Genomic DNA, 62,463 nt, shown 5'->3' on the forward strand with positions numbered 1-62,463 from the left:
GAAGGTGTGTCAGCGCTGGGTAGGCACTCGGTGCGGCTTGCATCTCCTCAGGCACCGCTTGCTTTCTGTGCCCTCTCTCGCCTGGTTTTGAAGACTTGGAAAAATCACTGTAAGTTCCGGGATAAAAGGAGAGCTGGTGACAAACCTTCGAAACCGAGTCGCGTGTGACAGGTGGTGACATGCCCTACAACTGCCCACCGGGAGACAACAACTTGGTCTCAACCTGTTGAGCTCGAATCCTGACACCTCACCCACCTGCGAGCTCTGGGCTGAGGCGAGCAGCCTGGTGCTTTTGCCTGAAATGCTGTTTCTGTAGGTATACAATGTTTGCTGCTAAATGTGTCAATTTAAGTGAAAGACATCAGGCGCTGCACCTTCGTCTGTGTGTGAGGGCAAAGAGGGGCGACTGGCACTGCTTGGGAACGACCCCCTGGGATCACCAGTGACGGGAATGTGGGTGTTGCTGTTACGCAGTGTGTGGGCTGGGAAAGTTAGGGAATCCACCTTTGGGAAGGAAGGTTCTTTTTCAAACTGTTGGACACTTAATAGACCTTAAACTGGATAAGATTCCCTCATGCGTTACTGTGTTGTCAGTGGTTGCTTTCCATGATTGATTTAGTGGCTATAACTTTGTACTTACATCAGTTATAGTTGTTATAAACTTATATTTTCATTTTGGACCCTTTAAATGAAAAGACTTAAGTTAGTGAGGGATGTTTCTGCTTTACTTGTTTAGGTACCATAATAAGATAGCGTGTCTTTCTGATCTTGTTTTGGAGGTGGACTGCCAGAAAGCATTGGCATGAATAAGATCTTAGTGATGAGTGGGAATCATTAGCATTAATATTAAACAGGTTGTAATCATCCTTTCCCCCTTTAGTAACTATTAGCCTGCAGTTAAAGTCTTACCAGGATACATTGCAGTATGTTTCTTAAGATACTGGGGTTGCATGGGCAACCTTAATGAGCAAATTCAGTCCTGATAGTGATTCTGGGGGTTGTGTATGACAGCGGTTAAGAATGAAGATTGCTATTTTGGGGGATTTCAGGAGCAAATACTGGCAGGTTAAGCAGTGACATGTCCTTGATAAGCTTCTTTGCTCCTCAGAGCAGATGTGTATCTCTCTTTGTTAAGTTCTTTGAAGTAATGTGTCTTTTTTTTTTTTTTTCTCTCCCCCCCTCCCCCCCCGTGTGTATTTGAAGGGTGCAAACAGCTATGGACAACTTGGTCTTGGTCATAAAGAGGATGTGCTGGTGCCTCAGGCACTGAAACATGTTTCCTGCAAATGTCAAGACATTAAAAGCATTACTGGAGGAGGGGGACATTCTGCAGTTATCACTGGTAAAAACATTGCACTTGCAAGGAGTGTGTGACTTCTAAACACGTTTTTTTTCTGTTTCCCTGTTGATTTGGTGCTGCCACCTATCTGTGGCTTCTGTTTCTGAGCAAGTACCAGTTCTTAGCTGCAAAACATGTTTCTCCCATGCCAAATAACTCAATATTTTGGGAGAGTTGGGAAAATGCCACTTTTGTTTATCTTCTCTGGTTGCTTTCTGGTTATGTGACGACTGTTTCTTCACCTGTTTAATCTCACAGTTTTTTGTACAAAGCAGCCAATTTTTCTGTATAGAGGATGTGGGGCTGGAAGGGAGAAGTCAAGTGGGAGGTTATTTAATCTTGAAGTTTGAAGGTAAGGAGCAGAAGATAACATCTGGGCTTTAAAAGGTTCTGCTGTATGCCATAGCTAATTCTGGGAAAGGAGGGATACATGCAGGTGTGAACATGATGAAAAACTTCATCACAGATCTTAGTGAGAGGTGCCTGTCTTACCATATGGATTGTTTCCCTTGACTCTCTAACTGTGCTTTTTCTGAGGTGTTTCTGGTGCATCAGAAATAACTGTTTCTTCTTCTTTTTGCTTGATTGCAGTGCCTAAAATGGCATGTTTGTTACAAGATCTCATGGTATGTACACTTATCTTTTCAGTCTGTGAAGTATAACTGATTTACTCTTTGTTTTTTCTTCCAGGCATGGGAGAACTCTTTGTATGTGGCCATAACAAAGAGGGGCAGTTGGGATTGAATCACACAGAGGATGTACTGCATTTTACTTTGTGCACAGCCCTGTCTGGCTTTTGCGTAAAACAAGTTGCCTGCGGCTGGGATTTTACAATCATATTAGTAGGTAAATATGTCTCTGTAAGATCTGGACAAATAGAGTGATACAGAGAACACACTGAGAGTTCCACACTGCTACTGTGTGTGCGACACATGGGCACTCACGAGTTTAAGGCTACTTGCCTTGAGAACTAAATTGCTCCATGTGCACTGTATCCCAGTGAACTTCAGACCTTTACTGCTGAGGATGTGTAAGACTGGAAGCCGATGGCCTCGGTAGCTCTGCAGTGGGTTGTCAGGTCCTTTCTTGAGCTACTCGGCTGTGATGCTTTGCTTGTTAGAATGTTACAGGGCATTGCTTCTGCTCACAGATTTACTGATTGGGCTCTAACACCTCATTTTGCAGGTTCTGGCCTAGTTCTGTCCTGTGGGTCTAACTCTTTCGGACAATTAGGAGTTCCTCAAATATCAGGTCCGTGCTTGATTCCACAAAAGATTGAGGTAAAGATTTCAAAGTAATTGTACTTCAGAGCGCTGTACTTTGTATTGCTTACAGTGACTTATAAAGGTCATTTGACCTCAGTGGACTTTAAGCCAGAAATGATGTAAAGTGCTACTAAAGGTAGTGAAATTGTGTGGATTTACTCCAGCTGAAGTTTTGCCTCAAGTGTGTAAGATACTAGATATGTTTTGCTACATGAAGGGTATGTGCCTTCACTGTACTTTGTTGGAGACTTTTGCTTAACAGCTCAAAGCAAAACAAAATGACTCAACAGTAATCCACCCCAGAAAAAAACAAAATCCATAATGGGGTTCAACACAGTCAGCTCTGCCAATTATTTTGATCTGTTGCTCTTGTGCTTCTTGTGCAGCAGTTCTGTTTGTAAGTACATGGTGCTTTTTAAAGTGTATTTTTAACTGTCAGAGTTTCTTCCACCCCCCGCCCACCCGATAAGGACTGTGGTATTATTTCTTGGCTGTAAAAACATATAAAAGTAAGTTTTGTCACCCCCAAAATAATAGTAGTGTGAGAAAGTATGTAGCTGCAGGAAAACTAGACCTGAGAGAATAAACTTTAATTTTGTTGCTTCTGAGGTTAAAATGAATTTTACCTTTGCATGTAAGGGAACTGATGAGTACGTTGACTTGCTTCGTATCTAACCTCCAGCATTTACCAAACAGTATCAACTTCCAGGGAGATAGGAAGGCAAGTTAGGTAACAATGTCTCTGTTGTCGAGCATCTTCAGTGCTGAAGGCTGGACTCTGACAGCACACCTCATGTTGTTCCTGTGAGTCATGTGGAGGTCTGTGGTGATATTTGTAGGTGAGGCACTGCTGAGTGTGAGTAGGGAGCTCAGAATATAGCCCCAAATTAATTGCTTTAAAATGTTTTAAGTAAAAGGTACTGAGACAGCTGTAGCATCAGAAAAGCTTTCTTCTTGTTGGCTGTAAGCCTAACAGTTTAAATAATTTTCTCACAGGAATTCTAATTATTGCCTAATTTACACTGTAGTTTCTTATTTGGAGAACACTAAGGAAACTCTTTTCCATCCACATGTCTAATGAAAGCAATAACTTCAGAGTAGAAAAGATTCTCAGACAAGAAGTTTATCCTCGTGGCTCCTGCCAGATATTCCTTTGCCTTTTTTAATGTAGGAGAGGAAGGACAACTGATCCCCTAGGTAACCCCTATTGAATAGGGTTAACTCACCTTATGTTTCTGTATCCTTAACATTTCCGGGGAGCATCATTCTGGTATGATGCCTTGAAAATGGTAGTGTTGGCAGTGCTAATCTGAATCTGTGTCCTCTTTGACAAAGTGGACCATTCATTTATCTGGAATATTTTGTCTTTTGGTTTGTATCCTGTTAAATGCTTGGGCTTGATGCCATCTATTTTAAATAGTGTTAGGTCTGTGAGAAGAATAATAGATTTGCAGAGTACTCAGAAGTGGGGAAGTGCCAGAATTGAAGTACCTTGTGCAAACTGAAGTCAGTTATTTTACGTGTGTGTGACTTGGTATAGTCTTCTTTTGCACGATCACCTTGGGCAGCCTTCAGTGGTGTAGGTGGTGCTGTCAACTGTACTGTTTGTGATCAGAGGGCTTGATAATACTGAACAACTTGATGGCATTTATTGCTGCTTGTCACTGGTATTTGCTGAGCTTTTGGTGTAATTCTTGAGGAGCACTGAGTTAATTTTAAGAAATAAGCATATCTATCACCACGAAGATTTCTTTTTTCATGGGGGGATATTGACTGTGGCTTTTTATTTATTGCCACAAGACTGTACATCCAGTTGCTTTGCTTGATTAATTCTTGTTGGCCAAAATTTACTTCCTTTGTGATACAAAACGTTGATATGCATTGTGACATGCAGGCTGGAACTGTGAGAACTATTTTCATAGCATTCCACTTCTGTGTTTGGCATATTTTGCTTTTAGAGGCACTAAATGCAAAAAGTAACTAAAATATATTTTTCTTTTACTTGCATAGTCTCTCAAAGAGAAGGTGGTGGATGTTGCTGCAGGACTGAGACATGCCCTTGCTGCTACAGGTAAATATGTCATCATTGATATGTCAGTTCAGTAACAAAGGAAATAGAGCTTTAATGGATCAGGGATGAAATTCAGTTTAGCTTTTTTTACAACTGAGGATCAACAAACTACACATACTCTTTTATTTTGGTTTCATTTTATGTGAACTGTAGTATGGGTTACAGGTAGTGTAGTCTAGCTGAAGATGCAAAGGAGATGCTTGGAAGAAGAGTGGGAACTCTGGTGCCTGTATGAATACTGGGAATTAAGCTTCCCTGAGCTCTGTGCTCAGTGGACGTTTGAATTCAGGGCTAGGTCAAGTCTCTGAAAGGTCCTGAGGACAAGTGACATGCTGTGATTCTATTTTGGCATTGAGCAACCCGGTCTAGTGGAAGGTGTTCCTGCCCATGGCAGGGGGGTTGGAACTAGATGATCTTTAAGGTCCCTTCCAACCCAAACCATTCTATGATTCTATGACTTTACTCCCTCAGTGTCCTGGACTGCCCAAACAAATTAGCATGAAGTGAAGGAAGGAGCAGAAAAAGTACAATGAACTTATAGTAAGAAATAAATTGTGTCCGTTCCTGAGGCGCTACAACTGTGGAACTTTTGTTACTGAATCCTCAACAATGGTGATGTAATCCTCAGAGATCATCATTTTCAAAGGAATGATGTAGGTCTCAGAGTGCAGAGATGGGCTGCTGAATATCTTCTTAGTTTTCTTACCTGCATAAGTGGGACTACAACTGTTTGTTGCTTGATTACTTCACCAGGGTTATTCGTATGTTTATGAAGTATGTTTTTGGCATAAAGGTCTTTACACTGATTCAAACTGCACTTTAAAATGAAGTGAATATACCTTTAAAACTAATTAATGGGATAAGTGATTTTGTTGGTTGATGTGTTTAATCTCTTCTATCTGTGTTTACTCTGGAAAGAGAGCGGTTTGGTGTTTCAGTGGGGAACTGGCATGGCATCACGGGCAAGGCGTGCAGTCCAAGGAAAGACCCTCCCCCTGTTCTTGACAGCAAAGGAGCCTTGTGAGGTAACAGGTAATCCAAGAATCTGATTCCTTTGTAAAGGTGGATAGAGCAGAAGTATAAATTGAGTAACATGTAGCATCCTTTTATTATAAAACCACTTGGTGTTGTAACCACGTAGTGGAGTAGCTGAAGGGTAGAATGGGTGTACGAGGCCATAATCTGTGGGGGAAATGATTGTGAGTCTTGCATTGTCTGTGGCCCAAAGCACAGGCTTTTGTTTATAAAATTAATCATCAACCTGCTACACTTGATACAGCTCTATTTTATGTTTATGCATGAAATGATATCTGCTGTCCAAATTTTATGACACTAACTTTTCTCTAGGTCTGGAAGACGTAAAGGTGAAGAGGGTTGCTGCAAGCTCCTATCATTCAGTGTCACTCACAGGTAGGCCTTGGGTATAGAAGTGAAAGTCCTTGTCTTGCCTGTGAAAGTTTTTGTGCTTTCAAAATGTTTGTCAATTTTGGTTAGACTGGTAAAAATTGATCTGGCTTTGTTAGTTAGTGCTGGCTAATTATTTTGTAGCAGCTTTGGATTCAAAGAGCTGGATTCATGTTTTGGATTGTCTGAATTCTGTGTGGTTTTTTTCTTGGGATCAGGTGTGACTTAGCCCTTATGAGTAAGTGAGGGTCTGGCTCTTAATGGTTAGAAACTCTTGTGAAAGGACATGGTTGGGTAGGTCCCTGGAGCTGCAGCTTTATGCTGCATTGGGTAACTCTGAATGGCTGAATGCTGGAACCAGAAAGGCTATGTTAGGGGGTTGTCCCAAGAAAGATGGCTGTGACTATCCCGCTTCTGCTGTGTGAGCTGATGCCTCCGCACGAGGCTGCACTGTGCAGGGACGTGAGATGGTCTGAAGCGATCTTTGGTGGCTCTAATACAACAGTGTGCAGATCTGTGTGAGGTAATGTAAGAGCATAGTGCTTATTTAAAACAGTAGTAAGTTAATTTCATCATTTGGGCACTTCCAAAACATCTACCACTTGTTCTTTGACCTTTAGGCAGTGCTCCCATGCTGGGGTATTAAGTATCCAGCAGTAAAATTCTAATACAGGTTGGGTTTGTTTGGTAGACTGAGAGAAGGGGAAACAGAATAGCTTTTCATGCTGTAATCTTACAGTTTTGGAGTGTGGGAAAAGAAATGTATTGAACCTTATGATGATAAGTCTGCCAAACTTTATAGGAACAAGTTCTTAGCAAATATGCAGCCATCTGGTACCTCTGTCATCATTAGATGGAGCACTGGAGTATTTGCTTATGCAGGTCTACAGAGATTTAGTTGTGTGGGGAGATGTTACACAATGTAAATTCTGTTGAATTCTATTGATGCAAAGTTTATGTGTGAAGTTTATATTCTATTAGTGAAGAATAACTGTAAGGACAAATGATTCTACTTTAGCTAATTAGCACTCTGTTTAGAGAGTGAAGAGATTATTCTTTCAAGCTTTTGCTTTTTATTTAAGAGAGTAGTCTATTTGACAGCAGGGGGACCAATGCTAACTAAACGCCAAAGATTTTAATAACGTTATGCTGTTGCTGCCCTTCATTCTGCAAGATACTTGTTATTACTTAAAATAAAGATACTTGATATAGTAAAGATACTACTGTAGGGTGTAGTATTTGACTGGGGATTTTTTTCCAGGAATCTCTCACGCTGTGATGCAATTTTCTTTGGCTCTGTTTCATGAGCCGCCTGCTGGTTGGATACCAAACACCTGCAATCAGGCAGGTTTTTGGCACAGATGGGGTTGTTGCAAACATGAATGGCAGTTCCTTTAAAGAAAGGATCGTAGCCTACCTGTATCCAAATGGGTCTGAAAGCTTCAGTGGTGGGGATATGGTGCTAAGTCTAAGTTTTTGTTAAAACCTACTCAAGAAACGAGATGAGGGTTGAACAAGTGACGTTCCCCAGGATAAAGGAAACGCACCTTCTGAAGAAAGAAAGGTGACAGAGGCAGTGCATGTTAGTTGTGAAACATGAATGGCCATGATTTTTTGTTGAAACAAGCTGTTACCATCACCGTTTTTTTTTTCTTTCTCTCTCCGTGAGGCGTGCGTACGTCACTCTGGGAAGGAATTTATCAGTTTAGTGGAATATTCGAATGAAACAATTGCCTGATTTGTTTTTCCTTTTCATTTCAGTTGTGGTGTTTTATTGAGGCATGTGGGAAGTCCTGCAGATGACTGTCAGTAATGTGTAATGACAACTACTGACTTCTTTTCCCACCCCCCTCTTCTCTCTTGTATCTCACCAGCAGTGCTATAGGGAGTTTTCCTGGATCATACTTTCTATTACTTTTACCAAACTGAGATAATGAAATATATTGTAGCCTAAGTCCTGCTTTATTTTTTTTCTTCCCCTCTGAAAGATTTACTTGGGTCATGCTGCTTGTAAAGAGTTCAGTGCTGACCTGAGACTTCCAGATGCCTTGTCTTGTGGACGTGTGCTCCCAGCACTTTCATGTTGCAAATGTTAATGGCTTCCGGTGTTTCGAGGCCAATGATCATGTACTTCATGTGTACAAGACTTATTTCTTATGCTTGCATCTTGTACAGGGTGGCAAAGGACTTCAGGAGGGCTGATAGAGCTCATGTTCTGTTAAGTGTTTCTTGTGGATTGTATTTTTTTAACGTGGAGGCCTAGAACCTGAGCGGAATGATTTTGTGCTGAAAAGATTGAACTAATGATATGTAATATCTGAACAGTCATATTGTTACCGTCAATTGGTCATTAGGCTGTCAGCAACTCCAACTCACACCAGTAAAATGCACGAAGCAAAGTGGATGTTTCTGTAAATACAGTTATCCCTGTGGGTGGAATCCTGGAGTGCGCGTTGCACAAATGCTTATTCTAGGAGGTGGGGGAAGACAAGTTATTACTTACAGAAGTCTCTCACTAGTTGTCCAGCATTGTTCTGAGGCATGATATCTTACTTTTTGCGTTGTGATTGGTGGTACCTGCTTTAGTTGTATGTTCACAGCTGTGTGTCCAATTCCTTTAGGAAGTGACTGTGCAGTGTGAGGCAAGGAGCATCAGACTGTCCCAGCTTTGGGGATTTGCTGAAGCTAAAGAAGGTGGGAGAGTTCTGAGCAGAGCTAGGAGCCTGTAGCTCTTGCAGAGAGGCTGGGGGACTAATGCAGAGCAGGTGCAGCCAGCCAGGCTTTGAAGAGTCCCAGGTACTGGAGGGGAGTAACTTATTTGCTGTGATTCAGGAAGTTGTTTACTGGACTGAATCAAAACTTTGGGGTAGAGGTAAAAGCTAGCCTGCAGGAACTGAGAGGGGCTGCTCAGTGAGTGTCCCCAAGATGCTTTGATTTTTTTTTTTTCGTTCTCTCTTCAGAGAAGTTGACAATTGTGGTTAGTTTTCTAATAAAAATTAGCCTTTGCTGTAAACATCTTTGTCCTCTTTGAGAGGCTCACAGTGGAAATGAGATCTAGGCAGTTTGACCTGAGACCTCTGGTTGTTTCACAAGTCAGTGCAGCCCTTGGAAAACAGGCTGTGTTAAGGCCCTTACAGATATTTCTGGTATCCTAGTTACGGCGTGCACACATGTGGTAAAGAATGGTAGGAAAAAGTGAAAACGTGAATGAACCATTGTTCTTTCTTCAGCATCACTGAACTGAGGAACCTGCATCTGGTGGTGTTTGATGTATATCACTCTCAACAAATTTTACCTCTTTGTCGACTGTAGATGGAGGACACCTCTATGTCTGGGGCAGCAACAAACACGGGCAGCTAGTGAGCAAAGAGATCTTTCTTGCTAAGCCCAAGAAGATTGAGACTCAGTTTTTCTTGCACGAGAAGATTGGAGCAGTCTGGAGTGGCTGGACCCACTTGGTGGCACAAACAGGTAGGGTATCTAAAGAGCAGTAACATAGCACCAAAACAGTAAATTGTTTTTATTGCATGCAGTGTTCTTTCTCAGAGATACTGGTTGGATGCAGAGTTTTGTGGTTTCACCTGAGCAGTGGTTGCCTCTTGAAGATGAGGAGGACAGACATCCTTTGGCTTCTGTCCCTGTAGTATTATAGTGCTTAAAGATCGGAGGGCCTGGTGTTTTCATAAATGCAATAGGACCTGCATGTATGCACTAGAGGGATGCAGCCTCTGCCTCATCAGGGTACCAGTATGCTAGGATACATTTGAGCTTCTACAGACCATTCTGCTGGGTGAGTTATGATGTCTTTGGGGAGAAAAGAATTTGGTGGAAGACTTGCTTCAGAAAATAGAGAGGCAGGAATATATGGCTGCAGCTTCCAAGATGTGTGACTGTATTTGACAGGAAGAAAACTGTCATTCAAGGCACAGGAATTAGGGAGGAGGGAAGATAGTCCTGAGCACGTGTCTGTCCGAAAGGTGTGGGGGCATAGATACATACCATTCCCAGGTTATGTAGTGTTAGCTCAAGAACTTAAGAACAGGCATAGCCAAGAACATGAGAAGCTGATGAAAGTATTTTTCCTAGAGTCACATTGGAGACTGCAGAGCCTATTGGTCTGTGAGGATACCACCTCTTTGTTAGGAAAACTGCAGAAGGGGCCCCAGATCTCTTGTTATTATTTACTGGGTTCTGTAATTGTGGGTAGTGGCTCAAGGAGAGCTTAGCCTTCAGCGTGGGTGGTTTTATTTAAATGGAGTTCTTGCATGCCCAAAGGTCAGCGTGTGCTTAAGTGTTCTATGAAATTGGTGCCGTAAATCCTGAAACGGTCACGCAGTAATGTCCCTCGCTCTGTGAGAAAACTGTCTGTTTTAATTAGTGTGTACTGTGAACTCCTGGTGCCGGAGTTTGGAGGGATGTGATGCATGACTAGAAAAACAAATTGGTTAAGTGTTCTGTTTCATAGCATTCGATGTTTGACATCAAAGTACGTGAGAGAAATGCCATGTAAAAAACCTGCATTACCCTAGCTGCTCTCTTGGCTGTTTTTAAAGACGTGCTTCAACTCTGATTTTTAGAGGACGTTATATGGAAAATTTCAGAGCTGTAAACAATGCTACCTGCTGCTTGGAAACTTTCAGGTGGGATAAAGGAATTTATCTCAAAATGATTAATTCTTGAATAAAGTGCTTAGTGTCATTCTCACTGGAACAGAAATGGTAGAAAAAAGACCTTAATCAGGATGACCTGATTTTTGAAAAGAGGGTCTTGTCAACATGGTTTGCCTTGCTTCACTATTCCTTAACAATGCATACCCACTAAGTAAATCTTCCCCAAAGTTTTAGTAACTAATATTCTGCTCAGCTGATACTTACTTATCCGTGGCCATTACAGGAATGAAGTGAATATTTTAGTAAGTGAATTTTAAGAAGAGGAAAAAAAAATGTCAAGTGACTAGTAGGGATTTTTTTTTCTGAATGTCTGAAAGGAATTTAAATACAAATAGGCTGACTTCTTACATCTGCATTGGAAAGCTGGCCAAGTGATGCAGTGGCATAAGTTATTGCTGAAACTGAGTTTTATGTATTTAGAATTTTAAATCTCTTCAAAAGTCAATGGACCTGAACCTAAATTATCCAGAATAAGATTTTGAATGGCCTTTGGCAGCCTCTAGATACCAGTCAGTCTCTCATGGGATTTTCAAGGGTTGCTCAACTACTAGACATAGTGTGAGCTAAGCACTTAACTATTTCTGAAAAATCACTTGCTGCCGGTGATTTAACTTGCAGATAAGTAACTGAAAAATGCAGCCAACTTAAACTTTTCCCTGCATGCAGTTCTTCCTCCATTATTTTTACCTCCTTCTAGAAAAAGAGGAAATGCTGCTTCATTTGTCTGGTTCTGAAGTCGCATAAACCAGTGGTCTCCAAAATTGATAATTGTGCACCCCTATGGAGTAAAACTTCCTTTTTGAGCTTGCACCCCCAATACATATATACTTACTTATAAATTACAGACATGTACTACTGTAATAAATTATGCAGACTATGGAACATGCACAATAGAAATTTAAAAAAGGATGAGATAAAGATGAAATAAAGACTACTTAAAATATTATTTTATTAACTAAATTAAAACCATTAAGAATTTTGTAATAAATAAAGTAGTACATCAAAAATTACTTTCTTCCTGCCCTCCAGTGGATTGCCTTGTGGACCCCCTGGGCTGTATGCACTCCACTTTAGAGGCTGTTGATATAAACAATTCCTGCTCACTTTCCTCTGGAGATTTCCACAATAAGTGGAAAGGAAGTAAAATAAAATTATTTTTGGACATGGGAAAACGGAAGGAGGGAATATTGTAGTGTGATGCCTCTCCTTTCATTGTGGAAAGTAGGAATGCACTTTGGAAAGACATTGCAGTGTACAGAGATTTTGCTGCATGAAAGAATGGGTAAGTTTTTTCTAAGTAGTCGTCTCACCATGATGCAAAATTCACTAGTTTAACATTTGTGTTACTATATCTGTTCTAGTGTTGTGTTTTCCACAGAAAGTAGTTGAATTTTAAGAGGCCATTACAAATACTTAAAATTGTGTTTGGATTTTTTTTCCCCGAACATTAATCCTGGTCAGAGTAGTAGTAATAATAAAACATTCATTATTACAGCTGTCTTGACAGTAAATTAAAACTTCTCATTGGAAAGACACAGGAAGAAACTGGGTGGATAAAAGCTGGACACTGTTCACGCATAAATTCACAAATTCTGCAGTTTCAAAATGACACTGTGATCTTTATCTGCCAGATGAGCAGTGCTTGACTGCAGAACTAATGGAGCACTGAGAAGTAAATGAGGCAATGGTGGTGTTGAAAGCAACTATCTGGAGGAATAGTGGGAAGTTTCATGGATGCAGGGGTTTGACACTTTTAAAGAGAGTCCAAGCAAGTTACCAACTTTGTTATCAGAAAAGAAGGAACACAGCATGAATTTTTTTCTTCTATATTATGCTTTCCCTTGTGTGTAAACTAGCTTGTTTTAAAAGTCTTGCTTTGTTTTTCCTTCATACTATTGGCAAAATTTTGCATTGTAACCTAAAGAAAAATATACATCTGTGTGTTTCATTTCTTCCCCACTCTGTCCTTAGAAGTGATTTTAATTGCTTCTGAAATAATTTTTTTATCTGCATCTCTCTTCAAATGTTATATTCTACCTCATTCAGCCAGTGTGTTGAAGGTCCTGTTTCCTGTCATTTCTCTTTAGAGTTTGGTCAGGTCTCTCTTTATTTGTTGTTGCTTCTATCATAAAGCAGTTCAGATTCAAGATTTTAATTCCCAAAAGATGAATTGCTTAAGAACATTGAGAAATGTCTTCATAGGGTATTGTCTTTCATCCTCACCCTTACCTGATCCTCATGAGCTTCAATTCTTTATTCTTTTTAATCCTAGAGGTGTCTTTTGGACAATTTCTGTGGTACACAATGTTACTGTACAATAATTTATGAAATTCTTCAAGACAGAAAACTGCTGCTTTTTTTGCCTTGATTACTGATTCCTACAGCAGGGAGACAATTAGACTTTGCAGCAGCACTCGTACACCTTCGAAATTAGATATTATTCTGCTACTAGTGATGGTCGTAGTTGATGATGCTTGGTCCAAAAAGGTTGAGGTTGAGAGACCCTGGTTGCTTTTTGGTCAGGTCTCTGATAAGATATGAACTTGTTAGTGTCTTTGGTTTAGTCATTTTCTGTGTGAATGCTTCTATCAAGTGACTTTCAGGGATGCTTTTCAGTTCTGACAGGGCAGTACTGTTATTGCTCTAAGTGAAGGACAGAGCAGATGCATCCTTCTGGCCTCAGACCCAAGTGCAAGTATCATTCTCTTCAGGCAACTGCTCTGTGAAATGGCTTGCTTCCTTTCCAGCACTCTGCTTAATGGCACAAGGAGCACCACTGCAGTATAGGTGATACTATTTTTGAATAATAATGAGCAGCTGTCTTGCATTGCTCTGCTTAACAATGTCAACTTTAATTTGTGGCCCTTCTCAAGTTGATACAAACGCTTTGGGGGTAAAGAAAGAGAGGTTATTGCTGAGATCATTTAGAAGAGATCTAAGTTGTGGCCTGTAATGCTGAAGATGTAAATTAGGCTACTTTGAGAAAGGATAGAACTGATCTGACTTGAAGGCAAACCTAAATATAGCAAGAGAAGACTTTAAAAGACTTAGGGGTGAATCATCAACTTCAATTTAAAACAAGTTATTTTCTTTTTTAACTGGGATGCCTAATAAATAAGCTTTCTTAATCTGGCCTGTCTTATTATCTAAGTATTCTCCTGAATACATACACTAACATATTTTTCATGTACTGTCACATGAAATTATGCCTTGTTTGAGCTCAGATCAAGAATTCCAAACTCTCTCACCCAGAAGGAGCTGCCTTAAAAATGCAGTTAAATTATATTTCTGCTGCCTGTGCGAAACTGCCTACAGCTAAAAAGTCTTGGAAGAACAAAATGCATTGACATAGTCTGAGTAATACTCTGAATCCTCATTCCAAATTTTCATCTGAATTTGTCAGTCTTTGGAGGTCCCTTTAAGTCATGCCATTCAGGCCATGTAAAACCACTCTGAAATGCTCTGACGTGTTACTGACCTACACGGTACACAAGAATCCATCTCCTGTTTTTCTGAAGCAAATGAAAACGTGTCCCTCCAAAGTCTGAGAACAGACTGAGGGAATATTTCTAATCAGCTGCCCTGAAAAGGAGGTTTACTGCTGCAATTGCAGTATGTGCTTTCTCTGATGCCCGTCGCTAGGTGAAACTGTGGGGCTTTGCTGGGAAGTGGTGTGATGGATGGTGAAGTGGCAGGACGCTGCTGCCTGGCACCGAGCAGTGCAGTTCTGGCACTAGAGGTCCTTTCCAGTGCGCTTTTCAGTCAAGACTCAGCAGCCTTCCTCACGCCAGAAAGCATGCTTTCCTTGCCTTCAGTTTTTCAGCAGCTCCCACAAAGGTATCTTATGGGGACTCTCCTTTCCTCTTTTTAACCACTATAGCTGACAGTCAAAACAATTTCAAAGTGGAGCCTCTTATGTTCTTTTTAATGCGAGGTCGCTGTATTTCATTTGGTAGGATGCTGGGTTTTGGGAAAACAGGTAGAATACTAGAAATTAGCTAAATCAAAACTGTGAATTCATAGGAACCCCCAAACCTTCTTGAAGCAGAATGTGCAAAATGAGTATTTAAGAGAGAAAAGCCTCTGTCCATCTTCCTTGGGCTAAGTAAACTAACTGAAATCTGCTAAATGCACTTGCTTTTCTGTGGTCTTGGTTCTGTGGTTTTGTGGTGCATGGTTGTTCTTGCCTCCTCCTTAAAATGCTGTAGGTTGATGTCATGAGGTAATGGGTGCTTATGCTTCAGAGCCTTCCTGTTACGTTCCTTGCTGTCATCATAGATGCTGTCATTGTCGTGTACTATAAAAGAAAGCAACGTCAGTTGAATATGCATAGATTTTAAAGTAGGAGCTACCCCAGGGAAGATCATAAGTTATTCCAAAGTACGCTGTTGAATTCCACCTGTATGCCCCAGTGTTAGCCCAGTAATTTTTGCTTGACGGAAACGTAACCTCTGGAAGACATTCACCTGATGGAAGGGTTTTTTTATTCTTGTTTTGAAAGATGCTGGGTTGCAGATCCAATGAATGAAGGAGAGTGCTACTGGAGCCACTGCAGGTGCCTGGCTGGCACTTAGACTGTAATGAGTGGGCTGGTGTTCTTTTGACTAGGGTCCAGGCAGTTCTGGCAGCTCTTCTGGAATACTGTGAGAGTGGAAGATTTGCCTCTGCTGTTGGAAGTTTGTTCCAATGCTGAAACTCCAGCTTAAGAGGAAAAAAGAAAAAAAGGCGAAGTGACCAAGAGAGACAAGGTGAAGGCTGAATTGAGATCATGAATGGAACCTAACAGGAAAATGCCAAAGATAAGCTTTTGTGGCACTTTATATATTTATTCTAAGGCTTTTTAAGAGCGCTTACAGGACCCAAGTGGGAAGGTCTATTAAGTATCAAAATTGCTCAAGTTAGAATGAGTAGAATATAACTTTGGCCCCTGAAGACTGTGAAGCTTGAGAGAGAATAAGTAGATAATGAACTAGGTTTTTAGTGCATGTGTTGTGTGTGTTTTCACTTGTCATCACTTTGAATTTACACTGGTGATATGGTTGGTTTACAACATATACATCTCACAATCTGACGAATAGTGGAACTTCATGGTTGCATTAAAAAAAAGACTTTAGCTGCATCTGGCTTTAGCTGGCAAATTTTAATATTTCAGGGCCTATCTTGAAGGCCTTGTGTTTGGTTATAAAGACCAGAGCGTGGAAGGTGGAGAGAAAGAAATGCACGAGCTTGGGAATGAAAATTCAGAAACTAAAGCTTTGGAGAAATTAACATGGGATCTGTGTGAAATTAAGTGTCCAATAGCAGGATTAAAGATTCTAGATGTGTATGGAAACTGCCTTATTTTCTGTATTGTTTTGTTTCAACTTTCATCATAATTATATTTAAGCAAAGTTTATACAAGCCAATGAAGTAGGGGTTGATGGTTCCCAAGTAACTGTGTAGTATGTTACTTGGGAAGTCTGTATCTGGCTGGCAGCCTGCTGGGGGACAGGGAATGTGCTAGCTCTTCCCAGCATTTGAGGTGAAATTTGTAGCAAGTTTACAGCCTGTGGATGCTCTGAGAATTGAAAGGTGTCTGGGAGAGCACATATGTAAAGTGAATATGAGCACTGACGTGACATTGTATGGATACATCTAGATTTTACAGGTGTGGAAGTGGTGTTTAAGTCAGTTCAAGGTATTTAACATAGTTTAATATTACATGTCTTGAGTTCACATTCTGAATTGGATTTATTTTGTTTCTCCCTTGGAGAGACATAGGTAAGTACTTAAGCTCTGCAAAATACGTGTGTATAAACTGTGAAGTATTCTTGAAACATGTGGCAATTTATTATTCTGTGAATACATCATTGTGGAGAACGGATTTTTGTTAAGCAATTTGGTCATAAAGTCTGCTTTGCCTCCAGCAACAATTGTTTTGAATCCTCTTTGCTGATGTAACACACCTTGATTTCCCGCCCCCCCCCCCCCCCCCCAAGTTAAGGAAATTCCATGGCATCAGTTTTTATAGGTGATTGGGAAAAATGGCGAAGAACTAAAAGCATGAGTGACTTCAAGAAGCTCTGTTTTCCTATTCCTGGCATCACTTTTCCTACTTTTTGTTTAAGCATGGCCCAGTCTGTATCCCTGTGGCCCCAACTCTGAGAGTTTTTTGTGAGGCCAGTTTCTGACAGTCTTCAGGAAGAGACTTTCAGTGGAAGACTCCTGCAAAGATTAACTTTGGAAATGTGCAGGTCTGGAGTTGAGGTGCAACACCCTCTTTTCCCCGGTATTTAGTAAAGTTTAATGTTCTTGCCTTCAGCAAGGTACAGTAAGATCCTTTGTCTCCTCTGTGATCTTATGGCTGGATTAAACATCTTTATTTTAATTGAGGGGCCTGGTAGAATATGCTGTGCTTTCCTCTGCCTTGGCAGTTGAGGCTGAGGTTGAGCAAGTATCCAGGCCTGGGGAAGATGTCAGTGCAATCTTTGTGCTATGGAGGTTGAAGTTTAGTGTGTTTTCATGTGAGTAGATCTCTTTGTTTTGGTCATTATCTTATTCATGGGATCAAGGAGATGGTCAGTCTGGTAGACTAAATCAAGAATTAACTGAAGTAGAATATGCTGGAGAGGAAAAAAAAAAAACCTCAACAGTCCAGTGACCTGAAGAGCCCTATTCCTCAGCAACTTATGAAGTTTATCACGTTATCTGTTCCCAGGGTTTTGATGGGAATTCTTTCCTCAACCAGCAAGGAACTTAAATTTACAGACAGTATTTGTGGAAGGTTTCTGCAAATGAGAATTAAGCAGTCGAATCCTACACCACCTTGTCTTTGGGGAGTATAGAGGGTGGCGGAATCTTGCCAGGGCCATTATAGAAGCCTGTTCTTTTAACTGCCAATTTGCCACTGAATCTGAGGGAAGATTTTCTGCCAGAAGATAGATCTTGGTAAGTGGTGGATCTTCTGTGTGTGCTCTGAGGCACAGCAGATTTTGTCTCCAGCAGCTATGGCTCACCAGCACAACGGGAGCCTTCTGTGGCATCCTACTCTGTGTGTCAGTCCCTCTTGTGTCTTACAATACAAACATGTTTCTTCTATATTTTGTTCTTCTTTTAACAAGAGCTGAATAAACACAACCTGTGGGTTGGCTCTGGCTTATACAGTCTCTTGTTTTTTTCTGGCTTTACTGTATCAGCTTGTGTTACCAAGTTAATGAATTTTAGCTCACTGAACATTAAAGCATCTTGGATTTTATTTTCAAAATTGTATGGATTTGAGTTCTAGATAGCTGTAAACAGCTAGAAGGGGTTGGCATTTTCTTTGGCTTCGTTGGCTGGCATAATTCTCTGGCTTTATTTTTAAACTTACAAAGTTAGAGAGTGAGTGTTTGATTCTACGCTCCGATTTCTTCCGCTTCTGGCTGGGAGTTGCTTTTGCATGACAGTGGTGAAAGTATCGAAGAAACTCCTATGATTTTGTTGCTGAGGAGGAGGCTAGGTTCAGTGAGAACTGAGGGTACATTCTGAAAGGTTAGTATTGAATGTTCAGAGTTGTTCATATGCAAAGATTTTTTTTCACAGAAGCTTGCTAAAACCACCTTTTGAGTAATTGTGTTTGTTTCTTTGGTCACTGTCCCTCTTTTACCTCTCCTTGTTCTTAGCAACTTTCACTGGGTCAGTAAACAGTTATGCATGCCATGCCATATTTAATTTTTACGTGTGAAGGGAGAGGTGTCGGGAGGATGCTGAACTAATTTTGATTGAAGCTATTCATTGTAAAATGGAAACATCAGTGATTGGCATTAATATTAAAGAAACTTATCTCAGTATTTATTTGAAATTCCCTTTGTAAGCTATACATAGAGTATATTGGCAAATGGAGATTCAGATGGTCTATGGAGAGTAGGATTTACATGGATTTTTGTTAAATTTAGCTCGTGATAAATGCTGACAGATTTTAGCAAGAATTGTAAAACTGGAGGAAAACAGCTACGACAAATTTTGCAGATCTTTTCTACTCATCTTCTGTGTGGCAGCCTATAGAACGATTCTCCCACAGAAGACGGACAATATACAGTGCATAAAGCTGGTCTCTCCAGGTTTTCCTGGCCATGGCTTCCTTTCATGCTCACTTAGGCCTGTCCGGGTGAATTTTAATGAGTACTGCATGACTGGAGGAGTTTGGAGAATGACTCAGTCGTCATTCAACATCACATTCTGGGGCTCTTCTAACATAGACCACATGTGTGGGAAGAGTGACTATATTATTGAATTTCTCTCCTTTTATTGTGCCATATCCTCCCTTTTGCTGTTGGAAATAGTGACTATTGTGGACTTGAGTAATGTAAATGTCTGCCCTAACTTGAAGAAACTTTGATCTTTAAAAAGCTTTCTGAAAAATGAACCTATAAATGCGGATGTGGTATAGATTTTGTTTGGGTCATTAGTGTGTGAGATAAGGGATTCGTTACTCTTTCTATTTTTTTCCCCTTTTCTTGTTTGTTTGCTTTGGTTTCCGTGGTTGGATTCCTGCAGTTTAGGGCTAGCCATATATTTAGCAAACGTAATAAACAAGGTCAGATACATTAGCCATTATGTGGAGGATCGTAGGGAAGAAAGTTCTAATGGGACCTCATTGACAACACGCAGATGGCACTAAGCAGTGAAGGGTATCAAGAGCAGGCTGAGAACTGTAGATGAAGTTGAATTTTTCAAAGAATGTAAAAGCTAAAAGGGAAACCCTTGATCCCTAGCCACTTGAAGACAGGCTTAGCTGATCACAGATGGGTAATTACTTGTGTGACAGTGGCTTTTGTTGTCTGTATTTCCTACCATTCCTGTCAGAAAACAAAAGATCTCTTCCTGGTTATGATGTGTGGGCCACATCTGGGTTCTCTTTCTGATGCAAGGCTTTCACCTGCACCCTCAGCAGTGGTAGCTTTCTTTTGTGTTATGAAATAATACTTTCTTATGGTGCCTGTATACAGGAAACGTAAATGCGTCATTTGTTCTGTTTTCAGTGTACTATACCACTAGAGGTAATTCGCAAGAGTTGTAGTCTTGGGGTCTGAGAGGAGCATCTTGTTGGCTATGAGCTATTTCTTGGGGTTTTACTTTTTCATTCTTTTTCCCTTAAAGCAAATTGCAGTGATGATAATTCTCTTGGAAACACCTCCCCTTTCACAACTGTTGTGTAACCGGAGTACAAAGATGATACAAATTTCCTTTGAAGAGGAAGAATTTGACCGTACATGTCCTGGTCTTTCTGGTTTTTCTGTGTACTTGTACCTCGAACTGTTGGCACTGTCTGAGCCACCTGCTCTTTTGTGAAACTATTTCTGGTTTTTGTGTTAATCCACTTCTCCTGGATCTTACTGAAATTGCTTCAGTCGTGTCTGCCAATTCACCTATTTGAAATCGTGTTGGACTAACGTGTCTGCCAATTCACCTATTTGAAGCTGAAAAGAAGCAAAGGTAAAGGCAAGGGAAAAATCACTGCTCTGTTAGTTCTGTGGTAAGCTGCCTGCGAGTTCCACATTCATACGGATTACTAGAGAAAGATCCAAATGTGAAATATGTAACTTGCAAGGCCATTGTTGGGTGCTGTTCTGACACTGTGGGCCACAGACTGTATAATTTAACTCAGCTCCTTTCTTCCTCCCAGATTTTAATTCAACTTCTTGACTTCGTGTTGTGGGTCTCAGCAGCCATTCACAGTGATGCTTCTTTATTGGGCTTTTGTTATCCAACAAATAGCGTGGAATCGAAGATTGGGTTAGGGGGTTCCTCCCTACGACTCCTTCTGGTTGCAAGATGGGGGGTGGGTAAGAAAATGACAACTTTTGAGTGGTGAATGTTATCGCATCACATGACATGTAGTGGAATGATGATGGGATTGATTGAAATTTTGGCAACTCAGAGCACTTTTAGTCATATAAAGAACTGATGTGAAAGAGACAAATTGTGAGAATTTGCATTGCAGAAGTCTTGCAGTTATGCAAAGTGGATATCAGATAGTCTCAGACAAACAGTTTGAATATTTACTAAGGTAAACGTGCTTTGTCCTCACTTTGCTAGAATAAAAAGCTGGAAGCTGAAACCGATTGTTACAAAATAGCTGAACTAATCTGTATGGTAGCTGGTTGCCAAAGACGATGTATATTTACTCTGCCCTCTTAGTTTTGTTGGTCTTCGGACACATGTACGAGAGAAATGGCTATTGCATTTTCAAATAACATCATTTAACGCTAAGCACTACTAGGCTCAACTTTTGAAAGAAGCTGCCTGTGTGTACATGATCTGTGCCTGTAATTGCACTGACCTAGAGATCTCATTTAACCTTAGAAGCATTTTAAGACTCTTAAATACTTGTTTTCGTAACCTTTAAATGACATTTCCTGTTTAGTAATTAATTATGCAGGCTTAATGCTCACTAATGAATCTTATTATTTGAACATAGATAATGTGCTTTTTAAGAGCTTAGTGGCAGTTGAGTGCTTCTGAAAAACACTACCTTTGAGGATTTATTTTCTTAAGAAACAAAAAAATAACAGGACACCCACCCCACCCCCTCCCAGCCTATCATCTGGCTTGTTCTTTTGACAGTTGATGTCAGGTACTTTTCAAATAGTGAATTCGAGGTAAGAAACTATAGGATACAAGAGAGATATCAACGATTGTGAATTCTGAGTACCAGATTCGTAGTCTTGTAGGAGGACTTTTTCCCCTTAATCGATACTTGGGTAATATAATGATACCTGCCAGGAGAGTGTATCCACGTATTTTATTTTGTAGCTTGACTGGTGGCTTTTATTCTTTAAATTATTCCAGTTGTGAGGAGCCATAAAACAATCTAACAAGTCTGTGATGAAAATTTTCAGTACTTGTTACATTGTCCGTGTTTGGGTGCTGGGAATGACTGTGCTATTGTAACATAAAGTTGTATCTTTGTCTTAGCCAAGTATGTGCAATGGCTTTTTCCCTAGTATGGAGGGTCTTAATTTTTGTGTATTTGTAAGGACTCGGCTGCCTTAGCTGGATTTCTGAGTGCTCTGAAAATTCCATGACTGATGTCTATGTTTTAGTGCTTGGGTCTGGTACATACTCAAGTGTGGTTAGCAACTTACATCCTTTACCATTTGTTGTGTCTTAGGCAAAATCAATTTTCTTATTTTCTTTTCTATGCTGCTTTGTGTCTTGATTTCCTTGAATAAAAAATTAAGGTTGTTTGTAACACAGCCTATGAAAAATATAATTGAATTTTAAAGTTTATGATTAATTCCTAGTTTATAGTAGGAATGAATACCGGGTTTTGTTTACTTTGAATTATGTTGGTGTTGATCTCCAGACCAGCTTTCATTTTGGCAGTGTATTTTGGATACTTGTTTTTCTTTATAATTCTATGCATGGAAGCACAGACTGAGGGCACTAGCACCACATAGCAAGATTAACCTGCCAGCTTGAGAAACTTGCAACCAAAAGCTAAAGAGGGCCAAACCAACAAACTTGAGGGAGTCCAGTCAACAGGACCAGCTGTCAGTAGGCACTGGATGTGCCTGCTCAGTGGCATGACCCAGAACTGGCCTCCAGTGGCTGTGCAGCAGGCTCTTGTTGGTAAGTGAGGCTCAGTCTCAGTGGCACTGAAGAACAAACAAATCATCCCTATCCCAAGGAAAATCTTGAAGGGGAGCCTGTAAAAGTTTTTGCACTCTGGGTTTTTTTTAAGTCCTCTTCTGTATAGGAGGAGAAGGGGCTATTTCAAGCCTAGTTTGTGGCATGGTAGATACCCAGGTTCAACTCCCCCTGTTTTTTGTGGTTCCTATGTGAACTTTAGTGCACATAGCGTCTCTCAGTGCATGTAGATATATTCTGTGTGGATCCCAAACTGCGATTGAGAGCTGCAGATGGAGGGGAATTGCATTTATCTGTGCCCCTTAGGATGCACTTTAGGGTTTGGGGATGTTCTGCTGAATTTAAGAACTTGTTTGGTTCAGGTCTGCTTTTTCGGCCCAGTATTGTGAGGAAGACAGTGTATAATAAGAATAAAATAATCACAATAGTTACAGGTTTCCTTTTCTGGGACAGAGACCTGGACAATGAGAAGGTATTTGACTCTCATTCATGGAGAGTAGAAACCCTGGGAGGAGTGGGGTTTCCTTAGGTAACTCATTTCTGCTTGTACTCAGTGTCATTTAATTAAAAAAAAAAAAAAAATGTACAAAACATCGTGAAGACGAAGATCTATTCAGGGACAGTACTTTTTCAGTTTTGCTAAGATATTTTTATCATAAATACAGGAAATCTTACTTTTCTAGAATTTCTAAAACCTTACCTTTACAAAGCTGCCCAAAATATATATACAGAAACTCCATTAGGAGTCTGTCTTTCTACTTGTCCTTCCACTCTGAAATAGTAAGCAAACTGAAAGTCAGTTTGGCATTTCTCATCTTGAGTTTTGCACCTTAAAACAGCTGATAGTTGTTTTGTGGGAATTTGCCTGTACACCAATGTTTTCTTTCTTGCTAGTGACACAGCCGACACAGCCCATTTAAAAGAAAATGGACAGTAAAACTGCCAGAAGAAAGGGTCAGGCTATGGGAACAATATAAGGGTTGTAGACTGGATTTCTAGAAGTTCGTCTGGTTTGAAGAATCATCCTGACAAGTCACACAGTGAAAAGGATGGTGTTAAATCCTTTTGCACTTGTCTCCTCTTGCTTGTGCACTTGGTTAGAGGTTAAAAATCCCAACCAAACAATGCCAAACCACTGTGGGCATGCACACAGGCAGAAGCTGATAGTTGAAATGTAAGAAACTGCTGATGTTTGCAATTTCAAAATCTAGGGTAGTTATTTAAAGTTCCTCTAATCCACCAGAGCTGTGTTGGAGCAGTGCTCGTGAAAATGAGGTCGCCCCATGCACTTGGGATTCAAGTCCCTGTAGTGAACTGATCCTCTGTGGACACAAACTTGATATGAAAAATTGAGTGTCTCATTTTTAAGCTTTTCAATTCAGAGCAAAGCAGTGAGTCTTCCCCACCTGGCCATCTGATTTAGAGCAGGAGAAAACTCGTGGTATCTTTACACATTGTCCTATGTCATTGCATTCTGTGAAGCGTGAATGGGAGGGTACTGCTGCTTCCATCAACATCCTGTTTAATGTCAGGGAAAAGGTGGCCATGAAGACCTAGGAGCTTTTTGTTCTTGTCTTCATTGTTGTTCCCTTCTTACTCCTGAGGAGAAAAGTTTTCTTATTTTTTCCCTCTCATTTTCAAGCCTGAGCCCTTGTTATTACCAGGCAGAGTAGCACATCAATACTTCCATTACAACCCTGTTCATGTACATACATAGATAATCCTTAAACACAGAAATGCTGGCAGTGCAAGTAAATACAGATGTCGTAGCTATACAGAGGCGGTTGTGGACAGCTATTGCTTCATTTGGTAAACATCAGAAGTAAATCTCACTATTATAATTCTCTCTTCACAGTGAATTTCAGATTTCTTTACAGGAGGGTCTTGCATTTAATTTACATAAGTAGTAACGTTCAGAAATGTTTCTAAATTTGTGTACTTCCAGATCAAAGCTTCTTCCTCATGCTCTGTGTCCTGTAGCAATGAAATGCTAAAACCATCTCACAGTCAGTCTCCATATGTGAATTCTGTTGGGTTCGAGTTCTGAGCTGGAACAAGAAGGCAGGAGTCAAAGGGGACTCTGCTAGCTGAATAGTGTGCTCTCATAGGTGATGGAATTTTTTCAGGGTATAAATAGCATTTAGATACTTTCACCATTATGCAACTATTTACACCTTTGTCCCCTCTCTCCCTTCAGTCTCCTTGATGTTAAGCATCTTGCCCATACATAGTTGAGGTTGTGATTTCCCCCCCCCCTGCCTCCATACTCTTCAACTCAGTCTCTTTTGGATGTAGGGGAAAATGGGGATAATATTCCAGAGAGAATACATCACCTCTTTGCTCATTATTCATCTCTTGACTTCAAAGGGCATGAATTTCCTTCTCATCCTCTTAGACAGTTTTGTTCCTCAGTGAGAATGCTGCGGTTACAGCTGCTCGTTATTTGAGGTGAGCAGCCCACTCTGTCATAGCCAACTGTAGTTGCTGTTCTGATGGTTCTGACTCTGACAAGTGGGGTGATCTCCTGGGAGCCTCTGGGGGTGCCATCGTTGGTTTAGTGAAACTTCTGTTTTTGCACTTCGTTGCTTAAGAACAGCACACAGGGTTCAACTCCACTGGGAGTAGAGCTCAGCTGCTTCTGGAGCTGCTGAGAAAGTTAAAGCTGCTTAGCAAGTCCCAGGATTGGTCCTCTAATGCTCTATTTTTATAATGCTTTCTATTTCTTTCTAGGTATCATGATTCTTACTCTTTGGAATCATGCATGTCCAAGGCTTGTTATCAAGGGAAACCTCTGTGCAAATGGTCCCAGTGAATATTTGTTCTTGGGAATGCATCTTGTGGGCAACAGCAAAAAAGCCCAGTTATTCTTCAGATTGCCATCCCAGAGCATTTCTTGTGATGTTGCTGTGTCTGTCTTTCCACAGCATACCCCTGAGTCTTTTGACAAGGTAAACATTAGCACTGGGAACTTAATTACCTTTGCCTTGTTTATCTCTTGTGGACAGATGCTTGTTCCTTCTTGGATAGGCTCAGATGGCAATGGGATATGAGAGTAGCAGGATTACTTGCGTTCTCAGAATTCATCAGTTCACAAATGTTTGCAAGATTGGAGCTATAGGTAATGCTTTTCATAAAATGCTACAGAAAAGATGGGTATGCTGTAATTTTTAATTTCTGTAGAGTTTTTCTGTAGCACTCTACTGTGTTAAGTCTAATGAATCAAGACCTGGACCTCGCCTGGAAGGGGATAAATGCCTGAGCAGTCCACTTACAAAGAGTGGGAAATAAGATGCAAGAAAATAATTGTGAACAAATAAAAGCATATGCCTTGTGTTGCTTCTTCAAAATGGTGTCCAGAAAGAATTGAATGAGTGATTAGAAAGAATATCTATTCAGTTTTCTGGGGAATGTTAGAGGAAGAGATGCTGAACTGCAGAAGGTGGGAAATTCCAGGTTAGGGAGTCCTGTATGGAAGAAAGCATATAACAGTGCAGAAGGGCATGGGGATATAAATATAGAATGTCAGTGAAGTGTATGACTCATACAGCTGTAGTAGCATAGTGCAGAATTTATTTGCAGGAGTACAGAACAAAAACCCTATGGTATACTATGATGCATTTGCAGATAGTTTTCCATAGCTGGTTAATCTTTTATGCATCCTGCTTTTTTAGAGGCATCACTAAATTATGTCTAGATTTTTCTCTTATTTTCCCCTCTTCTTTTTGTTAGGACTTTGTTTTTAGATGAAGAGTTAAGTCCTCTATTGAACCTTGAATGCAGCGGTTCTGTTTGCAGGGTAGAGATGAGTTAGATTTGTTTTTAATCATGTAACTAATTTTAGCCAGCAATCTGCATTTTAAGGCATTGCTATTAAAAGTCTAAAAGTGAGATCTGTATCATAGTTTGAATTTAAAATGAGCCAGGGGCACAGCTGGTGAGGCAGTCATGACTCTAATCATAAGTGGAGAGAAATGAGAAGGGAATTTTCTCATCTTGCAGGACGAATGCGAAGTGTGATAGGTGCTTTAACAACTCCCCCTGCCGCCATCCCCCTTCCCCACCTTGGTTTCACGACTGCATGCACTTCATGACTTCCCCTCCACATGTCCTTCTGTCTGATATCAGCAGTATGAACACAACTTCATAAGCATTTAATTTCTTACATTTTAATTTTTCTTTCGGTTTATTCAGAGCTTTGTATGGCACTTCACGTTTCCAGACTCTCATCTAAAAGCAAAACGGCCTTTATCCCATCTAAAACCCAAACCCAAAGGCAGGAGGGCTTCCAAGGTGTCTGGAGAATCTTGGAATTTGCCATACTCAAAAGTTATTTTTGGCCAATCTTTCAAAGCAGCGAAGCATGCTGTTAATGATGTGAATAATCCCATTAGCTGGACACTGCCCATCTTGAGGCATAACTCGGTGTAACTATGGAAGCAAAAAAGAAAAAGTGTACCTGTTTTTAATGAATGAAAGTCAAAGCTATTTAGATGTTTTATGGTGTCAACAGTCCTGATAAATATGGATCTGTTGGTAAGCTGCATGGTAAACTTAGCGTGTGATGTGAAACTGCAGGTTATCTCCAGTTTATCATACAGAATATTAAATTGACTTAATACAGCACTGCCTTTAGCAATATTTGCTGTTGCCAAGTTCCCATTTTCTAAGGCTGTTTTTCAGTCAGATCGATTCCTTGGCTTAGTTTACCTTCCTCATCACAAATATTTGAAGCATAGTGAAGGCTGATGGCCTAGGGGTGAGAAAAACTGTTTGGATCCAAAGTTTCCCAAGCTGTCTTCGTGTAAACTGTTGCCTAAGGACTTCTCAGTCTGTGTTTTGAACCCTTTAGCCTGTGCTAAAAGGCTGTCACAGTCCCCTTTTCTTCTCTTGAAGTCCCAATCCTCATAGGTTTACCTGCCTAGCCACGTATTTTCCATTATCATATGAGTCAGTGGGTGTTTAATGTTTTTGTATCTGCAGGAGGCTCTGAAAGAAGACCGGATGATGTTCCCTTGTGCTGTGTCTGTTCACATTAATGCTGTACAACAGAGTTCCTCCTGGTTGGATGAATTTTCTTTCCTGATACATAATTGTCTTCTAGGTTTGAATTTGTGGGGTAGGGAGGAGGCAGAGGCAGCCTCTAAACGTCAATTTTTAATACCCGCTCCTGTGAATTTTCATGTGAAAGGAAGGATTAGGAATTTTATATAGAACTTCCTATTTCAAGTCTGATTGAGATTAAGCATTCAGTGTGACTATCCAAAGTTCATTTGAAAAGTAATTGTTAATGCAACCGTGAATTGAGATAGCTTGGATCAACTCTTTCATCTAGTATTTATGATAGTTCAAAGCTTGCCTGGATACCAAATAGAGACTTCAAGGATATAACACTAGTGCAATCATGATATTATCTTACAACAGAAAAATTGATGTAAAGATGAATCTGAATCTAGTGAAAATAAGTAGATTTTAATGTTCCTGTTTGTCTGTTGTGTTTTGTTGAGAAGCCAACCTGGTTTATAATCTGAAACATGGGGTTTTTTACTGCGAATTGTCTCCAAATACTTGTGTAGCTAGGCAGATTGAATAAGAAAGTGCTAAAAGAGAAAAATGACATGCTCCACAGCCTCTGCAGCACCATAAGAGCTACAGCGTCAGGCAGGAAGCAACTGGAAGTGCTTTATGCAGTGTTGCTGCGTTTGCAATAGTCTGAAGGTTGTGAACTTCTAATTTCAAGGCGATTCTCAACTGTCTATGCTTTGTGATAGCATGAGGATAGAAGGATGATGTGAAGAAAATACAGAGGAGGGTCCCTGATAGCGGAGTACCTAGTGCCCCTTGAATATGCACGTACCTTCATCCGTGTTCTGTGGGGGACGTGAGCGTGTGTTTCGGCTGATGTGCTGCTGTGTGTGTACTGATGCAGGCTGCTGTGTTCACAGTTCAAAGAGCAGGAGGAAACTATGTCTGTATGACCATGTAGAATATCAAATGATGTAGCATAGTGTTTGCTTAAGGGACTCTTGGGAAGTTTTCCTTAAATCTTCTGACCTCTGTCCTTTTCTTGTAGGTCTCTGAACTCCTGTACTGTATGTTTCTAGTTGTACACTGGAATGACACAGGGTACATGAATTATGTTTATTACTCTTTAAATCCTTAATTAAATGTTATTGAACCCTCTGGCATTTATTTGATGTAGCGTTTGCCTGCTGACAAAAGGAACAGTTGCAATGAAGGCATTTGGGACAATGTTGCTGTTCACACTTGAGGAATTGAAGCCTCCATGCTCAAAATATGGCAAGATCAAGGTCCTAGGAAGCATTGTTGCTGTCTTAGAAGAACTGAAAAAGCTTTCCAGTGTTGTTTTCCAATGCTTCTTTCATGCAAGTTGTACAAACAACTCCTGCCTTTCGTGCCCTCTTACTGTGTAAAGTCTGGTATGAAATACCTCACTCTGCTGCCACAGCCACTTCCACAGCTGATGTACACTGTCCAGTTGACTCATCACTGTGTATGTTTTCTTGACTTCCAATTAAAATCTGTTCTAATATTAGACCAACACTCCTTGTTATGTCACCTTTCTTTCTTAAGTACTCCTTACTCTGTGTGACTAACGTCTTTTTCTCAAATATTCTTAGAACATTTAAAAATACTGTCTATAAGCAGCACAGTAGCAATACTTCTCAATACAATTGCGTAGTGCGCTTTCGGTGATAACTCAGTGCTTTCTTTTACCTAGGATCTCGGTGAAGCTTTATCCTTTCTGGCTGGAATTTTCCATGCATTGGTGTTTGCCTCAGCCTGAAATTTCTGCTTAGGACTATTTTTTTTAGGATTATTTTGTTTTGAGGTAGGTTTTCTTGTTTGTTAAAAATATAATCAGTATTACCTAGAGAATCCACTTCTAAATCAGCTTTTCTTAGGTTCTCTCACAGAAAAGACAGATTTTTTTTTTTTTTTTTTTTTTAAAAAAAAGGATTGCTCTCACCAAAAAGGAGCAAGTCTGGGGAGTGAATTTCTACTCATTAGAAGTGCGAATGGAGTTCATGAGCACTGAGAAGGAAGTAGTTGTTTACCTAATCTTTGGGTTCTGATCTTACAGTTGAGAAGCTGTAGACTGCTGCACTTTTCTCCACCTTTTACTCCTCCTTGGCAGAGGGGAAAGGAATCGTCTGCTTTGCACAGAACTTGCTCTAGCAGCTTGTCATCAAGATGGTGATCGTGTTAACTGCTCACTGGTTTCTGCTGGCCACTGGCAGGGTGGGAGAATAATTTTCTCAGTGAGTAACTGGTCAGGTGTGTGTTGGGATTTTAGATTGCCTTCATGTGAATCCAGACGTCAGCAGCAGACAAGACATGAAACAAGGTGGAGCAGTGCCTTGATGTGATGATGCGAAGGGTCATTTTTGTTATGAGTGGCTGATATTTGTTGTCCAGGTCGAGACAGAGTTCCCTGAGAGTTGAAATGCTTTAGTTGTATTGATACCAAGGACCATAGTTCAGCAGTGTCTGGGTAGGGCTTGAGAACCTGTGGTGTATTAATGATCTAATGAGATGTTACAGAAATTCTTTCTGGCTTTAGATTTCATAAAACAGCTTCAGTTCCTGTAGCTGATATAAAATAGACCAGCCTGCCTGTCCTTTTCCAGTCTACTAACAGGGTTCTGGATAGGTGCAGTAAGCTGGTCTGATGTAAAACCCTCGAACTTAGCTTACATTTAGGAAGGAAATCTTTCTGCCCTTGAGAGAAAAGGACAAGTAATGTTATCACAATTATTTCAGGGGAAGCATTATCAGTGAACAGATAGATTGCATCGGAAGGTGTTGCAAAGGTTGGGTAAAAGATACCAGTGCTAGTAGATTTCCAAGGAAAATGCATATACTTATTGCATATTTAAATATACAAAGTTAGAGGTTATTTCTGCTTTATTTACTAGATACGTTCTCAGCTTAAGCTCCACAAACCAGCAGTGCCCACCTGTGTCCCCTTCAAGACCGTTTAACAGTGCTCAAAGGAAAAGGGAGGTGTTCAGGTTTCCAAAGGTATGTGTTAGGAAAACCCTCAGTTGTCACCTTTGGGCGGTGTGACTGGTATGTGCTGCTCCTGACCCCTCTGTGGGATATGTCTGCACTGACTGACAAGGGGAGAAGTGTGTGTACTAAGCTGACTTGCTTGGCTTGGTAGTGTGCTTCTCAAATCCACATCATTTATGACGTGAGTTCCATTCTGGAGAGGAGTTTGAGGCTTGGCTGAAGTGTCTACATAACTCAAGGTCATTGCAGGCTTCCTTCTGGACTGGAGTGCAGATTGCTGCTCCTAGTTACAAATGACTTGAGAATGTACAGTTTATGCTGTGTGTGTATAACTTGTTTAATTGGAAGCCCAGAAGGCCCAGCTTTTCATGAGTTACCTGCAGAGATCTAGTTACTTCATTAAGAAAATAATTGGGAACTGAAGGTAGAAAGCATGCATACTGGAGAATGGTATAATAGTGGAGGGAAGGGTGATCCATATACTGCTGATTTCATTTAAAGTTCTTTTTCCTTGGCCAATATGTGATTGCTGTGGAAACCAACTGGTGCGTTTCCAATGCTTTGTGATAGCTGTGGTGGTGTTCCTGACTAACCAGCTGCTGTCCTGAGGGCTGTTCCTCTGGTAACAGAAGTTGTGACAGAAGGTAACTTCTATCAGGAAGACATAAACTGTATGTTAAATACGGGACATGCAGTGGATGGCAAAGACTGGGAATAGAGAAGAATCTTTTATGTTTCAGAATAAGCTGGTTTGTGTGTGCTTCTCTTAAGCCAAAAATATGTCCTTTGTATAACCAAAGTGTATATATTATATGCAGAATGTCCAGGCTGTGCAGCTTTACTGATGTGGTTCCATTTATAAACCACCCTACAGATGATGTTCTGCTAGAAAACAGGTTAATGTAATTTGAGTAAATATATAGAAGTACATTATAATATGTCTTTAGCTAGTTTTATTATTTCTTTCTTCTGCTCCCAGAAGTATGTTTTCACTATTTTGTGTCTTCTAAAGCTTTTCTGAAGCTTTAGATAAGATACATTAAGAAGTATTGTTCTAGTTTTGAATTGGTATCCAGATGTTCCAGAAACCTAGTGAATAACTAATCTTCAAATGTGTTTTGTGTTTAGAAACTGGCAAGGTGTTCACCTGGGGCAGAGCGGACTATGGGCAGCTTGGAAGGCACACTGCAGTTCCTGATGGGCAGGAGGCGTGCACAGCACCGGAACAACGCTTGGAGATGTTGTGTAACATCCCTATTTCAGTGCCTTGCCTAAATGGAGCATCTCAGGTAAAGAATATAATTGCCATTTGTGCTGATTTTGATTGAGACAGAGTTAATTTTCTTCACAGTAGCTAGTATGAGGCTAAACATTGGATTTTTTTTCTGAGAAGGTTGATAACCCACTGATGTTTTTAGTATGAGGCTATGTTTTGGATTTGTGCGAAGAAGGCAGCTGACCAAAGGGATATTTCGTGCCATAAAACATGCTCAGCGTACAGTTGGGCAGGGGGCACGCTCGCTCTCTCTTGCTGCTCAAGGACAGGCTTGGCTATCAGTCAGTGGGTGATGAGCAGTTGTATCACTTGGGATTTTTGCCATTGCTGTTTTCTCTTTCATTACATATTATCATTATTAGCATTATTGGTATCCTTATTTTATTTCATTTATTTTCATTATTAAACTCAATGCTTGAAATAAGAATAGTTTTTTACCTTCTTCCTCCTATTCACTCCCCCATTCCAGTAGGGGAGGGGGAAGGTGAGTGCCCAGCTGTGTGGTGCTTAGTTGCTGACTGGTGTTAAACCAAGACACTGTGGTTGCCACCCCCCCCCAAAATGGTTTGGTGGTTGTTGTTGTGTTTTGGTGGTTTTTTGTGCAATAAAATAATCAGAATAATTTCCTGAATAGAACTTTTTCAAATGCTGCAGCACAAGCCCTTGCTGCTCTTCCTGTAAGCGGAGAAGTTAATACGATTCAATTATTTCAAATTTCTTAAAAGGCTTTTGCGTTCAGAAACTGATTTTTTTCCTTGGTGGAACCAGAGTCACCATTAGTGGAAGATGCCAGGTTCTCTCAGATGTCAGTGTGTGCAGGAGATAGTTGTGTCTTCAATACAGCCTAGGAGATAAACTGGGAACCTGCCCAGTTACAGAGCTACTTTTGTCTGTAACAGTTTAGCCAATGACCTTTCTCTAGATGATAAATAATAATGCTGCAGCTTCTAGAATTTTTCTCTACCTTATAACACCCTTGAGTGATATTGGAAGCTTTCTTTTCATATGGCTAATTTGATACAAAATGATTTATCCTCATGCATAAAGAAGATCAGAAAGAAAACTTACTTGGTGTAGTCCGACACAACATGCAACCTGTGCTGCTGACAAGGCAGAGAAAAATCTTGGTTGTTTAGTGGCTGAGAGGCAGCATGTGGCAGTGGCCTGTTGGCAGGCAGCGTGCAGGTCCCATCTGGGCAGACAACCAGTCAAAAGGTGGCATGCCTGTCCCCGTGGGGTAGCTGGCAGGAAAACGCAAGGGGTAAGTACAGGTTGGCAGCTTCAGCTGCGACGTACGTACCTTACCTCCACCTCCTAGTGATCTCCCATGATGAGGCTTCGGTTAACAGAGTTAGCCTCCGCCCTTTCCCACCATCAGTGTGCTGTGAATGTGTGCGCTTACGGATGTGAAGTGCAGCTTCACAGCCCAGGATGCTGCGACTTGTTTAGTCGCTGTTGTCTCCGCTGAGTCTCAAAGAGCTTTCTTGCTCGTTTTGAGATGGATGTCCCTGCTATTGTTACCAGATATCTAGAGAACGCAATTGTTGGATCTGTTTCATGCTGTTTTTCATCTGTGCTTTGAGTAGTGCTTCAAGTACGTAGTTCTGTTTCTCGTACAATATAAAGCCAAGGCAGCTATAGCTTTGCACAGGGGAACTTATACTTGGCAGGGTGAGTGATCCATGAAGGTGAAGGAAAGGGATGCATTCAGAAATATTCCTTGAAAAGGAAGAGGAAAACAATCTCATCTTCATTCTGCTGCCCTCGGCGCTGTTCCTCCTTATAGACCTATGAGAGACCTGATTTGAGTGATGAGCAATGGCAGTGTTCTGGAGCAGGCATCGTTCTTCGCAGAGCTAACAGCATGAAGATGATTTAAGCAGACCGTGATCAAGAACTAGCATCATTTGTGCCCTAAGAGGAGCTGTGTTGATGAGAAAGGGAAAAAGGAGATAATAGCCTAAATTTATTCCCTTCAAGATAACAAAATAATTCCAGAGCTAGAATTTATACTGAAAAAAGCATTAAATTGCAGTGTGTAGGCTATGTGGAGGGTGGGCTGGTTTTCATTTACAGACAAGCTATCCCTTTTTCCCCTTGTTGGTGTTCTATGGAGACGAGGTTTGATTTGAGAGCGGTATTGAAAGGAATACAGGGAAGATGAGTTCTTTTCCATGTTTACCTTGAATTAACAGTGCCAATTTGCATGTTTTTTACCTTGCATTAACAATTCCAATTTGCATGTTTAATGCAGAGAGCCATTTTAACAGTTGAGGATTGCAACTAATGATTTTTATCCAGAGTCTTTTTCTATAAATCATTTGTAATGATTCAGCTGAATTCTTGGCAAAGTTGTGGTCTGCTGATTGCCTCATCACTTGAGTTAATATTGTTAAAACCAGAGTGGAGAAACTAATCTAAGGATTAGAGGACATTATAAAAGGACACTACCTCAAGGACAGCGCAGTAGATGTAACCTCCTGTGCTGCTCCTTGTCTCCGTGCCCATGGCTTACCTGCTTTCTCTACCAAAGGCCAGGGATTCTCCTTTCTTTGTGTTGAAATTGATATAATGTCTGGGTCTGCCTACCACTCCAAAACCTGATTTTTGAAGTGTTGTGAGTGACCTATTCCATTGTGAGTTTGACTTCCTCTGACAAACGCATTTGGAAGCATTGACCTTGAGAAGTATGAGCACTTTTTTCTTTCAACTGAAAGACTGGAAGAGCAAAAGCCTGAGTAATTATCTATTAATCCGAGTATGTCTTCCTGACAGCTTTAAAAGTGTGTGGACATCAGGTTCCTGGCATCTCGTGTCTAAACTTTTTGAATTATGCAACTGCAGGTCTTTTTATTATTTGCCTCTCGGTGCTTTGAGGCACCACCATGGACACTGAAAAGAAAGTTTCAGGCTGCAGCCCAAGCTGGTTGTGTGAGACATTCTGCGTGCAGTGCTCTTGTGTTGTGCGGCGTCCTTGATTGCACCTCTTCAGAACATCCGACTCATCTGCTGCCTGATGTGCATTCATATCCACTGCTCTTCTGATGAAAGGACAATTAAATACAAATGGCCTGAAATATGATGAGCCTCTGTATTTAGCAAATGCTACAAAGACCTGGTTTAATGCTTCCTCCTTGTCAAAATGCTTTTCCAGTCCGTTTGATATTTTTGGTTTTAATAGCTATCGTTTTACTGTTTGTGGTATGTTCAGCATGTCATTCACATTGCAGCAAACGTTTGCTGCAGCAATAAACAAGTGGAAAGTCATTTTGCAGGGCTGAATGTTTCTTGCTAAACTGTATGGAAGGGCTGCAGTCATTTTGGATATGCAGCATTGCTCACATGGAGCCATGTTTTCATCACATCCCTTCTCTAATTAAAGCAGGCTGTGCTAGATTACAGTTTTCTGAGGAGGGAGATAAGAATTTCAGTTAATAAATTAAAAAAAAAATCTGTGTCACTCTGTCACTTTTGGGTATTTGTCTTTGTGGGCCTTGGTCTTTAGACCTTGGTCTTAATTAATACAAAGCCTCTGTGAGCACCAGCCTTGGAAGCTGACAACTGTTAGTGCAGAAATCCAGTTCTGCCTCACTGTTGTTTCACTTGCCTTGTTCACCTCTGAGGACCCTAAGCAGAAAGGTTTCCATGTAAAAAATATTCGTGCTAGTTTGAGGTGAGGTAGGTCTAAGCCAGGGTATGTGCATGAGCATGATCCAAATCCAAGTGAAAATAGAGTTTGAAGCAAGAGGTTGGTGGAAAAGGCCCTAAAGCATGCAGTTTGTCATTCTCAGTTTGTCATTAGAAGTGTTACAGAGAAGGGTTTAACAAATCAATGCAGGCTAAAATGAGAGAAAATCAATAAGAAACTGTAGTGAACTGGAACAAAGCTATCAATTTGCAGCATTCTCTGCAAAGAAATCTCATCCATACCTCCTGTTATGAGTGGAAAAATAATGCAAAAATTATTATTTTGGATTAGATTAATTCCCTTTTTTCCTGGCTGACCCCAGAACTTTAGGTCAAGAAACTTCTGAATGCTACTTACGGTTCCTTTTTCTGTTGTGTTGATGAATTTTATTGGCAGGTTCTATAACTGGATTTAAAAAAAAAAGAAAAGTCAGGGAGAAATATATGATTTGAGTTACCCTGATAGGACTTTGATGAAACACTGATTTAGAAGAAGTGACTTCCTTAGTTGTTCACTGGTTTTCTGTCTCCTTTTCTTAAGAGTGTTACTTCTGAAAAGTTACTCCTTAGTAGGTAGTATGCATTATGTAGTTGGAAGATAGGCTGGGCTACTGGGTAGTGTACTAGAATGGGATGGGAGAAGTCTTAGTGGCTCCAACTGTACGTGTATTGAGTTGTTGCACTGGTCCTTTCAAAGTTATTTGTCACTCTGGGGCTGTTCTGGCCGCACACAGACTGCTTCTCCCTGCTTTTAATTTAAGGAGTGATGCTTAATGTTGCTATGCTGTGGCACTCAGCAAGTTTGAGACTGGTGTACTGGGTAGCCTGCTAAATGACAGGTACCTGTTGGTCCTCCCACCTGGTGCTCATCTCCTTTGCAGCCTCTAATTTGACAACCTCAGTTTAAAGTCAGAAGCTGCCTCAACTCTTGTGTGGGGTTTTGATGTGGTCTAATATAGCCGGTGCTTTTCCTCCAGTCCCAGCATTCAACCAACAGAACCTTTTCTGTGGTAGTTTAGGGAAACTGCTTTATTACTTAAACACACAAAAAGTAAATTCCAGAAATAGCAAACAGCAAATTGATTATTTTCTTTTGTTTGACTTCTTGATCTGCTCCTGCTCTCTTTTTAGGATTTAACCTCTACATAGAAGGGATGAAGGTATCCTGATTTTCTTAAAGATCTGTTACTCACTGTGGTAATGCAGTTAAAATGAAAAAAGGGAGCACCCACTTTTAGAGCAAATATCTGTGTCTTTATAAAATTTAGACAATAATCAGCTTACAGTTATCAAAAAACTTTGTGACTTTTGGAAGCCAGTTACATCAATTTTCAAAATTCTGTGAGGAAATAAGAACAAGGAGTGATATAGAAAGCATTACAGGGTTTTTAACTCTTGTGGATGTTTCAAACTCTTGGTTTAAATGTATTTCTTCCTTACCATGAAAATCATATAGGGAAATAGCTCTTCTCCAGTGCATGTCACTGAAGTCTTTCCTGTTTGCCCGATGGACTGGATCATTGAGGCTGCCACAGTACCATGAGGGCCGTTTTTCACCTTGCTGCATACAAACCTGCTAGATGAAGCAATGCTTGTGGCATTATGGGAGCTGTTGTACCTGGGGTGGTAAATTCAGCACATCAGACTGCTGAGCAGTGGTCTGTAGTTGCATTCTTGCTGTCAGAATGCCTTGGTAACTCAGTGGATGAGAAATACAAGTGAAATGATCGTGTTGGCTGGAGAACAGATTCTTCATCTTCTGTGGTTGTCATGTATATAAGCTCTGCAAAATCAGCTTCTCAAAAACCTGGTCCAGTTTGCCGCTTAGCGCACAGCCGTAGGTAGTGAAGGTGCTCTGGGGCTGTGCAGAGGTACAGGTGTTTCTGGACTGAAGCCTGCACAGCTTTGCGGTAACTTCCCGTGTCAGTTGCTGGCAGCTTGGTCAAATCCACAGGTTTCATGCTCTCTATCATTGGCTGTTCTGATACCACCTTGCTTAATACGGTATGTGATACATAAGGGATTCTGCTGTGGATTTTTGAGGCAAATCTGTTTCTCAGCGTCTTATATTTAGAGAGGTTGGCAGAAGGTGGTATTTTCACCTGAAGTGGTCTGTCTGGAATACTGGTATGAAGAACTGATCCAGGTCCAAAGCCTTTATTTGATCCTACCCTTTGTTTCATGTTCTTGGGTGGATTGTTGGACAGGGAGAACATTTATTAAAACAACTCTTATTTCCAACAGTGATACGGGTACTTGAGAGCCTAAGTCTTATTATCAATGATCTTATCTTGAGCTAGTAGGTGTCAGCTTGTCTTTTGAAAATTTAAATTTATCATGTTTGAAAGATTACTTGGAAACTGCTTGCCAGTTTTTGAGGAGCACACAGATTTATTTTTGCTTCACAGTGAATCTAATGTTTTTATTGGGAACGCAAGTCACAGGTTCTGGTGGGAGGGGTTGTCAGTCCTTAGAAAACAACAACTCACAAGCTTCTTTTGTTGTTTCGTGGCACCTGTTGTGGTTTGATACTGAATTCTGTTTTGAAAGAATACAAAATATTATTTCATGGGTATTATATCGTGTGGAAATAGAAGTAACCTTAAACTAATGAGAAAATGGATGACAGGATGTTTCATTGCATATCTCTGAGACTTCTTCCTCTTTGACGCGGCTGATTCACTATTTGTATCTGGGACCTCCATTACACAGAATTGAGGCTAAGAATGTAGGCACTTCTAGAAATGCATCTACAGGGTCAGTTGTCAAACTTCCCATGGAGGCTTTTTGTGTTCAGTGTACATGTCAGACAGAAATCTCCTAACCAGAACATAATGTTGACATTTGATGCTGCAGAAAATGAGAGAATACTTGGAATGGAGCAACAGAAGACTCTTGGTTCAGCAGTTTGCATTAAGCCTTACAGGATTAATTTGCTGTCTCTGGCTTTCCTTGCCACATCCAGTCTGAAATATAGACTGCTTGGAGGGGCGTGAAAAGCAAAATGCTCTTGTCTTTTTAAGTGAAAGGTTAAGATGGTATTTGTGAATTACAGTGTTGCTATTTAATCATCTTAAGATACAATTGTTTGAGCTTAGCTGAGAAGCTGTTCAGAAACATGAAATAGGCTATGATGTGAATTTAATGTCTGTCATGTTGGAGAGATACTATGTCCCACCCCCACCCCCTCAGCTGATGAGGACAGCATATGTCCTGTTCTGCTCTTCTGCCTGGTACATGAAGACATCTACCATGTCTTGTGGCCAAACGCCTGAGGAGCGCACTTAGGGCTAACAGTATTCAGGGTCTTCAAGGATGACTGGCTTTGGGCATCAGGCCTCTGTTTGCAGTCAGACTGGCAGAAAGCCAGCGAGAAAAGAGCGTTTATTCACTTATGTTGAGTTTGTGCTCAGCATGCCATGCTGGAGGGAATTCTAATGAAGTCATTTGATCTGATGCCTTCAACTTTAGTAGTGTAAGTACGTGAGGGACTACTGATGTACCACTGCTGAAATTAAATACACGTTCCAGGTGGCTCTTTCAACCTTTTTTTTGCCTGTACTGACCCTCTCACACTTCACTTGCTGACAACTTCCTTTAGATACCTGTGTTACTACAGGTTTCAAATTATGCTGCTGCTTATTATCCTTTTGGCAACAGGTGATATGCTTCAGAAACATCTCTTCCCACTCAGTGAGACTGCATGTGCTTTCTCGTTGAGTCCTGTGACTGAAAGAGAAACATTTTGCTTTCTCTTCTTTTGTTATTACTGGGCTGAACAGCCCATTTTGGTAGTTTGAGAAATCAGGAGCCAATTCTGAAATCCTTTCTTTCATGTTAGATAAATGTGATTCATTGTGATGCACTTTTATGCTTATACATTTATTGAGAGAAATGTGTAATATACCAAATAGTACTCATCTGCCCTTCTTATTTTCTTTAGTATCCAGTATTGTATGTTGGCTGATATTCAGAGACAAAATGAATCAAAAACATTAAAACACTTGGAATGGTGATGCTAAATTATTTTGTTTGAGCTAACAAAAAATGAATCTATGAATTCTAGTTTTGCTCTTCAATGAGGCTGTTTCAATGTCATTCACTTTGTAATTTTTAATTAAATATGGTAAGACAGAGATGTCAGAAGTGGTAAAAATACAGGTGTTGTGCTTGTGTTGTTGCACATAATTTAGATACACCTAGGTATCTAAAATCAAAATACTTTGATTTTAGAGAATTGGTATGACAAAACCAATGGTTTACATTTGAGTTGCACCTCCCAACAGTTCAGGTAATTTGCTTTCACCCATAATTTGTTTAACAAAGATCTCTCATGTAGGACCATAAGCATTACACATGCCTTCGCTGAAGCTTCCTTTTGAGATATTTTGCTTCTGTGTTTTTCCCCATTTCTTTCTCTTGCTCTCTTGCCCAGGAGAGTTGTTCTTGTGCAGACCTGCTGAGAGCCGTCTGGTGTGGCTGCTGGGAAGCCAGTGCTGCACACCTAAACAACCTGCCACGCTGTTCTGTTTGTCACAGCACTGGGCCTGCTGCTGTGAGAGATGGTCTGCAGAGACAGCTTTGCTACCTCTTTTTGAAAGGTGCATTTGGCCGTAAACTTTTGGATATTTCCATTCGTTATTTCTCAGAGAAAATCTTTCTCCAAACTTCGGGGAAAATGAGTGTTTAGGTAGCTACAAGCAGGTGTTCTTGGCATTTGAAAATTCTTTGAAGTCTACAGTCTGTTTGGACAGTCTGGGGGATAGCATTTAGGCCTGCAAGTCACAATCTCAAGGATGCTTTTTCCTATATATAATGTACCTCATCCTGCTTTTGGAGAGAAGAAACTTACATACTGGGGAAACCTGAAGGTATGGCTTTTTATTCATCCTTTTTTTCAGCTGAGGGCAATACCTCAAGGTGAGATGCAGCAGCACTTTGTTTCCCCTGGACTGGTGTCAAACTTTTCAGCTGGGTTTTAGAGCAGATCTGCCTGATCTTTAAATAATCTTTTCCTTCCTCTGGCAACATAGCAGTAAATTTCCTCTACTCCCCCCAGGTAGGTTCTGCTACCAGTCACTGAAGTGAATAAAAGACTTAGTGGTCAGTAGGTGCATTCTACACCTCTTTCTCAAAGCATAAGCCCTGCTACATGTAGAAAAATCCCCAAATGTTTCTCTCCTGTCTTTGTAAGGCTTTTCAAGCCTGGCACTATTGGATGGAGATCAGTGAAGAGTTGAAAACCAGCACATTGCCAGTCTGGCAAGGCAAACTGCATGAACCTGGGAGAGCAGAAGGAACTCACCGGTGGTTTTAGATGACTATACAAAATTATTGTATTAACCAAGTCTGCAGTAAGCTCCACTGCATCTTCTCCCCATTGTTTGTACTGCTGCTTTTGCCTCATTGCCACGCTAAAATCCTAAAGTGTTACGCACCTGCCTTCTGTCCCGAGTCACACTTCAGTAATCAGGGTCTTTGCAGGTGACCTGTCTTGGAACAGTGGCATTGTTCAAAGCACATCTTCAGAAAACAGCTGATGAAAGACAGAGGGGTAAACCCCACGTGCTTAAATAGAAGCAAGCAGCCACGCTTAGTTTTCTAATGGACAGAGTAGAATAAAGGGGTAGGGAAAAAACCAGCAAGCATTCCTATGTGTACTCTAACTCTTCATGGTAAATCTCCTGTATAGAAAGAATCCTTTGATGTTTGCAGACAACACAGTTCTATAGTACTCTTGCCTGGAGACCTGAAATGCAGCAGGAGTTTCTGGGTCAAGTTCAGTGTGGATGTAGAGAGGCACGCTTAAGTCACTGGAGCTTTACGCTGCCCACTGGAGTTCTCTACCATGTTGTAAAGCTGTGACTGCTCAGGTTCTGGTGGGCGTCATAAACTAACAATGTAAGATACATGTCTGAGATGGAACTATGAGAGGTTCAGTGCGTGTGTCAAGGCAAGCTGTTCTTGAAAGTCTTGTGATAATTTTTTTTTAATATATCTTGAAACTTTATTTAAAAAAAAAAATCTTGAAAATCTGAAACTTTGGGTTTTAATACCTAGGTGAAATGACAAGGTTGCAGCTCTGTGTTGTTGTTTATTGCTAGCTGAGGTTAAACCTCCATTAAAAAAATCTCTTGTTTTTAAGCTAGCCGCACAATACTGTTGTAGCTTCAACTGAGTTTCTAAAATGTTTCTGGATAACGATATTCTAGTTGTCGCTTGATAAACACCCACTTTTACTTTCAGCTGTGCAGGGTGTGCTTGATTAGACCTATTGATTTGAGAAGTAAGGTAAAGCTGAAGATGATTAAGTGTGACAGATTTTAGCTCAGTGCAAATGTTTTTAAGGAATTAAACGTTTACTTATGAGCAAGAATAAACATACTAGCTTTGTCTCTTAGGGACAAGTGAATGAATTGGGTAATAACGTGGTCAGTGAAATGGGGAGAGAAGTAAATGTTTGTTGTCAAGTCTTTTCTACGTAATTAAAGAGCACGCAAAAAATGTTGCTGCATTGCTCTGTGTGTCATTGCAGCTTACAGTTCATGTGGTATGGTGTAGGTTATTGGTGGCTGCTCAGGCTTACAGGAATTTTTTTCATATTGGCTTTGAGAAATCTGGAATTGGGCCAGAGGGTTATGTGTTCCAGTAAATGACTAAAAGTGAAATTGTGCCTAAATGACTCTTTCACTGGTATCTAAGTTGCTGGAATATGTGTTATCATAGTGACTGAAAAATTATTTAATCATTTCAGAGAGCTTTGCTTTAGTTAATATAACTCTCTCTTTCTTTCTAATGCTGATTTGGTCTCTGATCTATTGGATTCAGTAAGTACTTGAAGTTTGAATTTCCCATGACCTATGTTGTGTTAATGTGTCTTTAATGCTTGGAAAGCGTAATTTATTCTTGGGAAGGTTTGCAGAGTAATAGCACATAGCTCCTTAGAGAAGAGCAAGCTTTAACAACAGTATTATGAACCTAACCCGCTATATTCTAATGTTGCTGTAGCTGCTGTGTGTGAAGGCAGCATAGCATTTTCTGTTGGTGGTATTGATGGTGCTGGAAACCTAAAGTGGGTTGTTCTGAGTAAATACTTGTGAAAAAGGGAACTTGCCTCAGAAAAATCAGAGTTCAAAAGTCTGCTCACATGAGATGATTACAGTTTCTTTGAAGACCCCATACTGATTTTAAGAGCTGAAAGTTTTGGGGTTTTTTTTGAGGAGGTAACTGTCTCAGTACCTTGTTCACTGTTAACTGAAACCAATAGATGAAAATCTCACAGTTATGATCTTTCTAGGCTTATTCATGGAGGAGAGGGTTTCAAGGGCACGTAATAGCAGCCTGCCAGTACCTATAAGGAGTTTCATCAAGAAGATGGAGGTGGGCAGGAAACAAAGAAGACAAATTAAAAAGCAAGGCTCAGGCTTAATGTAAAGAAAGCCTTTTTCACCGTGAGCGCAATCAAGCAGTGGAACAGGCTGCCCAGGGAGGTTGTACATCCTTACAGAATGGATGAAGCCCAAGCAGTGTGGTCATATCTCATGGCTGACTTGGCTGTGAGCAGGAGGCTGGACTACAAACCTCCTGATGTCCCATCAAACCTGAATTATCCTGTGATCCCAAGATCTTGTTTCTGTCCAGAGAACTGTTTTCACACATGCTCAAAATTCAGAATTATGAAGCTTCAGTCCAGTGCTGAAATATAACAAACTTTCAGAGGGGATGAATTTTCTGGTTATTTGTTACAATGCACTGGGCAAGGCTAAAATCAAGTTTGGTTTGCAGAAGCAATGCTTCTTACTAGGAAGGCAACCAGTGAGAGAGACAGGAATTAAAGAAATCATGCAGTTTTTTTCCTGTCAGCTATAATACACATTTTGGGTGCAGCAAAATGTATAGAAGCATTATGTAAGCAGTTCAGAGCTCTCAATGTGCCTCTCTTGATAAAATAAGGTGCTTGTATTACTCTGATAGGGTAGAAGCTGGCATCTTCTTTCCAGTACTGGCTTGTGGGAAGGAAGGCTCTAACTGAAATAGCAGCTTGGAAAAAACTGCTTCATGGTTCAGTGGTTCTTTGTTGTTATTTAGTTTTAGCCCAGAAGCACTAAAATTAGCTGTCTTCTCTTCTTTGTTCTTATTTTCTTTATACTCTAAACTATGCAAAATAGAAAATGTGTTGAGAAGCTACTCTGCAGCTTGACTGTCCATACATTAAAAACCAGAGCCCTTAATCTGGATGCTTAAAAGGATAATTTGATTAGCAGGGTCTGTTATGCTGTTTCTCTAGTTAGGTGCTGTTCTGTAGCATAAATTGCTCTTTGGTCACAGAAAATGAAGTCACGTTGGTTTACGCTGACAGTTTTGCTCTAAATTTATAAGAATAATTTTAGTTCTGTGCCCTTCTTGCTGTCCTCTGTTTTCTTTGGAGTAGCCATAGACGCACAATCTGTGTGGCAGATATGGTGTTGAAATTAGCTCAGTAAAAACAGAGCCTCTGCTCTAAAGAAAATTAAAAAACCTGATGTCTGCAATGTTGTGTTCTTCTGCAAGGGTAAGCAGAAAACTGAAAGGAGACAGAGTTGTTTAGAGGTGACACAGATGTGACTTTGTTGTCATTAAAATCTTTCTTGGAAAAGACTGTCCTGATTCATGAGAATCATTTTTTATTTGAGTGTTTCCTCTGAGTTACAGTATTAGTCATCTAGAATCATGTATGCTGTCTGCAGTTCTTTTTAAGGATCTTTGCTTGTCTGAAGAAGTTCCCTCTATTTTTATTCTTTCTCAGGGTGGTGTATGTGAACCATAAAACACAATGCTAATTTTTTTTCACCTCAGTTACTCTTGACACGTTAAGTCAGCTTGATCCACAAATAACTGTGCTAGAAATAAGGCTTTTGGTTTTTCAGGTATTTCTTTTATACTTATGCTTGAACTTCCTACTTTGGGTTTGAACTGAAGGCCTTGCAATCGATTTTGTGGAAAACCAGCATCTAGCCCAAGATACTTCTTTTCTTTGCAATCTGCTAGGCAGTTACAATGAACCTTTAGCATTCTTCTTAAGAGCAGCAGTGCTGCTCTCCTTATAAACCATGTTACTTGTGGGTCTGGTTTTGGCATGTTGAGATCACTGGGGTTTGAAGACCTGTGTATTTGCCAACACATAAAGCACCCATCTTTTGTTACAAGCTACTTTGGCTTTTCAAGGCTGAATATTTACTTCCCTGTAGTTTCCTCCTGCAGAAGAGGGATAAGGAATGGAAATACACTTGCTAGGTTTTCATGGCAGGTAAAGCATTTTGTGAGGGCGCTTGGTACCTTCTGCAAACAGTGGCATGAAAGTCTGACTGTAATAGAATCAGTGCTGGGGGAGGTTAGAAAATAAAGCCCACGGAGCCCAAGTCTGATAAATGACACAGATCATGGGCATTGAACAAAAGAATTTCATTTTCATAGAATCATAGAATGGTTAGGGTTGGAAGGGACCTTAAAGATCATCTAGTTCCACCCCCCCTGCCATGGGCAGGGACACCTTGCACTAGACCAGGTTGCTCAAAGCCCCATCCAGCCTGGCCTTGAAGACATCCAGGGATGGGGCATCCACAGCTTCTCTGGGCAACCTGTCCCAGTGCCTCACCACCCTCTCTGTGAAGAATTTCTTCCTGATATCTAATCTAAACCTCCCTGATTTCAATTTATACCCATTACCCCTTGTCCTATCACTACAGGCTCTTGTAAAAAGTCCTCTCCCAGTACCCTTGTAGGCCCCCTTCAGATACTGGAAAGCTGCAATGAGGTCTCCTCGGAGCCTCCTCTTCTCCAGGCTGAACAAGTCCAGTTCTCGCAGCCTTTCGTCATAGGAGAGGTGCTCCAGCCCTCTGATCATCTTCGTGGCCTCCTCTGGACTCACTCCAAGTGGTCAATATCCTTCTGATGTTGAGGGCTCCACAGCTGGACACAGCACTCCAGGTGGGGTCTCACCAGAGCAGAGTACAGGGGCAGAATCAGTAGATTTTTATTTGTGTTCTCTTAAGAGGCTTGGGGGGTCTACAGTAGGATCTTCTTAGACTTGGGAGTGCACAGATGCAAACAAAAATGCTATTTCTCAGAGTTTTTCCAGGCTAAGTGTACAGATGTGCTTGCAGGCAGGACACAGGAAGGAAATGCCATTGCCATTTAGTCATGGTTTGCAGTCGACCTCACGTATGTGGTGTTGCCAATATCTTCCCCCATTTGTAGGTATTGTAGCAGTGACAAAACTTTAGCAGAAGGATTTTGATGTTTGAGTGTATATAGAAAGCTTAAAAGAAAGAGTCAGGTAGTGTTTTGGTTGAAATGTGGGTGGGTAGAAGAAGGGACCAAACTACTGTGTGTAGATGAAGTGGCAAAGTATTGAGGCAGGTGGCTCACTGCTGGTGAAGATACCATCCTGTAGTTTTGACTCGGGAGACTGCTTTATTGAGGACTTGCTGGGAGTGAGATGGCAGGGTCAGCACTATTTCCAGGTGTGGAAAGCCCTAGTTGTTGATTCTTTCAGCGCTGGTAGCACGGATGGTGACTGCTGGCACTGCGTGCTCTGAAGCCAGTTAGAAATCTGAATGGCTCTTAGCACTGAAGTGATACGTCCTATACATGTAGCTGGAAAGGTGCCTTATTAATTTAGTTGAAGACAGTCAAAGTGTGCCACAGTGGAGTAAGAGGGTGTCTGAAAAAGATTGTTAAAAGGCAAAGAAAGCAAAAAAGGACTTTTATGAATGCAGCGTGCAATTGGACCTATAATTGTCACAATACCTATTAAATTGAATTTCTGTATTACAGCAATATACAAGCGTGGGGCAAGTGAGAAAGTGCAAAGCTGCTATCTTTTCATACATAAAATCCAGCACTACTAGTATCTTGCTAGTTTGCAAACTTTCCAAAACCCTCTGTAGGTGTTGGAGCTGCAGAGGGTTAATGCCATTGGTAGTATCACTCTGTGTGTGAGAACTGTGGGATGGGCAGAGAAGAAACGTCACAAAGTACAGTTCAACTTCTAACACTTAAAAAGTACATTAGAAATCACAGTAGTTATTTAATAGCTTTAAAACCAGTAATTGGTCACGCAGAGATGATAAGTCTTGGTGGCTGCCAACATGACCTGATTTCACATGGATTTTGAAGTATTCACATCTCTCTAATGCTGAATGAACTTGGCAGAGCAATAGAGATCTCTGCATTACGTAAGGTACCTTTGAAATACATAATACTGATACATTTGGCAAGGATTTATAAACTTTTCTGGTGCTGACAGAACAGTAGTTTATTTCCTGTTCCAAGGTGAAATCCAAAAACAAGCCCCTCAATTTATGATAAACAGCCTGTGTATTAGATGTTGTCAAGGGCTCTTGAGTTAAACATGCTTGAAATTTTTAGACCAGGCTGGTTTTGAGATACGATGTGCCAAAAGAGAGTCGGAAAATGTTGACAATCATGTTGCATTTTTTTATTCTTTCAGTCACCAAACTGAACAGACCTATATTCTCTTATCCTCCCCAACCCTTCTTTGAACCTACTGCCTGACAAGTATAGACATAGAAGTGGTAAAAGAATTGTTAAAAGATATTTTTTGTTTGTTTGCTTTTTTCCTGTCCCCCTAAATGCTTGCATGTCTGAGTTAATTTTCCTCATGTCGTAACAGTAGCGCTGCAGCTCTGAAGAGCATGCTGTCTCAGAGAGCCTCTCTGGCAGCTTGCTTTCATGGCTGCAGCTCGGTTTGTTTAATGCACACAAAATTCTGTTGTAAATGATCTGGATGCAAGGGTGTAAGCCCTTCCGTTGCTGCTGTTCCAGGAAAGGAGCTACGAGCTGGGGAAAGGAGAAGTTTACCAGTGGAAGCTTTATTAGATGCTATGGCTATTAAAAAAACCCTTAAACTTTTCCAGATGGATGTCTTCAGAAACCTGCAGAACTGTTCTGCAGGGCTGCATGCCTCTGTTATCAGAGAGTACGGGATGGCAAACTTTCTCCCTCACAGTCTGTCAGCGAGTCCTGCTCACCTTTGCATCTGGCTGACCAGATAATAAGATTGGACAGTGTTTCACCACGCTGTCCTCAACCGGAAACTGGGAAATAAACTGAAATGAAGCTCTAAGAATAAGGCACATTCACTTCTTGCTAAGTGATTTTTACACCGAAAGTCAGCATTCAGGATTCTGACACCCCTGATCAGGGGTAACTCTGTTGCGTTGCACAAATATGCTACGAGTCTGTTACTGGAGGGCAGCAAATTGTTCTGTTATAGGAAGGTGGGTTTTTATAGCACTGCAGTTCTGAAATCACAAGTGTGATGTAAGTCTGGGAGTCAACTGGAAGGCAGAGCATCAAGTCCTTCCTAAAATGTTATAGCCTCATCCACCAGGTAAACCAAAAAGGCCTATTTAAATAGGTAGCTTTTGGTTTGGAAAACTAACATGGGTATTGAGTAACTTTTGTGGTTTGTCAGATGGTATTGATTGTACAAGTAACGTTCTAGTGCTCTGCTGTCCCTAGAATAAAGACGTGGAGTTTAAGGTGTGTGTGAGCTTCCCTGTCTCACTACTAGTTCTCCTCACTTCCTAAAAAGAGGATGACTCCACAAGTTACAAAAGCCCTTATTGGGGTTTTTGAGCTGTTATTCTAAAGATACTATCACCTGCCTTCTGAAGTTTGAAACTAGTTCACGCTAATCAAATCGGTGGCTAAACTGGCTGGGTGACATCCTCAGCTGTGCTGCATTCCCCTTTGATTTGCCTGAGAGAGCTGGAGCAGTTAAGAGCAGCCCAAAAAGCCCTGGGTCTGACTGCAGGCTGGAGGGGACTCGTGGTGTGAGCACTGGCTTCTGAAGACCCCTGCCAGCCCTGGAATGCCCTGGGGTACAGAGGTCAGTACTGCCATGAGGAAGGGCTCTGGCACACAAAGCTGAGGGGACTGTGAGGCTGCTCCGGGGTGTGTCTAGGTGAACTGTGATCCTGGGGACAGGACGTAGCTGAAGTCGATGGTGCCATAGTGGGGGATGTGCTGATGTTTGGGCTTGCTGGAGGCACCCAGGGCTCTGCGAGGCACCCAGGGCTCCTGAGCTGCAGTCCAGAGCAGCACTACCACAGCACAAGTGCCCAGGCTGGGTTTGGCTGGGCTGTGATGTCGGTGTGTGGGCAGGGGAGGGTAGGTCAGTCTGCAGCTCTGGGCAGGCCTGCTCCGTGGCTGCAGCTAGCACCCAAACTAGTTGGTGTAACAACAGCCCGGCTATTCCGCACTATGCAGTCACTGTGACTGCAGTGCAGATCTTTGTAGGGTTGTGCTGGGGGGGTTGGCCTCTGCATCCAGGATTTAGAGGGTGCAGAAGTTGAATAAAGTTGTGCTTGGGCTGCAGTTTTTGCTCTGCACCTCTGAGAGCGCCAAAATAAAACCTCTTCTTCCTTGTGTCCACAAAAAGCTGCAGAGAACCAAAATTGGATGAGAAACAGAACAACCTAATGCATTCTGAGAAAGCAGATATTAAGACAACTGTTAGAAATAGTGTTTTGTGTCTCTAAACTATTTATAGTGTAGTCATGATGTCTCCAAAGAGAGCAATACTATATTACCAACATTTGATAGTGGTGCTCTGAATAGAGAACAGAATGCAAGACAGTACAGATGGCTGACAGACTGCAGCAAATTCCAGCTAATGAAGAAATGCAGTATGTTTGTTTACATGCAAGTTGAAACAGTTGGCTGTTAAAATTGGTTTTAAATCCAGCTCTGAGCTGTGTAAACATAGATTACCCTTATGCAACTAATATAAACCATTTTTGCATTAAAAAAGAAAAAATGCTTGCCTTACCAAACTGCAGCACTACTGTTGAAACTTGGCTGTTCTGTGTTCAGTAATCTTCAGTCCATGTGCAAATTAATGCTGCAAGAAATAAAACCAGTTTACTGAGTGAATTTATGTATAGCCTCAAACTGTGAATTTATGTCCATGAGGTGTAGGTTTTATGATTAGTTTCTGGAAAAGAGATATGGTTTTGGTAAATTTTGCATTGCTCTGGATGTGTAATTCAAACAGAGGAAACGATGAACAGCCAGGCATTCTACTGTACTACTCCATCCAGTGGATCAGGTTATGATTTTGCTAGCAGTTTACATCATGAATCACTAATGGGGGAAAAAAAAGGCTGATTCCTGAATTTTATGAATTTCTGATACTAGTAGTTGTCCTCCTGCCTCCTTTAAAAAGTGGCATTTTTGAGCCAGCAAATCTGTTGTTATTTAATATTAGCACAATGATGCTGTGCAATAAGAACACTGCAATCTCTTGTGTATCAGAGTGAGAAGCAGACACAGAAAGAATAAAATGAGGAATTATTAGCACATGCTTTTCTGTAATGTACTTGCAAAGTGCATGATTTGCTTGTCAGAGTATTTCTGAGAATAAGTTCATTTTACTAGGGCAGCATTCCTCATTTGCTGTCAGGTTTGGAAGCATTATCTGTATTATAGAGCACTGTTAAAATGCTGGAGCGTGTTTCAGGAAGATGTTTCAAATGTAACTTACTTGCTTCTTGTTTTCCTTGCTGATGGGTGTTTAGAATGTAGCTTGATTTTTAGCAGCAGGCAAACAGTTGTTCTGCAGTTGACCACAGTGGTACCTGGAGTTACCTGTTGATGGGGAGAAAGCAGTAAATAGGGTGGGTTGATGTTTTGGGAGAAAGCAGTAAATAGGTTGGGTTGATGTTTTTGTTCTTTATTGTAACATTTAAAATCTTACAATGCAAATAATGTGCTGTGTTACCAAAACATTGTATGACCTGGAGGTGTTCAAGGAATGTGTAGACACAGTGCTTGAGGACATGGTCTAGTGGGTATGGTAGTGTTGGGTTAATGGTTGGACTGGATGATCTTAGAGGTCTTTTCCAGCCTTGGTGATTCTGTGACTGCAGAAGGTGAGAGAAGTCGCTTCAATGTGTGGTTGGCTTTAAGGCGTCTGCGCGTACTTGTCTGTTCAAGTGGCAGTCCTCGCATGTGGGCTATATATAGAGAGACCCAAAAGTCTTCTCTGATGTATACACACATACATGCATGTAGTTTATACTGATGAGGTGGGTTTTTCACTTCACAGATTGTAGTGTGATGGACAGTTGCTGATCCATGGAGGAAAAAAACCCTCCTGCCAAGAACTGGAAATCTGCCATGATGCTAAATGATCCAAGATCCCACTCCCATGGGCATGTGGGGATTTGCCAATCAACCAAGAGTCAGCCTACTAAACACAGTAACGTTGAAAGTAACAGTGAAACCAATGTCTTCTGTGGTTTTCTCTGACTCCATACTCTAGGACTAAGAAGCAATTTAATGATTGCATCTTAGTTTATATCCCCTAAAGCACCTTCCTGATTTGCTAGGTATCTATTAGCTATGTAGCTTTCTGGGTAAACCAGAATCTGTTCTACTTTTACAGCCAGAATGTTTTTAACAGATGTTCAAGCAGTAACAGTTCAAATTAGAGCCTTGGATTCCTAGAGAGCTTTTGTTTGATTAAAACCCAAAACCAAACAATACAAATGCTTTTGAGAAGGAAATATATTAGAGCAGGGCTCAATCAATGTTTGGACGCTAATACGAGGGATTTTCAACTTTGCAGAGAAAAAAAACCAAACCCCAAAATTTCTATAGTCTCTTAAAAGTATTTAAATTTTTATGGACCTTAAAAATAGATTTGGTAAGTTATTCTGTAGCTGTCTAGTGAAGGTTTCTGTTATGTGACTGTTGAAACACCTGTCACTGGGTTGGGCTGATCCAGTGTAGTAATTCATTTGTTCTTCCTAAACTCTCAGGCCTTAACTGTGTGTTCTCTGCTTGAATTGAGTAGACGTGAGGTTAGAGGCATGACTTGCAGTCGTCTGGGTTTAGTTTTGTGTTCCATGGCTCAGTAAGCTAAAGCTGAGTAAGGTGTAAAATGTAATCCTAAGGAAAAACTGTCAAGAGGATCTGCCCTGGGACGGCCCTGAGGGTGATCCTGTCGTCTCTTTAATAAATAAAAAGGCAGTAAAATCATTGCTTAGTTTTTGTTGAGGCTTGTCCATAGGTAGCCACGAAGAATCTACGTGCCTCTAAATACCTTCTTTGTTTGCCAGGTGCCTGTGGGTTATAGCAGGTCTGTCACTAACTGTCCTGGCTGTGTCCTTCCTGAAGAGTCTTGTTTGAATTGTCTGCTTGACTCGGGTTTAAATGTGAAATACTTGCTGTGAGCGAATCTAGCCCAAGATTGAGGATTCTAGTCTAAGAGGTAGGCTGCTTATTGTTGGTGCTGTAGCTGCTGGCAGGTAAAAGGTAAAGTAGATTTATGATGTTGAGCTGCTTCTGTGTCTACACAGCTGCTAGTCTAAGGGTGCTGCTTTATGTAAGCTATGCTTCTTGCAGGGTTCCTTAATCATAAAAATGCAAGTCTGGATTGCATCTTCCATCTGAAGATAGAGGTCCTCCTCGGGTCAAGGTAATGAGTGATGAAAGATAATTACCTTGTACATTATTATAATGACTCATATATTTATAGGTGCCTGTGGTATGAAATTTGGATGAATTGCACATTCTGATGGATGTTTAATTTTGTTTTCTCTTGCTGTTGGCTGGTATCACTCTACTTAATGGATAATCAGACTACTTGTTGCAGAGATTTTTACATAAGTACTTTGGGATCCATTTTTTGGGTATCTTTAGTTGATTCAGTGAATTAGTGTGATTATGATAGTGAAAGTGCAAAAAATAAAAGTCAACTTGTGTTGTATCTGCCAAGCTACAAGAATGTTTGAGTAGTAGCTCTTGCTCCCAAGGAAAACTGGCTGTATTGCACACGAATAAAGTCCTGCAAAGGATCGTATTTGTGGTTGGTCATAGTGTACACCGGGACTGCTCTGAGAATAACTGTTCCTGGTGCTCCCTCCCTTACGTAATATCCTCTATAAATGATCCACACCTGTAAGGCTTTCATTGCCCCGAAGTGCATGTCTCTCATGAGCCATTTGATGATGTCATACTTAATTTTCTGCTGCTGCTTTTCCTTTATTTATTGTCAGTGCTAAACATAAGTTTGTGCTGTTTTTAGAATGTTTCAAATTCAGTGTTTCTAATCTTAAAATGAGTAATTTAATATGTTTTGGTGTAATGATTCTGAATAACTCTCAGAACTTGCTTTTGATAAGGACCTGAGTTTTGCAAGTATAAAAATATTCCACTGAATAGAAACAGTGGCTTGCCAAAGAGAGAATTGGTAAGACCCTTACATATTTCATATCTCAGTGCCTTCTGCATGCAAAATATTATCAGCACACTTCATGTGCATATGGTTGGCTATATTCAATGCAGAACTCTGCCGTTAAGTGCCCAGGAAGGAAGTACGGATTTGTAGTATGGTGATTTACTACCATATAACCTGTGGGCTTGGCAATTGGGTTTTTTTAACTGAGGCTCAGATTAAGGCCATCTGTTACAGTATTTCTCTATAAAGGAGGGGAGTTTTGGTTTTGCTTCTTGCTTTTTTTCCCTCAGATAAATGGAATATGATCAACCTCCAAGTACTTGGTCTCAGAGATATCCACATATTAGATCTTAACTTTGGAGCCAGAACAGTTCTATACTGGAGAATTACCCAGAATGAGTTTTACCCTCACATATGTACGTGCAAGTAAAATCTAAAATTAATTGCAGGTGGCTGTGTCCAAGGGAGGAATTTGGTTCTAGTGCATGTAAGATTGTAATAGCTGTAATGAGATTAAGTTTACAGTTTTAGTGGACCTTAAGGTGTGGAGCCCTTCTCTAGTAAAAAATAAATGACAGTGGGAGGAATTGTGGCAGGTTTTAAGTGGTACAAGTTGTAAGATTGATTAGGTAAACCAGAGAAAAAGTACTACCTCTAATAGCTTTTTCTTTTCACAGCCCTTGAGTAGAAAAGATCTTGTGGATTTACTTTATGCCATGCAGATTTAAAATAAAAAAGCATCTTTTAAATCTCTTGAACACTTCTTTGTTGCTGTTGCGTTTGACGTAAGTTTATGAAAATGACTTCAGTTTAATTAGGCTTCGTTGATCCAGTACTTTTCCACTGAATTTACTAGGAGCTTGCGAGTGTGTTGTAACGAACTGCACTGCAGGCTGCAGTATCTGATTGTCATGCCAGGAGCATCACTAGCGTAGAGCTAAATAGAGATTGGTGAGGAAAGTGGGTCAGGAAACAGGCCTACTGTACCTGCAGAGACTGCAGAGTGCAGGAGCGAGGGAGCAGAGTGTCCACAGCATGGCACTGTCTTACAAAGCATAGGAGATGGCTGAGGATGTGCTTAGGGTAGTGGGCATGTCTGGGAGCTAAAGATGCTGCTGCTTTTACTCTGCCTTCTCTCTCCCACTGCACACACTTGTTTTGCTGGGTGATTTTAGGCAGTGTCTGTTTTACTTCTCCTTTCTCTGCACAAAAATGTCCACAAAATCACTCTTTGACCTTCAGAGGCCAAAACCATCCTGTCCTGTAAGATGACTGCTAGAGACATGCTTGCTATTTTGTGTGAGACAGTGTTAAATGTCGCTAAGGAGTCTTTCATAACACTTCTCAGACGTAGGAGAGAACAAGGCATGTTTATGTGCTGCTCTGTAGACCTTGGCATGGTTGTTTAAAAAGGCTTTTCCGAGCATATCTTGCTTCACTTGCAAATCTAGTCTTGCTGGAGGTGACATTCAGAATAAAATTACAGTACAAACAGAAAAGGAGCAATAAAAAATGAAGCATCTCTAAGCAACGAGTGGGACCTGCCAAAATTACCCGAAAAGTGGAAACTACATAGATTGAATGATAAACACAGAAGAAAGGAGGAAAAAAAAAATCCCGAAAGAGCTTTTCGTAAGAATTCTTGCTTAAGTGTAAGAGGGAATGGTGAAATGACCAAAAAAGATAATTTTGAAGTTGTTCTGTTTCCTCTGCTGCCTGCTTTTGTCTCCGTGGAGCTTAATTACTGTAGCTCAAAATAGTCCATTTTATAAGTCTTTTAGTATATTGTATGCTCATCTTTGTCCTGACCATAATCTAAAGCAGGGGACATTACGCATTTGTTTTAGCTATTCAATTATTTTATCCTAGCCATAGTTGTTTTGATTACATTTGGTTTATGTTGAAAGGAACACCCTTCATTTTTAGTCTTGATCTTTGAGACCTAAGTGTGGCAAGGAAAACCAGAAAGGTAGTTGTCTGTTTTTCAATTGGGAAAGGTCCCTACTAAAGGGGAATGTTTTTCAGGAATCTCATGGAGTATGAATCCATTGTTAATACAGAAGAAGGAGGACGACTGGGTTCAGAGGCCTTCGGATGTTAGATGCCAAAGCCTGCAAGGTTCTTACGTCTTGGCTTGCTCTGAAGCGTCCACTGCATTGGTGAAGGGTGTATCAGTATTGTTGACTGAAGTGGTAGGATTGCCATTGATTAGGTTAAAATAAAAAAGAAATGAAGAGAAAGAAGGTAGTTTGACTTGCTACCCTGTCTGTGTCAGGCTTTGGATCTCTGAGACATGATAAAAGAGAGGTGGGACACTTGCAGCCATGTTGTGCTAAGAGCAGCAGAGCAATGCAGAGGGCATGATTGTCTATCTTCAATCTACTTTTGTTAATCTTGGCTTGAATTGTTATGAAGTAGTAATTTATCCACATTGGCACACCACAAAGATAGGGCAAAGGACTGTTCTGTCAGTAATTCTTATTGTGACTGTAGGCAAGTCAGTTGTGTGGAGGGCTCTGACCACTGAAGTCTTGTGTTTTATTTTGACATGCACATAGAATGCTGTTGAAAAAAGCTTTTGAAAACAAGGCTTTGGTTTGTAAGCAACTTGAATACTCAAAAAAAGAGTAATCCTCAGTGCCATAATTTCCAGTCTGTGTAATACGTGAATGATAACATTAATGGCATTTCAAAGACAGGAGAATAAATGCCTCAGACTGAGACACCTTCAGTTACTGTAGTGGCATAGACAGTTTAGAGACCTGAATATATCAAAAATCATGGACTCCAGCAGTGTTAGTTTTAGGTTTAAATTTGGGAGCAGATTGACTGTGATAATTCTGCAGAGTAATCAAAATAAAAGAGCTCCCTTCCTAACCACGGGCATTGCAGATAAACCCTGTGAATTTCCCAGTGCGGATTCTTGAAATGGGCAATGCTCTGTGTCACTTCTGCTTCTCAGAATCAGCTGCTCTGGGAATTGATTAAGCATCTCATGGTTCATGTTCTGCCCTGCTCTCACATATTGCATTAAACAGATTTTTCTAACCTCTCCGACTCCGTTCATACAGTGCTGTAAGCTATTCCAGCTCACAAACCTTGAAACACTGAGCATCAGTGCAGAGGGGAAAGCATGTGCTGACTGTGGCAATGACAGCATTCCTTGGCTTTCAGTCCAAAGGGAAATGATTTCACCTCCAGAAGACAACTGATAGCGTGTAGCTCAGGCTGTGGACAAGGTGAGAATGCCTTATGTGCTCTTTATGTTTAAATACCAGGTGGAGGTGTTGCTAAGTCCTCAAGGCTTTTCCTCCTGGTTCCTGTTTGTTTTGCTTGTAGTCGTGGATATGGAGGTAATGTGGTAACCCAAGGAGAAGGTGAGACTGCATGTGGCCTTTGCACACTTTCTGGACTTCATCTGCTTGCCCTGTCTTGTTCCTTAGTCCTGCAGTGTCACTTGTTATGTAGAGTTTCTCCTGCGTGGCATTTTGCTGATCACGGTTATTAGCTTGGTCAAGCTCTTTTGAACAGAAGTTTTGAATGAAAATAGCACTATTATAATGAAAGGCACCCAAACCCCATCACGTTTGGGCAGTGCATTGTGGCAGCCTGGATAGAAATGAGCAGGTAATAGCCCAAATTTTTAAAACTCTGGCATAAATCATACTCCATTGCATTGTTACAGACACCTAAAGAAGCTGATTTTTGAAGATGCTGCTTGTCTTGCTGTTTCCACTTACCATAATTTTTAAAAGTAGGCTATTTGAGCTCCTAGATATGTTATTTAACTGTGTTAAATTTTAATCAGACCTCATTTAAAGGAAGTAAAAAAGAATCTTTTTCTTTGGCTCTTGCTCAGAAAAGACTCAATCTCCTGACAATATTGCAGGCAGACCTGTAGAGGGGTTCTTCAGGAGTCTGCATCTTTTAAGGACATGTGGGGGTTTTTGTGGCTTTTTAAATTAAGCTCTTCGGGCTTGCCATGGAGGTGAACAGTGCGTTCATCCTGTTCAGTCTTGACAGACCATCGCCCGTACGGAGGGAGGCTGACGTGTTCTCTGGCGTTGCTTTTGGCACCTCGCAGCGGGCCTGTCCTGCCCGAGCTGAGGCTTGAGGCCGCGTGGCGTGCCTCAGGCATGCATCTGGGCCTACCACGGCCCGGCACCAGCCAGTGAGAAAAGTCTGTCGGAAACGTGCTGTCTAGCGCTGTGGGGGTGACACAGGTTGGAAAATACACATAGGAACGTCAGAATGAATGCGTGGATACGCCCTACTCATTGCTGAGAGAAGTGGTCTCAATATCCTTTCATACCTTGGAGTGCCACAAGCAGTTCTTCAAGACCTTGACTCTGAAAATAAATTGTCAGGTTAATTTCATCTTCAAAACCAAAAACAAATAAAAACCCCAACCCCCCAAAAAACCAAAGCAAAACAAAAAAAAAAAAACCAAGCAAAACAAAAAACCCAAACAACCCATCACAAACAAAAATAAACCAACCCCCAAACCAAAACAAATGAACTCCCCTCCCCCCAAACCCCAACAAAACACCCCCAAAATGGGAAAAAACCCTTTAATGTCAGGTTTTGGAAATTCCTCTGCTGAATCCTGCAGTGTAGAACTGGCTTTTTGTAGATTGTGCTTGCATGCTGGATTGTGGAAATTCCTCCCTTGTATTTCTTATTGTACTAAAAAATGGTGTTTCACAAAATGTAACTTATTTTCATGTCTTAAAAAATATATATATCAGCTTACTAACTGTTGTTTTTCAGATTAAAAATATATTGTTGGTGACTTAAAGACCACCCATAAAAAACTTGAAAAATCCTTTTAAAAGCAAGTATAGTTCCTCAAGAAACGTTGAATCAGTTTGAATGCAGAGATGCAAACCCTTGTTCTCAGCAAAAACTCTTCACAAGAACACTTACCAGAACGCTCTGCTGGCCAAGAGTATCTTAAAAGAATTTAACCTTAGTTACTAATGGAGTTGATGGTGTTCCCCGTTCTTCGGATGTTCTGTACTTGGTGTTTCTGACCTTGCAACAACAACAGTCTCTTTGAAAAGTTGTATGGCCAATCACAAATTTTTCTAATGTAATTCCTAATTTCAAGCCCTATGGACTTGGAATTTCTCCCATAACTACTGTACAATGCTTAGATCTTGGATGTGAACTCTTACTTCAAAACTGCTGTATTAAGCTGTCTTGGCAGTACTTGATCATCGTTTTGTTTGGACACTTTGCTAACGCATAGATGGCTTTTGCAGGCAGTGGGATAGCTGCAGCGTTAGACTACGTTTTAACTTGTGCTTCTGATTACTTGACTTCAGAGTCCTTAATACCCTTATCGTTATTTTAATTCTACTACCCTTCTGCTCAACCCTGGTGCTATAAATAAGTGAGTAGGAGTGGCAGACTTCTGTTATAAGCTAACGTTTCTCTTCCTTGTGTTTTGCTTTTAGGATGTGTGTTTGAGTGATGAGGAACACTGTCTTATTTAGGCTAGAGGCGGAAGACTTCCAGACAGTTCTAAACCTTGGTCAGAAGTTCAGTGGGGAGAAAGGGAATCAAGCTCCTGTTCTCTCAAAAGGAAAGAATTTCTAATAGACCCCGATTTAAATGCAGTAGATAACCTTATCACCTCTTTCTCTCTGTAAATGAGTGGTTGAATGAATAAAAAAAGTTTTGTTTCTTTAAAAAAGAAAGAGAAGTCGCTGTTCTTAGGCAATTTATTAGGACCTTCTGAATGCACATTTAGGAATTAATTGCTCCTGATCTGTATAGGTTCTCCTTCGGTGACTGCAGTGACACTGTCTGAGTGCCTTGGGTGGAAAGGCTTAAGAAGCAGTGCTGCTGGGACTAGAGCTACATTCTTTGAATTGCAGTCCCAGGCATTTTGTGTTAGACCATCTTTCCCTTTGGCATGAAGTTCTGCTCCTTTGATTTGGAGCATCCCAAGAAAGCTGGTTTGAAATGAGGAATTAACTTGTCAGCATGTGGATATCTGTCTGATCTACCCCAGGAGACTCTTGAATAGTTATCCTTGTTACGCATCTCTGAGGGCTGGGAATGCCTTGCAGAACCCACTTTGAAGGACACCAGGGAAAGCGAAAAGCTGCATCTCTTAAAAGAAAAATAGTAATTCTTTGCTGAATTCCCCAGAAAGCCCCTTCCAGCTAGGTGAAGAGAGGCTTCTTGCTTTGTGTGTCCTTGTCTAGTGTTGCATCAGAGATTTGGTTCTGTCTTATGCTGCTGTATATGTAAAGTCGTTAAGAGCATAGACACAAATGTGATTATGTAGTCATACTTTCTTAACTGAGGATGGAGACCTTTACCTGAATTATTCCTGCAAGAGCAGTAGGGTTTTTTTGAAGTGATGGCATCTCTTTTGGGATACCCAGCCATGACTCTGTATGGAGCTTGGTCCTGTTTAAATTGTTGCAGTAGCTCCTTTTGTCTTATGCTTGCCTGTTCTTCCAGACGTAAGGTTAGATCTGTTTTGAAATATCCTTTATTAACAGAGGGCCATGAAATCTGAAGGCTTACTACAACTCATTAGAGCTCACATCATTCTTTTCCCCAAACTGTCAAGATTTGGATTTATAATTGGGTCTCTAGCTCTCGGTAGCAGACAGTTTCTGAGCTGTCTGTCTTCTAGTGGAGCCTGAAGCATTTTTTTCTAATGAAGCTATCTGGTCTGGTGTGACAGCCGTTGGGTTGGAACTATATATATATGTGCAATTGATGCCGAAATTATCTATTGTTTCTCATAACAACATGTTCTTGAAATACATCTTTGTCTTTATAGATGGCAAGACACAAATTTAGAAACAGTCCTATTTAATTTGATTAGTTTTGATTCTTTGCCAACTTTTTCTCTTTTTGGATGTTTGTATCCTGTGAGCAAGTTGCGGAACAGTTTTGTCTTGCTGTTTGATTCTGCAGGGGGTTATTTATGCAGCTCTCCAGTCAAAAAATATTGCACACCTAAAACTTGAAAAGGCCAAAGTTTAAATCTTGGTCTCCTTTAAGCAGAAAAAGCTGATGAGGAAGTGTTTTCTTGAGTGGTATTTGGTTTATGTTTTGAAAAAGTCCTTATTCTTTTTTTGTTTGGGAGTTACAATCACAGCTTAAACATTTGTGTGAGAAAAGATTTCTTGCATCTTGGGGCGGTGGAGAGGAATGAATGTGTTTTTCTTTAGCTGAAAAACTAGGTGTACCAAATGAAATAAGGTAAACTAACCCAGTGGTGTAGTTTAAGCTTGCAAATTATTCAAGTGATTTTTTTTTTTTTGTGACCAAATTTTTTTTGAGAGACATGTCGCACCACATACTTTCACTGCCTTTTAATGGGGTTAGTGAAAGGATAGAAGTATGTGTAAAAATAAGCAGCTTAGATATTTGCTGGGTTTATTTTTTATTTTCTACATGGGATATATTTTGAGGTGGTGATCAGTACTGGAACCAGGTCTTGTTGCAGAGAAATTGTAGCAGAAACTTGCTGTAGATCTTTAAAGCTAGCAAATTTTAAGGAAACGAATGAAAGATTAAAGAGCATTTCATTACAACAGGTCAGTTTTATTCTGTCGTGAGGTGACAATACATTAGCTTGCAGGCTGTTGCTGTCAGATGGTGTGCTGGGTGGTTTGAGCCCTGTTCCCGGGTAAACGTGTGGAATGCCTTATTCTTTCCCATGGTGTGGCCATTGCATCGTTTCGTACAGGCATGTTCGACAGATGCAAGATGTTGTCTGATCCATACAGATCTCTGTGCTAAGTGGTAATCTGAAAGTAACCTTGGTAGAAAGCGAGAAGCTTTACTGAAAAATGTCTCTGCGATGCTGTTGCCAGGGCAACAGTGCCTATTGTGTGTGCTGTGAGTGTGCAGCCGAGTCTGGCTCCCAGATACTGCAGTGTGGAAAAGCGTTGCCTTAAAATGCCCTTCCCCCATTTCTGGTAGGTTTGAAGTCAGCAAGGGCTGATAAGGCTGCCCTTATCAAACTCATCCTTCCTATTTTGCTCTTAGTTTGCTACTACTTTAGGCATATTGCTTACTAAGACGGAACCAGGCTGAAAATGGAAGGGATGCTGATGTCTCGCTGCGGTTCTGTATCTCTTGCTCCGTAGTGATAATCCAGGATGATTTGCAGAGGCAGGCAGCAATGTAACGGTAGGGGAAGGGAAGAAAAAAAAAAGGGAGAGGAGCCTTTTTTGTATGACAGTGAGGCGGCAGTGATGAGCAGGGGAAGACGATTGGAAAAGATGTGTGCTGCACAGTGGAGGAGTGCTCAGAGAAGGAGCATGCAAGGGGTGCCAGCAAGATGGACTCAAAAGTCGATTCACCATCAGGAGCCCTAACCTATGTTTCTCTGCAGTGAGCTGGCTATTCCTGATTTGTAACCATAAAATGTCAGCGTTCTCTTACACAAAAATAATATTAATATTAATAATAAATCCCCATCTCCTTGATGATACTGTTTCTACTACTATGGGAGGGTGCTGGGTGGATTCCATCAACCAGAATTCGAATCTGCAATTTCACCTGGCTAAGGTTATTTTCTCTTTCCTCACATATATTCTGTGAAACAATTTGAGGCATGTGCATTCTGTTTTAATGACAGATGACTGAGAGGGACCAATATTATGCCTTAAAGAGGCCTGAGAAAAGAAAAAAATTTGATGTGGATGTGAAGTGGAAAATAATTTTCTGTAATTAATCTAAAATGTATTAGGCTGATGAAATGAATTTCAGATTCAGGATTCCCTTTCCTCTGTTACACCGTATTCCTATGGGAACATGCAAACGCGGTAGGCTTGTAAGCCCCTCTCACCGTGGATAATGAACACATCCTGCTTTGTAAGGGAATCTGAAAGAGTCATATGCTTCAGTTTGATGTACGCTTTCACCCTCTCTGTGCTCTACAGTTCACAGGGGCTTTACAAATTCTTTATGAATCAAGAAAGCCCTGGTTTTTGCTGCTGGCTACTGGGTTAATATTGCTGAATCCTAGAATAGGTCTCTGTATATTTTTACGCATAGGTTATCTGAGTGAGAAAATGAAGGTGACATGAGGAGATGCAAGTGACATGCCAAACAATGAAGCTGTGCTTGGACAGCATCTGACTGGAAGCCAGGGAAATAATTTTAATGCATTGACTAACTACTTATTTTTTTCCCCTCCAAAAGAGTCTTTTGTTATCCAAGTATATTTTTAGTCTTTTTCTCAATCTGGTCAACATTTCATTCATGCTTGTGTTGAATACATTGTTCCTTCAGTTTTCAAGAGACTGATGCCTGTAGAGATGGAAACAATTTCCTTAATTGCTGAGGCTGAGGTGAATGTTATTACCCTTCATGCTGACCTGAAAGAACCTTCTTCTTCAGGCAGTCTCATGAACAATTTAGCCTTTGATGTTTCTTAGCTCCCTTTTAGTCAAGAGGGAGCCTGTAGAAAAGCACGTGGAAAATCACTCCTTTAAAAATTATTTAAAGCAGCATTATTTGTGCACTCTGTAGATCACCCATATACTGAATTTATTCTTTTTAAAGGTGCAGCATAGTTCTGAGCTTGTTCTTATTTCTTTTTGCTCTAAAATTAGCATTGCCTTCTGTACTCAGGGAGGTCCAAAATAGAAACTCAGCTTCTAAGTATGGGCTTATATTTGTTCCTAATAATGATAATCATTTATGGATATGCTAAATATGTTCCTCTATGGATAAATCAGCAGTTGTAGTCTGATTTCTCCTGCATACAGGATTTGTTGGTCTGTAATGTGAAATTGGAGGGCTCTGTGAAATGAGGAAACCATGTATGTGGAATTTTAAAAGGCCTGATAATTTTCAAAGGTAGGAGGGAAAG

At 40.7% G+C, this 62,463-nt stretch overlaps 1 protein-coding gene across 1 annotated transcript; it reads left to right on the plus strand.

The window, feature by feature from the left end:
• Positions 1 to 1,203: 1,203 nt before the first annotated feature.
• Positions 1,204 to 31,682, plus strand: SERGEF (secretion regulating guanine nucleotide exchange factor; the record flags this gene model as incomplete). The annotated part of the gene is made up of 8 exons (XM_010159683.1): positions 1,204 to 1,342; positions 2,030 to 2,185; positions 2,525 to 2,619; positions 4,615 to 4,675; positions 5,594 to 5,707; positions 6,023 to 6,085; positions 9,392 to 9,550; positions 31,522 to 31,682. Coding segments are annotated over 8 exons (948 nt in total), but the record flags the coding sequence as incomplete, so codon positions are not given.
• Between the last annotated feature and the right edge of the window lie 30,781 nt (positions 31,683 to 62,463).

The sequence above is a fragment of the Eurypyga helias genome, unplaced genomic scaffold (assembly GCF_000690775.1).
Source record: "Eurypyga helias isolate BGI_N326 unplaced genomic scaffold, ASM69077v1 scaffold12169, whole genome shotgun sequence".
NCBI classification, from domain to species: Eukaryota; Metazoa; Chordata; class Aves; order Eurypygiformes; family Eurypygidae; genus Eurypyga; species Eurypyga helias.